Raw genomic sequence first — 60,948 nt, 5'->3', positions numbered from 1 at the left:
TTGCATTATGCCACTCAAGTTTATCGTGCATCCTCTTAGACCATAACTCATAGTCTGTGCAGCACATAGTTGGAGGTAAAAAAAAAAAAAACAGTACCAAGCAAAGGAATCTGCATGAGCCTCATAACATTCAAACATTAACCATTGAGAAGCTTTGTGTTACATGCTGGATGAGAACCTTGGCCTTGTACACCACTATACACTTGTGTCGCGGTGCACCCTGATAAAGCAGTCTGCAGCTCATTATGCAAAAAAAAAACTAAATAAACCAATTGCAGAGTTGAATTTCTGTTTTCTCCAATAATAGGACAGAATTGAAAAGTTGACAAAAACCTAAATAACTAAAAAGTTTAAATGTTTTCAAAGTTCTCACGTTGAACAATAAAGTCTTTAACTGATTACACAAGCAGTTCTAAATGGTTTTCTGCAATGATTGATGTAGTTTAACTACTGACTTTAGACTTTTAGGTGTATTTACAAATTATTTACAATAATCTTTGGTGTCTTGACAGCAGTTCAACCATTCACATTTTTTTCAATTCTGCTTATTACACACTGGTGGCAAAGGCAAACCCATACCAATGGCAAAAAATTGTTAATGCTCATGCCAGGGTATGTAGCACAGCTGCAGTGACATAGTGGTAATTGTGACTTGTCTTTCATTCAGAAGATTGAGAGTTCAAATCCAGGTGCTGGGTTTTTGTAAATCATATCAGATGGTTGTACTTCTTGTCCTTATGCTGATCTATGTCTAAAAGATTTTGTGTGCTACTTTACATATTTAAATCTTAAGCTCTTTTGCTGATTACACATTGCAGGAATTGTAAAAAAAAAAAAAAACATTCTTATTCAAATAAGAGTTTTTGATGAGTCTGCTAAAGCAGCATGGAGAGCTCTGTTGGTGTAGTGGTCAAAGAAATGGGCTCTTGTTCAGAGGTTCATTTGTTTGAATCCTGATGCATTAGTGTGATAAATCAAATTGCATAGTTGTGCTGCTTCTTCAAATGGTTATGCAAATGATGAAAGATTAGTATCATCTGCAAACAGAATAGTCTTCAACAAACTAGATACTTCACATACAATATTAATAAACAAAATAAACAATAATGGTTCGAAAGCTGAAGCTTGCAGAACTCCAAACTTTAGTTTCATTAATTTTGCTTGAACTTGGTTTATTTCAACATATTGTTCTCTGTCATTCAGATAACTAATAAGCCAGCTGAGGGCCACACCTCTAACCCCATATATCTGAAGCTTCTTCATATATAATTCATGATCTACAGAATCAAAAGCTTTTTTTAAATCCCCAAAAATCCCAATGTCATACTGTTTTTTTAATTGCTGGAGTTACCTCTTCCACAAACTCTATGAGGGCTAATGAGGTGGTTTTGTTTTTCCTGAAGCCATATTGTTGATCATGTAAAATATTCAGCCAATCACAAGGCTAAATTAATTTTTCATAAAATGCTAAATATCTCAAAAACTACAAAGATTTGAAACGACAAACGTCGTAGCACACATCTCCCGAAGGAGCTGCAGGGTTTGACATGTGAACGACTGAAATGACCTGAATGGCGCAAGAGAAGTAGTGCGGCAAAGTTTGGCGGAATAATATGAAAAATGGCCGAACAAGATGTCAAAAATGAAAATGCCCCATGGGTATAATAAGACATGAAGAACAGGAACTCAATAATGTGATATGGGTCCCCCTTTGGAGCCAGGCCTGGGGATTGGGCACGAGAGCGAGCGTCTGTTGGCCGGGCCTTTGCCCATAGGGCCCAGTCGGGTTCAGCGCGAAAGGATTACATGGGCCCCACCTCCCGTGGGCTCACCATCTGCGGGAAGAGCCACAAGGGTAGGGTGCAATGTGAGCTGGGCAGCAGCAAGAGGCGGGGACCCTGGCGGTCCGATTTCCAGCTGCAGAAGGTGGCTCTAGGGACGTGGAATGTCACCTCTCTGGTGGGGAAGGAGCCTGAGCTTGTGCACGAGGTTGAGCGGTGCCGGCTAGATATAGTTGGACTAACATCCACGCATGGCTTAGGCTCTGGAACCAGTACCCTCGAGAGGGGCTGGACCTTCTTCCACTCTGGAGTTTCTCATGGTGAGATGTGCCAAGCAGGTGTGAGGATTCTCATCAGCCCTCGGCTTGGTTCCTGTACGTTGGGGTTTACTCCGGTGGATCAAAGGGTAGTTTCCCTGCGCCTTCGGGTGTGGGGACAGGTTCTGACTGTTGTCTGTGCTTATGCACCGAACAGCAGTTCAGAGTACCCACCCTTTCTGGAGTCCTTGGAAGGAGTGTTTGACGGCGCTCCCTCTGAGGACTCCAATGTTCTGTTGGGGGACTTCAATGATCACATGGGCAATGAGAGTGAGACGAGGGGAGTGATTGGGAGGTATGGTTCTCCCACTCTGAACCCAATTGGGGTTTTGTTATTGGACTTCTGTGCTCGGCATGGATTGTCCATAACGAACACCATGTTCCAACATAAGAGTGTCCATATGTAGACTTGGCATCAGGACTCCCTTGGTTGCAGTTCCATGATCGATTTTGGAGTCGTATCATCGGACCAGAGGCCACATGCCTTAGACACTGAGATGAAGAGGGGGGCGGAGCTGTCAACTGATCACCACCTTGTGGTAAGTTGGCTCAGATGGTGGGGGAGGAAGCTGTTAAGATCTGGGAGGCCAGACGGATCAGTGTGGCATCTGCAGTAAAGCGGACTCTGCGCCAGTCTGTCGTGGTGAAGAAGGAGCTGAGCCAGAAGGCAAAGCTCTCGATTTACCAGTCGATCTAAGGTCCTACCCTCACCTATGGTCAAGAGCTGTGGGCCATGACTGAAAGAATAAGATCTCATTTAAAGGCGGCTGAAATGAGTTTCCTCCGAAGGGCGGCTGGGCTCTCCCTTAGAGATAGGGTGAGGAGCTCGGTCATCCGAGAGGGGCATCCGGTAGAGCTGCTGCTCCTCTGCATCGAGAGGGGCCAGTTGAGGTGGCTCGGGCATTTGGTCAGGATGCTTCCTGGATGCCTCCCTGGTGAGGTGTTCCGGGCATGTGCCTCTGGGAGAAGACCTTGGGGAAGACCTAGGACACGCTGGAGGGATTATATCTCTCAGCTGGCCTGGGAACGCCTTGGGATCCCCCCGCAGAGTTGGCAAACGTGGAAGGGGAGATGGAAGCCTGGGCTTTCCTGCTTAGGCTGCTGCCCCCGCTATCTGACCTCGGATAAGCGGCAGAAGATGGATGGATGGATGGATGGAATGTTAAATTTCATCCATTGGTTTTTGATAGAAAGTGATTGATCATGTCATACGGTTATATTGGTAGCTTCAGCATCAAGACTAGAAAACTATGAAGTCAAATGAGTGGCAGTAGGTCTAAAGGCATCTGTCATCAACCCACAAACACCTGGATAAACAACCATCACAATGGATGAAAGATCTGTCTCTTCATCTTGTGATTGATTTGATTTAATTTAAGTATTTATTGCACAAGGACAGGTTAAAACTGGATTATTACAAAGCTGCTTTTTTTTTGTTTTGCTTGTCTGGAATCTGCTCTCATCAAGACATGACAAACTAGCGGCCGCTCAGTTCCAAATGGCAAACTCAGGTGGTTAAAAGTGAAGCCTATGCGGAAGAGAAAAACATTGCAGTTCCCCCTTTCTCCACTAGGGATTCCAAAACAATGCAAATCCCCATAGACTCCCATGTTAAAAAGACCAGCTTCAGAGCAGAACAAAAAATGTTTACAGCCTGGTACTAAAAACCATTTTAGGTTTGATAGTTCAGGTTTACCTTCACGACAACTGAGGGGGACTGAATTTTTTTGTAACTTCTCCGTTTAGAAGTAATTTCATGTAGAAATGCAGTAAATATAGGGGCATGTCCTTTTGATTGACAGGTATCTAATCTCCTGTTTCAAGAAGGAGGAATGTAAAACAACCAAAGTTTTTAACAACTTAACAACGTGACATACCTTTCGCCCGCTAACGTCCGTTAGCTGGTTAGCTACTGTTAACTCTGAGTTCGCTCAGTTACCTCTAAGCAGCACGCAGGTTGTCGATCGATAAATATCAATCATCTACACAACATGATCACAGCCCCCCCGTCTGCTCTTCTTTTGTTCCCATTTTTGTATTTTGTGGGAGAAAAGACACACTTGATGCTGCCAAGATGACAATGATAGGAACCGCCCAATTCAGCTCTTCAGAAACCTACGGGTGATGTCAAAGAGACTCCGTCCATCTTTTATATACAGTCTATGATCAGTATTTAGAAATAGACTACTGATACTGCAGTTAACTGGTTATAGCTTTACCAGGAAGAAAATGACAAATTGTTAAGAATTTTAAGGGACTACAAGGTGTGCCATCAGATTGAACCTTCTTTATAGTTGCTAGCTGTTATCACTTCTGTTTGGGTTTTTGTGTTTATGTTTATGTTGTGTTTATTTCATTTGTCTTTAGCATGATTAGGGATAAATGTGAGGGTCAGTTTATCTCTCTATGTTGGTCCTGCAATTGACTGGTGACCTGTTCACCCTGCTTCACATAATCTAAGATGTTCTATTAAGACTGTGATGAATAATGGCAGACTACTGACAATTTTTGATATGTTTCACTTGCATGTATATGCACACTTCTTCTATCTATAATGCTCTGAGCAGATCATGCAGAAACCCAAGAGAACCAGTTATAAATTTCAAGTATTTTCATATGTATTTTATCTATAAAAAGAGTTCAATACCTCAATAATAAAACTTTATTGTTATAATGTTGTTTTCTTCAGAGGAAAAAATACAATCTCAATGTTTTATCATAATGTAAAAGCAGCAGTATTGTGCCAGATGAAGATCCTGGTCATCCTAACAGTCCTGGTCTGTGGTCTTCATCCTGGACACATTGACCTTTGCCTTCTTCAGCAGCTCTTTGGCCTTGTATATGGTCTTTGGAGACAGGGAACGCCTCCGTCCCAGAATCCAGGCAAATTTGTAGTTGAAAAATTTGCAAATGTTTGTACAGGAGTACACAACAGCATAGTTGTGGTAGTTGGTGTCTAGAACCCAGTAGTCAAGGTTGGAGAAAACTGGGAACAAAGGTCACAAAGAAAAATAAAGACATGTAGAGTTTGACTAAATTTATGTGTTGAAGTGAAATTAATCCATTTTTGTCAATATTATCATTAAAAAAATCATGCATTTAACAAAGGTAAGGGAGAAATCTGCCTTCTGTCAATCAAAGTGTGTAAACTTGATTATGTTTGATGAAAAATTAAGCAAAAAAAAAAAAAATCAGCAATGCGGGATGAGTGGAAATAGACAACAGAAACAAGATGCTCTACACAATAAATACTTACTGCCTGAGCTACCCATTTTAAGTTTGGCTTGTTCTTCCTTGTCTGGAATCTTGGCCGAGCCTCCTTTCTGTATCTCTTTGTCTTTACTAAACCACAGAAAAAGACATTTAAACTGGTTGGTAACCATTTAAAACCCGAACTCCCCCAGCTGGAAGGCTTTCAGAACAAATTGTGCCAAAGGGCATGAAAATGGACATTTTGGAGACCTCTCCTGAACTATCTGTACTCAAACCTCTCACTGAGATCATGTTAATTGAGTTGATCTTTGCAGAGATAATATTTACATATTATCTTATGATCTACTATGATTCATTTTACTAAAACTCCAGAAGTGTTAAAATAAATCCTGTAGTTGCAGACATAAAGTCGTTTCAGTATGGACATGCACATTTTAAACAGAGGCCTAAAATCAGGCTCAAAGGGTTTATTCATCTGGTGGTTTCAGTAAAATCTGTGTTGAGAAATTTCTTCATAATCTGATGACTTGTAATATGTGCATGTCGCTGGAGTAGAGGAATATACAGAATGCTTTGCTGCGCCAGACAGGCCAAACAGGATCATTTCATACAAACAAAATGATTAATTATATGATTGCAACAACAACCATAGAACAGGTAATCTTGGTGGACTCTACTGAACTGTTTATACTAATATATTTTATTTATATGCCAGAAAGAAATAGATAAACATTTGCAAAAAAATAGTACATAAAACCAACTATGGGTATTTAACAATGAACAATTTTCTTAGAGGGGTAAATAAACAATAAGTAGGCCAACCTCTACCCCATGGTTAATAATGTGCTGTTGCTAATTTACACCACTGATCAGGCACTTATGTGCCCATTTCTTTATCCATGGAAAGCCAGTGAGGTCATAAATTCATTAACTTCATCTTCCACCTAAAATACCACTCTATTAAGCACCACTTTGCATCCATTAAATGCCAATAAAATAACTTTTATTAGGTAGTAATTGGCGATTAAAACCTTTTATGCCACCTGAGGCAGGCAAGCTGTTTTAGTTGTTTCAGTCTTCCCATCAAACAGAGGACAGACCAAAAACTAGACTATTTCCAGTGTTTTATGAGGATGTGACACAGCACATCAACCAAACATGAGATCAAATAAAGAAACAATCAGTATGTGTTAATACTTACTAGGTATAAGAGTAGATAAAGTGGATGGTATCTGTTTGCACCAGTCTATACTTAATCTCAGTGCACTTTCCTGGAGCAAAGCCATAAGGAATCTTCTCAATCTCGTACCACTTTCCCATGAACTGGTAACAGAGACAAACCGTTACTTTGTTGGCTCATAGTGTAGTGTGATTGCATGTACATTTGTGTAAGTATTACCTTTGTTGGATAGAAGTTCTTCTTCACATCTGGAGTAGGGCAGGGACCCCATCCAATAGACTGAGCTGAGATCAGAGGGAACATCAGGAAGAGGAAGACGACAGCAGCCATTGTTGCTTTAGAAGAGAAGAGTGTGTTAGGCGAGAAATCATCTTCTTCATATGTGTGTGTTTGTATGTGAAGAAGTGTGGAAGTGAAGTGATAGAAGAAACAGTGGCAGGACCTGCATTAAAACAGCCTTGCTAATAACTCTTCGTAACAGAACAGAAAAACATGATAGGTCTGTAACTTATGCAGAAATGATTGAGTTGTTATCATTCTCTTACCTGATCTGTGTGACGATATCAGGTGGAGGCTCGGTGTTGGATCAGTCTGAGTGTGTCTTAAGCACTCCAGACTAAACCAGGCTCTTGTCCTTATTACTTCAGACAGAAAGCTGCTTTTATACTTGAACTTAATGCACATTCTCACATTTTGAGACTGCTGATCTCGGCATAAAAGATGAACATTTTGACTGCTTACTGGCACATTGTCTTGACAGTATTGTCAGTTCAAAAACCCGACCACAGTGACTAAAGATAATTATTGCAAATATAAGCTACATTGAAAGTTGTTCTTCTGGCTTCAATATGAGCTCCTTCTTTGTTGGTTTGTTTACATTTTGGGAAGGAAAATTCTTTTTACGGGGCTGCACGGTGGCATAGCACTATGGCTTCACAGAAGAAGGTTGCATGTTCAATCTGTGGCTGGGGTAAGGTTTGGTCAGTGGCCTTTCTCTGTGGAGTTTTGCATGTTCTCCCCATGTATGCATGGGTTCTCTCCTGATACGCCAACTTCCTGCATATCTTCCTCCCACCCTCCAAAGACATGCATGTTAGGTTAAGTGGTTACTCTAAATTGCCCATAGATGTGAGCGTGAGTGGTTGTTTGTCTCTGTGTGGCCCTGCGACGGATTGGCGAGCTGTCCAGGGTGTACCCTGCCTTTCAACCAAAGCCTGCTGGAATAGGCACCAGCTCCCCCGCGACCCTTCATTGGACGAAGCGGTTAGGATAATGAATGAATGAAAATTCTGTTTAGTGATTTTGCGATGGTTACTGCTATGGTTGCTATGGTTATGTATCAGTGACTGCAGGCAACTGTCACTGACTTATTTTGACAGCAGTTTTCAGGCAAGTGCTAAAGGGTTCTCATTTCTACTGTATTTTTTTAAATTCTACTGTAACTTTTTTTGTTTTTAACCCTTTCATGCATAATGGCCCTGTAGTGGGCACCTGTTTGCAAGTTTTTTTCTTGCATGTTCATGAATGAGGAGGATATTTTTGTAAATAAACCACTTTAGTGGTTTTTTTTGTTTGTTTGTTTTTTCAAAAATATGAAAAATCTTGCATTGTTTTTTATTATTAATTAATGCATGAAAGGGTTAATCAACTTTTAGTTTATGTATTTACTATTCAGTGTTATTTTTAATTTTCATACAATGAGGCTGAAGTTCATAAAAGTGTCTCCATGGTACTTCGAAAGTGGCTAATGTGGATTTGATTTAGAACTTCCTGTGTGGGGGTACCACCACTTATCTTGTTCAACTTAAAGCACTGGTTATGACAGAATCTACCAGATTTTCTGCTTTCTGATGATTGTGGCCTCAATGCTCAAAGAATTTGGCAAATGTAGATTTTATTTATAACTTCCTGTGTTTGTTTGTTTTTGCCATTTCTGTGCTATAAATCTATTAATCTATAGATCTACATATATAATACTTACTTTTTGTCCCATATTTGAATGACACACTGACATCAAGTCATTGAGGGAGTACCACCACTTTTTTTGTTCCACTTAAGAATCTACCTGACAGAATCTACCAGAATTTACCAGATTTTCTGCTTGCTGATGATGTTGGCCTCAATCCTAATTCTAAAGCTAACATGTAACTCAACATTAATAAGTTGACCTCCACCTGCAGTAACTTTGGCCTTCTAGGCTTTCTTACTGCAAACACAGCAGATAACAATCAGCAAACAGTTTGGAGTGGTATTTTTTTTATCTCCATTATATCAGACAATCAAGAGACAGACAACACAGCACAGTGCAGGACAAGATGGACCAAACAAAGCAGTGGGGAGTCATAACTGTGTCAGAAGAAGAATGATATTAGTCATACAACATTAATCACATGAGCAGTCAAACTAGGAAGCAAAATTTACATTCTAGTAAGCAGAAATTAACTTCAAGTATAACAGAAGCTCCATGAATCCACACATAAAGACACAGTCCATATTGTATGAAAATTTGATTTATTTACATTTCATGTGTGTATTGTAATTACTTTTTGTTCTATAGAAATTCATCAAATTTATGCAATCATTTTACTATAGCTGTCCCTACGTCATCACATCATTGTATTTTAACCAGAATACAGAATACAGAATACCAGAACTGACAAGCACGGTGGAGTGTTTAGCAGGTGAATGCAGAACTTTCTATTACCAAACACAGTGTGTGGTTCTTCACATACCGGCAAAAGGGCTGTTTCCACTGTAAAGAATGACAAAAGGTAATACAGTTTAATTTTTTTTTTTTTTTTTTTAAGTTAAACATCAAAATGACTGAAACAGTCCAATAAAATCATAAAAGTGTCACTCTAAAAGTAATGATTTAAGATATGAAAAGTCTATGGTGCGAGGGTTCTGTTGGGATCAACCCAGTTCAAAGGGGTGAGCCACCATGGCTAAAGGGGGCAGAGGGGTGCCCGGGTTCACACAGTCTTTTGCTCCGGCCCTGTAGCTCTTTACCAGCTCCTCTTTGAGTTGCCACTCTGGTAGAGAGAAAGTAAGCACTAAACGGCTAACACCAGCAAGCAACAGGCCACTCATGCACACACTGAGATGATGCTTGCTTCTGTTTCCTTTTACCTATGGCTCGTCCTCTCCAGCCTTTCGTTACTGTCGTCTGTGTCTGCCTGTGTACCATCCATTTCTTTTATTTAGGGGGAACGTCAACCTGCCATCCTGACTGCCTCTGTTTCACTCCTCTGTGTGCTGGTCTGTTCGCTCTTCACCTCTCCACATCAATATATACCATCACTTGTCCTGTACATCAGTCACACATCTGTGCCATGGTACACTTTACACACACTCAGGTCTGATTAGTTTGTGGCGAGTCTCCCTCAATGCAGAGTGCATTGCAAACAAACACAAAAACAAAACATCTGTTGATCATGAGATGGACAAATGGTGATGTATTATTTAGGAGTCACCAAGTCAGGTGCACAAAATTGACTCATACTAAATAGTATATATTGTAAATAGTATATATTCTAAATATTCTAATATATACTAAATAGCCGTCCATACACTGACAGGTAGAATGCAGAAAATCTAGGGTTTATTACACATTGTCCTAACTTGAGAATTCACTTTGGCTTTGTATTGTGATTTGTTCACAAACAACTTTGCAAGCTTAAACATTTTTATCTCATATTTCTTTTTCCTATTAATTGAATTAAATTCAATATTGTCATTTTTTGAAAAAAAAAAAAAATCCTATATTTATCTTTTCATCAGGGTGTCACAACTACCTTTTTTACTACTTTTCTCTGTTCTCACATGACTTAGTATGATTGGTTCCATCATTCTACATTATTCACAAAAGTAACAGGCAGAAGATGACAAACAAGACAATAGCTGGTCAATTTAAGAAATGCTTACCTTTCAAAAACTGGACTTCTAGTTTAGTCATCTTTTTTACTTAGCAGAAAAATAAATGGTGTTCGCAACCTCTGTTGTTTACCTTCAGCATTACCTTCTAACTCTGAGGCTGCCCAAGAAGCAAAGACGGACTGGAGAGGGGAGAGAATAAAGACCTTACAGTGATGTTGGAGAGGGAGACGGTGTTGTACTGAAAAAAAGCACCCCTTCACAAGGAGCGCAGCATCTCACCTGTAAATTGTGTGTATTTAGTCTTTTTACGGGAAATAATGACATAATGAAATTATTTATTTACTGAAAATTTGTATCGATAGGTGTGTTTTTATTCAACATCAGCTCCTATTATATTTTTCTAAATACTGATTCAAAGGGGTCTTTAACCTGAAAAATGCTTTTTAAGTGACAAGAAGAAATTGCTTCCTAAATACTCTGAGGAGAGACGTTTTCAGGGGCTTATAACAGCTGTTTAACTTAGCTTTAGCTTATAGATGCCGCGTGTAACAAAATAAAAGCTCAACGACTCAACAAATAAAAATATGAAAACTAGATTCTATCAGCATCTAATCACAATGCTCACATCGACCACTTCAGTATTTTCCATACAGTTAAGTCATAACACTGCAGATGGAGGGAAACAGGTAACTTCAGACTGAAGCCTGACTATAGCACAGCATTTAGAGTATAAATGACACAATGCTGAGTTCAAGATGATCAGATTGTTAAATCTTTCTTTCTGACATGGAAAAGGTTTTAGCTTTACATGGTCTGAGAGGCATTTGGGGCTTCTGACAAACTCTGAGGAAATCATCTGCTTGTTAAATGCATCTTGACCGTCTGACCGCAGCTCCTAAAGGAGCTCTAGAGATCATTCATGTTAATCGTTGACTTGATTTCACTTGTCTGACTTCACCTATAATTGATTGTTGTTGGTGTGCAAACTTATCTGAAGTGTACTATTGCTTTCCAAGACCCCTCCCCTTTTGTTCTTAAAGCTGAAAAGTGACCAAGCTCTGCTACATGCATGCATCTCTAATATATCCAGAACTTTTTTTTTTTTTTTTTTTTTTTATCATCACAACAAATCTGAATGTTTATTTATTATCATGGACATTTTTCATCATACCATTGATTAGCATGTATGCTGTGAACTATAATGTTTAAGTTTGTTTCGCTCAGAGCAAATATCAGAAAGATATAGTAAATACAAACTTCTGATTATTATCTATTATTTGTGTTTACTGTGTTTACTAATACATCAGTAACAATACATCCTTACTTGCATTTCCCCCTGTAGTTTCTGAGGAGGAGATTACCTTTACTGTGCTAGAGAATTTTTTTTATTTAGTTTATTTCACATATAGCCATGTTTCCATGAGCAACAACAGTTGGCCAATCAGAAGGAAGGTGGCAGGAGACGGCCCAAGATTAAGGAGACGTAAAACTATTATTATTGTACAAGTCTGAATCAAAGCAAATCGTTTGAATGCCTTGAATTGATTACAATAACTTCTGTAACATAATAAATAATAAAACAAGGTAAACTCCATATGACAACTTTGTATTACATTTTTTCAATCTTGAATCAGTGAAATGTGATCAGAATTTAACAACAGTGTCAATTTGATGCCGTCATCATTTCCTGTAAGTCTTTGTGTAGCAGCTTTGATCTGTGATCTCCAGCTTGTTACCACTGATTCCTTGAGTCAGTAGTGCATGTTTGATGAGATAAAACGAGAAATTATCAATGTGGGGAACACGTCCAAGAACCCAGACGTAGTGGGAGTGGGTGCCATGATGGTTCTCACAGGTGTACACGACAGCATATCTGTAATAGTCGGTATATAGCACCCAGTATGGGAGGAAGGGCCCATCTGGGAACAAGGAAAAAGGAAAGGAAAAAAAAATAAATGAAAGAATCAGGAGAGAGTACAAGTTTTGTTATGACTTAAATCAACATTTATACAATAAAAAACTTAATTCTTACAAACATCACAACTGGACTGAGTCAGTTTCAGCTTTTTTTAAAGTCCCATATTTAACCATGATGATTAAAACGCTTAACTTTACCAACACAAAATTCTGCTTCTCGGCTTTATTCAGTTCTTACATGATTTCGCATCATAATAATCGGGACTATTTCTCTACCTTATTAATTACAACAACAGTCAAAAGCTGACAAAACGATGGAAGAAGAGTTTGAGAAGACGACGTTCATCCATATAAGAAATACTTACCATCTGAGAAGCTGATCTCGAGCATGGCTGGTTCACTTGGGTGCCTAACCCGAAGTATCACTGACTTAGATATAAATTTGTTTCCACTGTGAAATCAAAAACAAACAAAAACAATTAAAATTTCATTTTGTCACCGACACACAGAAGGATTCAGCAGGTTACAGCACATTAACGTAATGACCTGAAAGCGGAGGACACAGCTCTGTGCAGCTTGACTGTAGACACAATATAGCAGAAGCTAGCAACATAAAAGCTGGACCAAAGTCTGGCTGCAACGGCCAAATACTAGGGATGTGACGATATGCTTTGGTCCCGATTTGATTCGAATCCGATTTTTTTGGGTGCCGATTCGATTTAAATTGCGATTCTCAAAATTCTTCAATATTGATGACTTTTGTAGATTAAAAACAATTATTTTTTATTTTTTATTTTTTTTTAATAAAACTTCTTGTTAGTAATTTTTCTTGATTTCAGTTAGGAGAAAACAAGACAGTAGCCAGACCATCATTCTGCAGCTAAAATGCCCAAGAAGACAAGTAAAAAGATCAATAAAACCAACATAAATGAGAAAATTTTATAGTGGATTAATTTTATTCAATTGAAAAAAAAAAAAAAAGATTTTTTTAAACACAAAAATCAATTTTTTTTAACAAAAAATTTTTTTTCAACCAACCAAAAAAAGAAAAGAAAAAAAGAACGATTTTAAAATTGTGAAACAAAAAATCCCGATTTTTGATTTTTCGATTTGATTTTCCCGCCCCTACCAAATATCAACTCTCACATCCCTTCAGCTCACACCTGCACACAACCTGGACTGAGCAGGTGACTGCTAGCTGCCAAAAGAGATGAACCCAACAACCAGGCACCAGTTGGAGCAACGCGGCCTGTGAAATCAGAACCGCGGGAATAAAACCTTTTCAGACAGCAGGCTGGCTGTTTCTAACCATGGACTGAAGAAACAGTCAGAATGCCTCACGGCTTACTACAACTGGATGTGCTGCGAAACAGTGTAAGATGTTCGACTGTTTTCCAGTGCGGAAGCAGATAAACTGATGCAGAACATCCAACATGAAGTCGGTTATAGAGACAGTCAGAATACCTCAATACTTACACGAGTTCAGTGTGATGCCCAGTTAAATAACTCCCTTTTCCAAGATGATATTCTGCCGTAACACATATTCCTGTATTGATGGGGCTGGGGATCCTCGCGACCTCGTACCACAATCCCGAGAACTGTCAACAGAAACAACCTGTTACTTTGCAAGCTCACGGTATCCTCTGTGTGCAAGTGTTTATATGTTACCGCGTGGATGCTGAAGTACGGCTGCACGTATGGACTGAGGCAGCTGCCTTTTTTGATGGCTTGAGCTGAGATCATTGGGAACGCCAGGAGAAGGACGTAGACAGCAAACATGGTTGCTTCAGGAGACATGAGGAAGTTACGCATGAGGAGAAATCTAAAGCAGACAATCATAACCAATCTAGAAACTTCTGCAGACATCAGTCAGCTCTATCGCTGGCTTACCTGCGTGGAGCGAAGTTTTGAGGTTGGATCAAACAGTCTGACAGTGTGTGGAGCTCTCCAGGCACACGCAGGCTCTTGCTGATGCTGCTGATGGGAGGAGGGATATTTTATAGTCTTATCACGTGGACATTCCCACATCTTCAGGCTGCTGACCTCGCCAGAAGCGATAGCTTGTCTCATGAGCGTCGCACAGTCTCCACTTCGTCTTCAGTTTACAGGAAACGTTTCTATCTTTATAGGAGTTTATCTTAGTTACTGCATTAACGAGGTCTGCTGCATTTCACACACGGTGGATACGCGAGCTCTTCTTTTAGCTTCAACTTGAACTTTTCGTTTTTATTTAGCATTTTTTTGAAAATGCAAAACTTTAATCTTCCATCATGTTTTGGTTCTGTTCCATCGGCTGCAGATAACGATTAACAAATTAATTAGCCAATGACTTCCAGCCGCCTGCTGAATTATTCCTATTTCTGCTTCATATTTGTTTATTCTCGCAGTAATTATGTTGCAATTAAAGGATAAGATTAATAAAATGTTCTTTGCCACAGGCTTCTTCAAAGGTTCATATGTTGATTTATTTTTATTAAAACTTTTTCATCTTTTTTACTAAAGTGCAGGTGAAAATAAATCTTTCATAGTCACTATAAATGGTATCAAAGCAAAAAATGATTATTTATTTCCTTTTCTGGCTCTATATTTTCAGATTTATTGGATCTTTTTAGTACTTTTCTTTTTAACTTTAGTTTTTGTCACGCTGGGGTCCACACCTGCTCGGTCTGCAGGTGACCGCTTTGTTGGGTTCCTGCACTCCAGCCTAATGTGATGTGGGGCCTGGCCTGCCATGATCGGGTGGTTCCTGTGGATCATGGATAGGCTGGAACTTGATGTGGCTTTGTCACACAGCATCAAGCCGGATTAGTCCAATTAAGAGCTGCAGGGAAGCTCAGCAGTGCACAAAGCGACAAACAACCACTCAACAGTAAATGCAGAGTGACCAACGTCAGACAGCTGCAGAGACACGCTGGTGTTTGTTTCTGTAAAGTGGGATTGGTTGCTGGTGGTGGTGTTGTGGGTGGTTGTGGGTGGGGGGGGGGTCGTTTTGTGTCATTTGTCTGTACGAGTGTGTCAGAGATAATAAAGGATTTGGTGTGTTTCAGTCTGGTTGGGTTAATAGCTTGGGTACATGAGGCTCAAATTGAACTTGAAGTTTGAACTTATTTTAATTTGATGTTTAATCTCTTTATTTTTTAATTTTCCAAAATACTTTCTGCTGCTCTTTGGTTTGAAAAATGTTATAACAGCTTGGATTTGACAGTGATTTGATAATGTATAAAAAAAACTCCAAACTGCTGCTGTGCATCACATTCAGAAGCGTAACAACAAGCTCATTTATGTCCTACAGACCTGCCTCTGACTGACCAGTGGTTGCCTTCACTGGATCGACTTAGGTCATCATTGTTTTTGCAGAATTGGCAGCTCGAACACAACACAGACATAACAGTCTTCTGACTGCACCACTTAAAGACAATCAGCAGAGTTTTTCATTCTTTTCTCTTTTGCTGCATGACATGACACAGCCTAGAGACAGGACAATATAAAACAATGCAGGAACACAAAGGATACAAGATAAAAACTGGATAAGTAATCACCAATTTAGGGTATATCAGTCACATAGTGTTGGGTTAATGTGGCTTAAGTTTCAGCTTATATCTGAGTATGTGCACGTTGTTCCACCCCTTTGATCCACTTTGATATTCAAGGACAACGCCAGTAAAAATGAGGGGAGTTGTAAGTTGAGTCTTGACTGTGGTGCAACTTAAAGAGCACTGTGGACTGAAAAACAGAGAGGAACAACGGTTCAGTGCTTTACATTATGCACTAAGAAAGCATTAAATGTAGTAAAAAGCATAAAACAAAGTACAAATCATAATAAAATCCTTAATTACATTAAGACAGGGCTGCATGGTGGTTTGAGGTTATCACTGTGGCCTCACAGCAAGAAGGTTGCTGGTTTGGACAGTGGCCTTTCTGTGTGGAGTTTGCATGTGTGTGCGTGGGTTCTCTCCGGGTACTCCAGCTTCCTCCCACCGTCCAAAGACGTGCATGTTAGGTCGATTGGTGACTCTAAATTGACCATAGGTGTGAGCGTGAGTGGTTGTTTGTCTCTGTGTGGCCCTGCGATGGACTGGCGAGCTGTCCAGGGTGTACCCTGCCTTTCGCCCACAGACTGCTGGGATAGGCTCCAGCTTCCCTGCGACCCTTCATCAGACGAAGTGGTTTGGAAAATGAATGAATTAAATTAAGATGATTAAAATAGCATATAAGTTAGAAGTTGCCGTGCAGGTTTCATGAGAAAACAAATGTTTTAACTTGGATTTAGAATTGTCTACATTTGTTTGAATCTCTACTGGAAGTTTATTTGGCTCCAGTCTACTGGGAGAGGTGTCTCCTGGTTTTTCTGGGAGAATAAACTGTTCATTCTGTTTCTGAGTTGGTAAGAAGCTCCTTAGTGAAGCTCAGATGTGGCTGCTGAAGGTCACATCTGAATCTATCAACACTCCAAGGTTACAGACCTGGTCTATGGTTTTAAAAGCTCCACGTTTACCAACGCGGACCCTCTTCTCTTTCCTGCTGAACAGAATTATCATAGTTTTGTCTTCATTTATTGTAGAAAACTCTCTCTCATCCAGGTGTTTAATCCAGACACAGGAAGAAGCAACATGCCCAAACGTTCATTAAAACTAGCTTAAGGTTTATTTACGTGTAAGTCTCCCAGGTATCTTAATTTTAAAGCAACATATGGAAGAAGGAAGAAGTTTCTTTATCAGCTTGTAAGATCCCTCCCAGGAAGACTGCAGGCTTACAAAGGTGTTATGAAGGGTCAGAGCTTTTTAAAGACTCATGGTTATCTTTAGTATCACTGAAAAGCAGACTGAGAAGTAATCTGAGTACATTCTTCCAGGAAAAATGTCTTCATTGCGTTTTCTGAAATCACACCTTTAGATTTCAGAAAATAAAGCTTGACATCTCCAACAGCTCAGACCTTTATGATCTGAGCTGTGCACGCAGCAAAACAAGTCTGCTGGGGACAGATTTTCAGTATGATAAAATACAACCTAGGCAGGTCTTGGTTGGGTGGAGTGTGTGTGTGCGTGTGTGTGTGTGTGTGCGCGCTCCAGGACCTCTGTGAAGCCCGTCGCACCACAGACCACAGAGAACCAGCAGAAGAACTGCAGCGTTGCTGTGCACGGATCATTAAGAGGTAAACATCTGCAGGGTTTCACTTTTTCCCTCAGATAATTATGAAAAATTGGAAAATATAATGTTAGTTTTTTTGTTCTTCTAAAACCTGTAAAGCACTTTTTGGTATATTTTTTTTATTGCATGAAAAGTGCTTTATAAATCAGATTTGATCTGACTGGATTAGTATATGCACTAATTGTGTGTGACACTTTGTTTCATTGCTAAAGACTAAAATCTTTAAACTGAAATGGCTTTTTTTGTTTGTTCTGGAGGACAAGATGCAGCTGCTGCTGTGTTTCAGCGCTCTCTGCCTTTTTGCCTGTCGTCCCAGTGGTGAGTTTTTTAATCTCTGAATAATCAAACCTCTGTGTTGGTTCTACTTTGTGTTGAAGACTTCTTACCTTAGACAGTGACAACATGTTGGGATTATGTGTTTGACTCAGTTCGATAAACGTGCTTGTAGAAAAGCTCATTAAAATAGCCGTGAATCGCCTGCTGCATCTGTAGGAGAGGAAATGTTTTGTGCACAAAGTAAACTCTGTCTGAGCTTCCACGACGAATTCCTCCGGGCTAAGAGCAGTCCTGTGTCCACATGGTCAGCAGTAATGTTTGGGGAAAGAGCAGGTATCCTCGCAACCCTCTCAGAGAAAGCTCAGTTTTTAGTTTCACAGATCTGAATCCTGTCTTTGTTCATAGAAAGCCAGGGAATGTTTGGGAATGTTAATGTTTTTCTCCTCCCTTCTCTTCTCTTTCCTCTTCCTCACAGAGGCCAGAGTCATCCCAGAAGGAGGTAGAGTATAATCATCTTCTTTTAGACCCCTCTGTTTAGTCTGTTCTCATTTGCTTTAAAAGATGACATCAAAATTAGTTTTAACCACAAAACAAACTTCATTCATTCATTCATTTGTTATCCTAACCGCTTGATCCAATGAAGGGTACAAAACAAACTTCTAAAATCAAGTAGGTTTCTATGGAAATTCGTCAAACACTCCCAGTGAAATTATCTTTAATGATTTATGTAAAATATCTATTAGTGAATTACAAGTTATTTTCATCCAGTTACTTCTCAAGTCATGACTTTTAAAAGCTTGTATCTCTAACATGAACTTCTAAACATCTATGATTCTTTATGAACATTATCGCTTGCTTAATTTTCCAGAATTCAGCTGAAATTTCTTATTTCGTCCCACTGCAACTACATGTTCCTGCTGGGTGTTTAAACATAATTAATTTCATAACAATATAGGACTTTGTTTACGTAAATACAAGTTTCAAATGTTCAAAAACTTCATGCAGTGCCATTAAAAGTCCTAAGATGCAACCATTTAAACACTGTCACACTGTTTAAGATGTGTAAATATCAGTATGTGTTCTACTGGTGAAAAATAAACGAATATGGCAGAAAGCATAAATGAAAATGGTTTAAGAATGAATATAAATATCTCTTTGGAATAATGAACCTGCAGCTCTAAACATCCATTAGATCATCATACAACATATGAAACTTTATGTCTGCAAAGGCCAACTCTAATCAGAACAAAATTAAACAAAGGAGGCTTTAAGCGGAGGGGCTCCGTTTTCACTTGTGTGGAAAAATTTGTTCTTCACACTTTTCACTTTGCTAATCTACTGATTATGTAGAGAGACTCTGTGACATGTCTCTCATCTATCAACTTGACCTTGATGCAACATGCACACATGTTCTTATGTTCAAATTATAATAAAAAAGTTTAATTAGAAACTCATTTTGTTATTTTACCAAACAGTATTTTGCCAGAAAGTGGATTTTACCTTCAAATCATGTCTCACTGTTTGACATACTTTGTGTATCTCAGTGCCATATGATGAACCACCAGCTGTTCCATACTGGCCCTACTCCACCTCTGACTTCTGGAACTACATTGAATACTTCAGATCCATCGGTGCCTACAACCACATCAACGAGATGGCTCGGGCCTTCTTTGCTCACCAGCCCCTCGGAGACACCTTGGGATATGAGGCCAAAGCAGGGCATGAACACTGAGATAAGCAGAGATAGTCAGGAAACAAAGAGGGAAAGTGAACACAATGAAGGACACCCCAACAAGAAAAAGTTAAAGAAAAGAAAAGATAGTACATAGTAAGAACAACTCTGCAAATCCTTGTTTGGCGAACTATTGCTTGAAGCAAGGACAGTCATATAGATTATAGTTAGAGTTCATGTTGTTGTAGGACTGTGAGTGCATTCTAGTGGTGTAACAGAAATAGATAAAACACTTAACAATAAAGAAGTATATAAAAAAAAAAAAACCAGAGGACTTTATCACTCATTCATTCCTTCATTTATTCATTACACGTGTTGAAATAATAACAACCGCGACTACGTTCATTGTGAGCATAGACATAATATATACATAGACGCTGCATTGTATCACGCTGTCGATACAGCTGACGGCTCATCGCGCCGCCATCTTGGATGGGTCTCCCATGAGCCTCCAATGCATTTATTTGTAAGGTGTAGGCTCAATCTCAACAATAATTTCACAAATTTTCCCCTGATTTTTCTCAAGTTTGGTTTGTTACAAAGAACAGAGATATTGTTATGATACCAATCATTGTAAAATATTAAAAACAACGTGCTTTTACACATATTTTTACAAATATTTTAACATGCTATTTAACTAAGACATAATGTAGCTACAATATAAATAAATGTATAAATAAATTTGATACTAACATGTTTAATTGTTTATTGATGCATTTGGATTTGTCTATCATTTTTTTAACTGGTCAAATAAATTATTATTCAACCTCGTGAAATGTAATACCACACATGGCTTTCAATATTTTGCCGGTTATCACAATCGTATGCTGAACAAAATATGAGAATAGTTGCTGGCTTTCGCTTAAATACAGCAGACTCTTTCTTATATTTACATTTATTAATTAATCAATATAGAGATACCATTTTACAAAGTCTGAAAATAAAGTATTGTATCAAAACTTTGCAATTCAAAAAGTTACACAGAAAAACACTAGGGGAGTGTTCCTGGATCCAAACAGTGATCTGGATCACCATCCTTTTCACATTTCCAACAAGTCCTGGAAATGTATAAATAAATGAATAAATAAATACATATATATATATATATATATATATATATATATATATATATATATATATATATATATATATATATATATATATATATATGTATATATATATATATATATATATATATATATATATATATGTATATATATATATATATATATATATATATATATATATATATATGTATATATATATATATATATAAATTATATATATATATATATATATATATATATATATATATATATATATATATATATATATATATATATATATATATGTATGTGTGTGTGTGTGTATATATGGGACAATATTGGACAATCCATAATTTAAAAAGTCAGTGGGAGTAAAATTTATTATTTGCATTTAGTAGACTGCTCACTGTGTTAGAATTATTTATAAACCAATTGTGAAGAAAAGTGTTTTGTTTGTGTGTAATATATAAGCGTTGTTCCACAGAAAACAGTTTTGTGGGGAAACTACGTTGACAGCAGGACTCGCAAGATGTGGCCCACCCAATATGGCTGCGACGCTGGTTCACTCTCCAGCGTACAATGAGGCGCCAACGTATATATGAAATGTCTATGATTTTGAGGCACAAAGCGGAACGAATTTCACGGCCTGTAGTTAAAGCCGGGTAGAAGTTGGTGCTACACATATCGTCTTGTTATGAGCACTGAGCCGCTCCTCTGAGTCACTTTTCAGGCAACATCATTTAAGGGACTGATTTTTTTGTGTCACGACATGAAACCTGCAGTGGACGAGATGTTTCCTGAAGGAGCTGGACCCTACGTAGACCTGGATGAGGTTGGTTCACTGACATGGAATAATAAGTCAGGCTAGCATGCTAATGCTACCTAGCTTGCCATAGCTTAAATGTTAGCTTTGGCAACAAAAGATATAGAAAAACTTCAACTAGCTATGTTTTATTTATATATATATATATATATATATATATATATATATATATATATATATATATATATATATATATATATATATATATATCGTAGGAATACTTGTGACATTTTAGGAAGTTGCGTTGTGCCTTTGCTTTAAAGAGTTATAGGTTAATGTTAGCATGACAGACGTGTCTGTGTGAAACAGCGGAAAAAGAAGCTTCTCAGCTCCATTAAAGTGACATTTCTTCATATTTTCTTAAATCCGAACTTTTTAGATCAGCTAAAGAAGAACATACTTTTGTCAAACAGCTCATGAGAACATACTTCAAACTCAGCCCTTCGTTTAGTCGTTGTGATAATGCTTAATGAACATTACAAACACATAAACAACTTATAAATTTTTTTTTAAAAACAAAAAAAAAAAAAAAACAGCGTGACAAGGAGTGTTTAGCTGCAAGTAAAGTTGCTTTATTCTTGTCTTTAGAAATGTGAACTTTTATCAGGTATCCACCCAAAAAACAAGTAAACACCAGTGGTAATTTCCTTGTTGCGTTAAACTCTTGTGTGCAGTTTGTTTATCACTAAATGACAGCATGAGCTAATCAGTATGAACAAAATATAGTATTCAGTTAATTATTTCGCTTTCTTTTTTTCGTCAAAAGGAGGCCAAATACCCAACTTTGTCATTACAGCTCAGTATTGTAAAGCAATAATCTCTGGAGATCCGTTTTAGTAATAAATAAATTAATTGATTACTCCAATAAATACATAAAAAATAACTTAGAATTATTGTTGATTATTATTATTATTATTATTATTATTTATGCTTAATCATACTTATAAAATATATTTTTATCCATTTATTTATTTATTTATCTCGCATATTATTTTGTAGTACCATATATTTAAGATTTTATTGTGCAGTCCCAGTTTTATCGAGCTCTTTTTATTTTGTGTTCTTGTGTTCAGATGAAGTGGTCTTATCTGTCTGGGTTTGACCGCAGTGCTGCACTTCAGGAAATATGTATAAATGAATGAAAGTGTTAATACATAAATAAATTACGAAAAACATATTAAATTAAAGGCAACAAATCATTAAGTTTTAATAATATGCATTTTATGCATTTTGTATAAATAAATAAACCACCTCTCCATAATAAACCAGATTTATCCTGATGGTAGTGAGTATGGATGCACTACATAAAATAGGTAAACCGGACATTTAAAAGAATTATAAAATATGTGCTTTGTAACAAGAAACCCATACATGTTTTTAGTCTTGCTACTGTTTGTGGGTTTCTGAAGCTGATAAATTTGAGTTGTTTTGGTCCATTTTTTTGCTCTGTTGGCAGAAAATTTCTCTTTTTTATGTTTTCTAACTTTTTTCCCCAGAAAGCTGCATTTTGTGGTTTCTCTTTACCTTTTGCTTTTGACTCTTATGTTGATGTTATTCAGTAGGGATGCACCAATCTACTTTTTCAGAGTTCCAATCCGATATCTGAAATTTGAATATCTGCCGATACCAAATCTGTTTACGTGAACATTATTGTGACTATGGTTATTATTGCTGTTATAACTGTGTAGGATTTCATTAGGTTGTAATAGATTACCCATTCTTTCTGAAGTTACCTCACCAATAACATTACAGATCTAACAATTTCAACAAGTTCTATTTTGATTTGACACATTTTACCTAAATACAACTATAAATGTGTGGTTTTGAAACAAAGATCTTGCTTTTAGTGTCACAAAAAATATCACATTTTAACATTCAAGACATTTATTTCTTTTAAAACATGTCATCAAACACATCTGCGCTAGCTTGACCAGTGTGGTATCAGGTATCGGTTGTGGTATCGGTACACTTTTATTAATACCAAGTACAAGTACACACACTTGTTATTGAGCCGATGCTGGTATCGGTGCGTCCCTAAAATTCAACATCTTTATAAATTAGCAAGGAAGGCTTAATATGATTAAATCAACACAATGATTATCAGTAGTACTTTTTGCATCACACTCAGTCTTTATACCCCCATGCCACAACAGTAGGGTTGTCACAATACTAAATATTCAAACTCAATACTTACACTAAGGGTGGTGCTTGATATTCCATACTATATCCGATACCACAGGGAAAAAAAAATCCCACCTTTTTAATAAATCAACCAGAATGCCACGGAAATAACATTGCAGCATATACAATGAAAAACATAGGAAACTGCAAGGAAAGATATTAACATTGTGAGGAAAAAAAAGCTTTATTTCAAAGCTTTACTGACGCGTGTTGTTTTAGTCTTCTCAAACTGCTGACTGTACAGTAAATAAACACAACACTAAAAGAAATCTCAGCTGGTACTTAGTGTACTTGTTAACAAAAGTGTCTTTTTCTTTACAATACTGCAGACTAGTTCAGATGATTAATGTCTTATTAAAACATTGTTATCTATTTATATTTTGACAAAGCCTGAAGTCCATATATTATATGTAGCAGGAAACTGGTCTATAAAATGTGCTCTGTAGCAGTCTTGTTGTATTTCTGGTGATTTAGGTTTCTGTTTTTCCATTGTTGTTGGCTGTTTGCTCCTTCTCTCACTCTGTCTGGGACAAAAGAGACACAAAATGATTGTCAGATATGAACGACTGTTTTGTTTCAGCCTGAACGAGTCTGAAGATCTACGCAGACAGATAAGATTCAGCCTTGTCAGTTCTCTTAACGGTACTTTCAGGTCGCACAAAGTTGCCACTGACTGATCCCACCCTGGTTTACTGTCAGATATTAAAGTTTATTAATGAAGAAAACATGTAAAAAGTAAAAGTACTGTAACATGTTGTAGACTGGAACTGTTAGTTAAAGTACTTAAAATGACACCATGACTTTATATCTGTTCAGATTTGGCCAGGAATGTTTCTGTTTCTCTTTTTGCTGGTTTGAATTGAAATGCAGTCACATGTATTTTTCCAGATGTCGGTATAGCTCCATCTGATCAGATTATCCAAGTTATCTTCCATGGATAACGTGGTTCTGTTTGGATTTGTGTCAACGTGCAACTCAGGCAAAGCATCGCTTCAAAATCCAAACAATGATCTTAATTTTCAGTATTTCAAGTGTCACAAGTAGCTTTTTGCTGCTGCCATGTTAAAAGTGCATCTCCAGTATAAACAATGGGTTCACCAGCCAGCTGCTGTAAGGAGATGGGCTGCCCACTGCAGTGCCTGTTTAAAAATGAATAAAAGCAGCTGGTCCTATCCATAATGCAAGATGCAAAAGTGACATTTATGTATCAATACTTGTGATAACTAATGTAAAACTAGATACGTTTTAGAATCTGAGGATTGATTTTTTTTTGTTGTTGTTGTTTTTGCTAGAATACAGTAGAGTAAAAAGATGACAGGTCACACAAATATTCTCAAGTATTTTGTTGAGGTTTGAGCATCTATGTGTTGTCTTTTGGCTTCCTACCTGACTCCATCTTAGTCCTAAAGAAATGCAGAATGAAAACTAAAATATAAAATTCTGTCAAACTCCTTATCATATGTAACTATAACGTCTTAAGTGCTTATTTTTATTGTTTAAACATGACATATACATAGTAAAACATACTTTTTAATGTGGCACGGATACCCTCCACTGTACTACACTGTACCAGTTCACTGTCACAAATAAATCTGTGATTTGTTGAGTAAAAATCATTAAATGAAACAGAGGTATTGTAGATGTAATCCTGTTAGGTTCGGGAAAGCAACATGTGCCTTGCTCATGTTTCCTGCCTTGTGTTGTGGTGTTTTAACAGGCAGGGGGCAGCAGCGGCCTGCTGATGGACCTGGCAGCAAATGAAAAAGCAGTGCACTTGGATTTCTTTAATGGTAAGGCGCAGACCTCTGCATCTCTGAATGATCAATTCTGAACACACTCAGAGGAGTGTTAAGACTCAACACCTTCAAAAACTACTTTATACACAGCAGGTAACGAACTCGCGAACATGTAGCTTTGTTAGGAAACAGTAGAATAACTGAAGTGTAACAGAAACAGATGTCAAGCTGTCAGAAACATTATGGCAGCATCATATGAGCAGCTATTAGATGTTTCTTCCTTTAACTCGACTGTCTTCTCACACTGACCCCGTTAATCCTGTTGCTCCCCTCTAAACACCACGCCGATGCAGAGGACACACGAAAACACGATCTAATCTTTTTCCCGTCTTGCAGCGCTGGCTCAGCAGCACATGACCTAGAAAAAAAAAGAGCTGATTGTTGAAAATAGTGTGGCGGGGGGGGACAAAAAATGAGAGTAAAGGAGGATGGTAAAGGGAGTTTATAGCTGCTGTCAGACTGAAACTCAGCAGGACTCCTCGCCAGTCAGCTGCTTTAAAACACACACACACCATCACGTCTTTAGATCACTTGGGATGTTAACACTGCTAAAACTTGGTCCCAGAGGGGCCCCTCCCGTTAAAAATGTATGCAGTAAAGCGCTGTAATACAAGCATCAACGATTCTGCTGCACACGGCAGTGGCAAAGCGCATGAGTTAGTCATATAACTTACCAGCTGCAGAGTAACCTCATCAGCCACATGGTTCACCTTCACAGCAGCCTCATTTCAATATGAGAAGAGCTGCACAACATATGACATGCTAATCACATGTATCTAACACGTCTGATTAGAAGTTGCGTGCTTCTGACTCACCAGAGAAGTCAGAAACGGCGACCTGTTTGCTCATTCCGGCTCACACAGATTCAGAGTGAAATCCTTCCTTCTGGTTGAATCTACTCCTGGTGACGTCTTGTTTTACATTCCATGCGTTTACACGGGAGTTTTAATTCCTGGTTAATTCCAAATAAAAGTTAATTTCATTTTTAAACTAATGAAAAACAACCATGTAAACACGTAATTCCTCATTTTTATTCGGAATTAAACTTAATTCTGATACAAGAGGCTGGTTTATTCGCATTTTAATTCCGAACTATTTAATTCCTCTGTCATGTAAACCTTAATTCTGCTCTAAGTTAATTATGGTTGTTCTGAGCATGCTCGTTACCTAGTCCTGTCCCGCGCTGTTTTGCCTACAGTGTTCGGTGGTCTATCTTTCTTCTCCTTCTCAGTTGCTGCAAAAAGGGAAGTAGTATGCTCGTGTTCAGCTGGTACTTCACATTTATAATAAAAACAGCGGCAAAACTGGTACTTATTATGTAGTTTTTACAAATTTTATGACTGAAAAGATGAGAAGCAATGAGCCAACTTTGTTTATTTCCGGTATACATCATACGTCACGTGCACCCTCTGTCCAATCAGAACCCTTCTCAACCCGCCGCTCTAAAGAGGAATTAAGTGAGGACGTGTTTCATGTAAACGTTCATTCGGAATTATTATCTTCATGTAAACTCGTAGGAGAATATGTTAATTCCGAATGATTTAATTCTGAATTAAAAAACACCATGTAACCGTACCCATTAACAGTTGACTGACCAGTGATATGATTATTGTTGTTTATTGGTAACGAAGAATGCCGTGATGAGAAACGCTAGTACCCAAGCTCATCACACACTGATAGTTTGCCGCACTTGATCCAAAATGTGTAAATGATAAAGCGCTAACGTTCATATGTGTGCTGTGGACATTTGCATATAATGTAACTTAGTGTTTTGTCTCAGAGACTTTGGCTTTTTTTCAGCTAAGTTCAATGAGAAACGATTTTTGGTGCGGGGATGATAATACAGAACCTGTTTGATTTCACAGAGGCCTTTGGTCTCATTTATAAAGCAAAAAACCCGGCGTACGCCAATTATAGTCAACTTTTGGGATTTATAAAAACACTGCTTGGCTGTAAAATGTCCCTACGACATTTGTACGTTTTGACAAACAACAGTTGTGATTTGCGGGTGTTTCCATTGAACAGTATTTAGCACATTAGCATCATGTTTCGTGATTGCGGTTAATGCAAAGTGGGCACGTAGCGTTATTTTAAGGTTTTCTACGTTTAGCGGAGAATTTGCTTCGGATTTTCAAAGCTTTTCTCCCTCACTTTCTTTTCTAAAACTTTGAAATTCGCTGTTGTTTATTCTACACCGCGCCATCTTTACCAGAAATTAACTGGTCACGACCCCCCACGTCACGTCTGGGGACACGTAAACGCAAAAAAAGTGTTTCCATTACACTTTTGCAATATATTTCTATATCAAAATGTCTGAAAAACCACCTCTTGAGATCGTAAAAACTTTTATAGCAGCTGGTTTTCATGGCAACATTTAGTTTTTGCGCAGTTCTAGGTGTAATGGAAACGCAAGGTTTTCAGTGTGGGAGGGGGCGTTGTCACATGTCACAGGGGTCTGAAGCCAGATGCAGCTGACAGGCTCGTCTTTCTTGCCAAGAGAAGGAAAAAAAAAAAGAAAAGTAAAATGTCCCTACCTCCACGCCAACTCTGACCCTGGCGTGGAGATAGTTTTCGACAAACAAAGCTGGCAGAACTTTTTTCTTGCGGTATTTCCTGCAGTAAAGTATTGATCGGACAACAAAGATCGGCGTGGTTAAATGCATGAAGTGGAAAGTTGCCACTTTTGTATTTTAGCTGATTGAATGGATTGTTTTAATAAAACAGCTAAACAAGGTGTGAGAAAGTATGAAAAATGTTGAAATGTGTAGCATTTTAAGACAGAACCAACCGCGTGCACAACCTGCCCTTCTACGGACAAATTTTATTGTTATATATGAAAAAACCTGTGCCCGTAAAAGCACAGTGATCCCCGCCTCGTTGCAGACAAGGTTTAGAACAGCGGAAAAAGCACGTTTTTTCTGTTGTTCTTGCGGCCTCGAGAACAAGAACAAACTTCTGGTTTCTCATGGAGGATGTAACAAACTTTACAGTCCACTTTCTGCTGTCAGCTGCTTCCATTCTTACATGCAGCTGAAACGCAGCAGACGGCTCAATCCAGTTGTTGGCGGGCATTTCTGGCATCTTCTACCTAAAGTAGCTGAACTAGTCCTGAAAATGAAGTCCTGATGGGCTCTGAAAAGTTGCTGAATCTGGCAACATATCTGCCAAGTTTGCAGCACAGTTTTCCATTCATGTAGTGGGAACATGTGTCTCCAGATTTCTTTGAATGACGTTGTTTATAACCTGTTGCAGACTAGGTTTAGCTGCTGAGGAGCATTTTAGTACTTTCTGCTGCAGGAACCTCTTGTAGATGTCTGGTAATAAATGAAGAGCGTTTTGACAGGTCAGTGTGCTGTTTACACCAATTATAAACAGGTGTTTTTTTTGTCTAGGTGAGAGAGAGGCTCCTATATAAGACACAAATTATATTTTTGGTTTACACTGTGATTGAAGAGGGAAAAAGAAACCCCACCATCATCAGTTACCAAACAACTAGAATAAAAAAGGAAACTTGCAGTGTCACTTAAATGTTAGGTGATACGTCCTTCTGGCTTTTTTTCCCACAATTACTCTTAGATTAAAGGGAGGACAGTCCTTCATCTTGCAAAGTTTACAGTGAGTCCTCACCACAGGTAATGGCGTACACAGCAAAGTTAGACCACATTGGATCAGTTCGTCTGCCAAACATCCTGTTAGAGCAACCAAATCCACAGCCTCTGGTGTTCTTTTTGCAGCCAATGACCTGTTCTATCCAGGGACCCATATAAACCAGGAGTGGTTATTGCTTTAGATATGAAATTATTTTAAATACGCCTGTTTGTTTGTGATGGTTGGGATGTTAGATCATTTCTATCACAGCCTCCAGGTTTCCTGTCCTCCTGTTGATGTTATCTCCTAACCTTTCCTGACAGTTTTGACTTGATGTTACTGCCGTTTTGGGAAGTCCATTGCCACAGGCCAAGTTGTCCTGTTGCCTGCCTGCTAATCTGGAGCATGACCAGTTTCTGTTAGCAACATGTCAGACCATTCCAGCAGAGACTGGTCCTTCTGGAGGCTGCCTGAAAACTGAGGGTTCCTGTTTACATTAAGGCTGCAACGATTTGTCGACAATGAAATTTAATTGACGTGACATTTCATTGTCGACGCGTCGCGTTATGAACGCCTGCACCGGCTTTGCTAATAAAACGCCGCTCCAGGCAACGTAACGACGTTTACCAACCACGGCTTTTCAGACAGTATAAGAACTCTAAACACCAAGCAAATGACAGGAAAAACACCAAAGGAAGTGCAGGGGGCAGTAATGTTATTTTGTGAAGCGTCTTTGTTTAAACAACGAAGAACAAACTGACGGCGGCGCAACCTATTTCCAAGGTTTGGGGATATTTCACGCTGAACAAAGTGTCAAACAGGAGAAATGTTTAATCTGCCGTACCACGGCGTACCACGGCTGTACCACGTAATTGGCGTACCACGGCAGCACGACAGTCATGTATGAGCATCTGAAACGAAAGCACCCCGGAGTCATGGTTTCCAGCATTCCTGATGACAAAGTTAGCATTAGCGATGTCCTGTTCTTTACGACAAAGTATTAGGGCCACAATGAGGGAAAAAAAAAAAAAAAAGTGTCTTTTTTTTTTTTTTTTTTTTTTTTTTTTTCCCGTTTCACTAGAGAATAAAGTCGAAATGATGAGAACTCTGCCAAAGAGGTCATGTTTTTACCAGCATTTATCTGCTTGTTTGTCTTCAAGATAACTCAGAAAGTTATTGACAGATTTTCACGAAATTTTCAGGAGTTGTTGGAAACATGAAAAGGAAGAAGTGATTTAATTTTGGCAGTGATCCGGATCACCGTTTGGATTCAGGATTTTTTTTTTAAAGGATTCTGGCCCTTGTTTACCTACAAAACACCTTACAAAAATTAAGATGTTAAAATATTTTATTTGCTTTGTTTTCCTTTTGAGGCAAATTCTGTATAGCTAGGATATGACAATATAAAGCTAAGTTTAAATGTTGTAATATAAGTTAGTAGTAAGCTGTTCTTACATGTAATATTTAACTGGTTCAGGAGTCGTTCTTTTAACTTACTAAAGGACATTATGTTGTGACTGACTAGGAATCGGGGAATTTCTTATGATGCAGATGAATAGACTGGGCTAAAAATACAGGAGCCTGTAAAAAGAGCTGCATCAACTGGAAGCACAGCTGGTGGACGGGACAGAAATAATCGCGACTAATCGAAAAAATTAATCGACTACATATTAGTCGACTAATAAAATAATCATTAGTTGCAGCCCTAGTTTACATGCAAGTGAAACCCGGTGTGGTTTGCTCGCAGTGTGAAAGCAAACGGACCATCTAGTGACCCAAGGAGAGTAAAATGTCAATGCGCTGCCTCTCCTGCTGCTCAGTATCTTGAAAACGCTTTTAGGTTTGACACCAAAGGAAAAACAGGACCTCCCTAGACTGCATACACTTTGTGTTTCTTCTTGTTTACTGGCTGTAAAACAAACCAGCTGAATGAAGGGAAACAATTTCATTTTTCTCATAGCCCCCTTATCCAACCAAATCCCCCGGACCTGCTGTGAATGCTCCCCCAAAAGCCCCTGTGGACTTCAGACCTGTACAAGTCAACAGTAATGAGGACGGAAAGAGGGAAAATGAGTCATTCTCCAGAGAAACCTGGCCTTGGGCAACACGGTGCTGCCATGAAGACATGATGGCAACACTGACCCAGCTGAAGTTACGACATAAATCCAGGTTTTCATCAGGAAAACGTAAAAACTGAATGACACAAAGAAGCCTTTCAACCTCAAAGATGTGGCCATATTGACAGAAGAGGCGTGGCGAACGACCTCTGAGGTCAGCCATCAGAGCAGAGTTCGTCTTTAAATTCTGGGAGTCGAAGAGCGTTAAAATGTCTCGCTGCCTGCAAAACCTCCATCCTGATGCCAGGGAGGAAAATAACGAAGGAGACTCTTCATCCTCATCAGTCATTGATTTTCTGCCTGATTTAATGTTTTTATTGTTTCACAGCTTTTTGCACCAGCTTGTATTGACACGTTCAAATGATTATTTTTCATTGATCAAACATCAGGAAGGTTTTTATTAGGAAGATATTTACTCATTTTTTATTGATAGATATGGCTTCATTTCTAAACTTAAATCTTATATGTACATGTATGTGGGTGGCATATAAAGAGTGTGTGTGTGTGTGTGTGTGTGTGTGTGTGTGTGTGTGTGTGTGTGTGTGTGTGTTATAATTAATGCATAAACTGTGTGTAAAATACCCTGGACAGAAGCCAGTCATGTTTTGTGGGAAGTCACCTAACCGAGCGTCGTAGCCGGAGTAAACACAAAGTCATTATGCAGCATAATTATGTGAAATCCAGGGAGCATTTGTGAAACAGCTGGACTAATTTTAACCCTCTTTGTCCTCCTTCTGCTTTCCAGATTTTGAAGATCTATTTGATGACGATGACCTGCAGTGATAACGGAGTGTGAAATCTGGACTGAATATCCGAACATGTACATTAGAAAGAAGAAGAAAATGGGGCTTGTTCATTTTCTTTCCCTCTCCTTAGTGTATTCCCCACCAAACAAGTGTTTCAGTAGCCTGCTGAAATAAAGCCTCTTTGTTTTTACTAAAATACTTGCTGTGAACCAGGTGTCTGAATTCTGAGGGTCTGTCACATTCCAGCTTTGGAGAAAATTATGAGTATGGTTTTGGTGTCGTCGTGTTTGAATCTGCTCCTTCCTGGATTGTAGGTCTGCGGGCTGTGAAAACCACCTGTTCAAAAACGTAATTATACACGAGATAGTGTTAACTCGGCCACTAAATTTTCAGGCAAGGCATGATGGGACAGGAAAGGGGCTGAAAAATGTCAAAATGCAAAAAGGAAAGAAAATGGAGCAAATAAAACGTGTGTTTAAAAAAAAACAAAAAACAAAAGAAAAAATTATCTGCCCCTGAAAAGCAGCTCAAACAGCTAAAACAAAAAAGTGGGATTAGCATCAAGTCATCTGTTTTTTACTTGTGTTTTTGCTGGGAAATAGTGGGAAAAGTGCTGAAAAATTGTATTAAGTAAAATTATCTCTACCTGAATTCTACTCAAGTAAAATTAAAAGTACCTGTCTAAAACTACTTGAGTAAAAAGTAAAAAAGTACAGTTTAATATTGGAGTAGAGGTTACTTATGGCTTTAAATTACCTGATATAAACATAGGATGAGTCATGAATCCAATCCAACAATGGTTTTAATAAACAAACCATCAGTGAGAATTCCACACATGCACATTTTCCACACTTTCCTTTCAGCAGGCGTCGAATGGGACCGGAGTAAATTATCAGCAGAGATGTCAACGTTCGGCGTAATGCCTGTTCAGGCTGATGAGGACGTTTCCAATGTTGTGAAGTAAAATACTTGGGTCAAAATGCACTTAAATAAAAGTAAAATGACCCATTTAAAACAACTACTTAAAAAATTACAAATTACTCATAAAAACTCCTCAATAACAGTAATGTGAGTTAATGTAATTGGATGCTGTCCATGTCCAGAAATGGTGTGTTTAGTAAAAAAAAATAAATAAATCGGGCGATCCAGACATGAGCTGCATGTGCAGACTACACAAACTGGACCAAACTGTGCAACAATACTATCTGCTTTTTCATTAATAATCTCAATGTGCATGCTGTGGAATCCCCTCAGTCACTTTAATATGTTACATGTTAAACAGTTTAATATGTTACATGTGCAGAACTTCCAGCTGTGCTTAACATCGATCTGCTGCTGTAATAGTTTGTAAAAGCCTCCTAGCGGATGCTTCAGAAGGCGTGCAGCCTGGTTGCTGGGCTTTTTCTTCCTCTGAGATGCAGCAACATCTGGGAAATTGGGACCTTGATGTTGTATCTCAGTTATCTCACACTGTTGAGACTGTTTCTTTATGAGCTTCATATTTATGATTGCTCACCACCTAAACCAAATAATGATTCCAGGTAGGAAAACCTTTGACTTGCGGGACAAAACGCCGGGACACATTAGTATACCGAACACCATGTTAGCCTCACACTACTTGCAAAATGCTGACATTGTTCTATGAGTGACCTAAAGGTTTTATGTTGAGATTTTTTACATTTTAAAGCACTTTTTTTTTTTTTTTCTAATGACCTAAATGAATAACTCGCTTAAATGCCAATGAGGTGTCTGTCATTCAGTCAAAAGAGGATAAAAATCAAATAAATCAGCTATTTTTGTACCATTTTCTGACATTTTACAGTCAATGCAGGTTCTAAAGTCAACATCCATAAGTTGGCAGAAGTCTAATGTTCATTCAGGAACAAGAGATTTCATTTCATTCATCAGACTTCTGGTAAAAAGGATGAAATTTCTGTGCCTGGCTGATTTGGCATAAAGACGATATTCCAACTTTTCCTGTTTTTTGATGCCCAGAAATGTCTGTTGTCTTTACAGTAGTAGTTAAACTGGAAAAGTTTCGGCCTGGTGTTCTTTTTGACTTGAGTAAATGATAGAAATGTCTTTATCTGACAGCAGTGATGGTCTGTGCAGCTGCTGCTGAAGTTATGTTTGAACTTTCTACATGTCTCACTGATAAAACTGAAGTAAAAGTGTTTCAGGTTTATTTCATCAGAGGTTAGAAAGGATTCGGCAATATGAACAATGTGTGAGATTGGAATTGTTTTTAATATAAATGATTCCATTTATTTTTTTTTTTATAACTAATTCCATTAATAAAACAATTGTATTGCAAAATAGCTGAAAAATTCTCATTGGGGGTGTTGGCTGTAAAGTGCTTTGTCCCCCCCCCCCCCAAACTGTGCTTATGAATAATAATTATAAAAGTAGTAAAACTTAGACTTTCATAACTGTTATAAATGTTACACATTATAAATATTTACATGGGAGGGGCAGAGGTGTGGTCTTTACAGGTAGGCAAACAGTTCACCTCCACCCACCGTTGACTGAAAATATTCCAACATTTAATACCTGTCCTTTCATCAAAGTATCAAAGTTCTGGATGGTATTATTTTACAGTGAAAATAAAACCGAGTATATGACGGTAAGTGGTTGTGGTCTCTGCAAAAAGTCCATCAGTTAGTCCAGAATGCTTCAGCTTGAGTCTTATGGAGAGAAACTTGTTTCTTTATTTCTTTAAATTTGATTCTCACTTTTTTTTTTTTTTTGCTCTCAAAAAACATTTTTGGTTTCAAATCTAACTTATTTGATTGGATAATAAAGAAACAAATTTCTCTCCATAGAGTCCTTGCTAAGACCAGGAAAGTGGATCATATAAGTCCAGTTCTCAGATCTTTACGCTGGATTCTTGTCTGTCACAGAACTGACCTGATAGTTTATAAAAGCACTGAATGGCTTCGGACCAAAATACATCCAGGATCTTCTGGTCTGTTCTGAACCGACCAGCTCCCTCAGGTCATCAGGAACTGGTCTACATTCTGTTCCCAGAGTAAAACCCAACCATCAGCGTCTACGCTCCTCACATGTGGAACAAACTCCCAGAAAACTGCATTTTTCTGAAACTCTCAGCTGTTTTAAATCAAGATTAAAATCTTTTTTTCATTTGTCTCCTTTTACCAAAGTAACAGTTAACTCCTCACAAAGGGTCATTTTTTATCCCCTTTCTTTTTATTTCATCACTTTAATTTACTTGTAAACATTTCACTTGTTTGTTTATAATGCTGTCTGCACCTGAAATGTTTTAATGTAAAGCTCTTTGAATAGTCTTGCACATGAAATGTTCCATACAAATAAACCTGCCTTTTGAGACAGATAATAAATCAACTAAGCAGAAACACACATTCACCTCCACATATGTGAAAGTGAAGGACAGCAGAGCTTTCAGACCTGTAATTTGTAAACAAAAAAAAAAAAAGAAAAAAGCTGAACTGACCATATTCACCTTAGAAAATCACAGATTTCAGGTCATGGGAAGCTTCACTTTAAAAGCAATCCACTAACCTTTATGTGCAGAATGAATGAGAGCAGAGCTGCAGCTTCTGTTTGATGTTGGATCAAAAGTGAGACACATACATGATCCTTCATTGCACAAGTTTTCTCACTTTTCATGCAAAGTTCCTTCATGAATCAGCTCTTAATTACAGTAAAATCTGCATTCACAGAGTTTCTTATGTGACTGGTGCAGCTGCTCCCCAGCAGATGATGATGATGATGATGAAGTGTCAGGTTCTCTGATTCATCTCAGATTCCTCACTTCTGACTAAAAAACAAACAAAAACTAAAACATGATGACAAATACTACATTTACTTACTGTCTGCCTGTCCGTCAGACGACAGACTTTAAAAAGTTCAGGACCAAAGACCTCCTGTCCCATTATGAACCTACCACACCCTTCAGGTCATCTGGACCAGGTTTGTTCTGTCAGCTTCCAGAGTTATAACGGTACATGGAGAAGCTGCAGTCAGCTTCTATGCTCCTCGTGTCTGGGACAAACCAGAAAGCCTCAGATCAGCTGAAACACTCCAGGTTCAAGGGCCGCCTGTTCTCAGCTCAGTTTTTATTCAAAGCTATTTTATGTTCAAGTCCAAATCTGTATGTTTCTTTATTTAATGTTGTTTCTTTTTCCTTGCTTTTGTGTTTTAGTTTTATTTATGTTTCTTATTGTCTCATGTTTTCTTGTCTCTGTAAAGAACTTTGACTCGTCCTGTTGTTGAATGGTGCTATAAACTCGCCTTGCTTCGCCGCTGTCAGTAATGTCTTCCTCACACATCTTCAGCACAGTGATGAGCAGAAATATTAAACCTTCACTAAATGAATCATCATTACAAGTTATACATTTCATTGTAGCATCAATTAAATGTATTTGATTTATACCCTTGTGCTCATTGTGGACACTTTAAATGCACTATGGGAGTTAAAACTTCACGTTGTCATAATGCGGAAAATAAGAAACAAATGTAAGACTCGGCATTATCTCCTCTGGACTACGTTCTAATAAAGCACCTGCTTGTTTATGATGTTTGAATGTTTTCTTTAGTTATGTTTGACTTTGTTGCTCATTTAATCATCAGCTTGTAATGTAAGGAAGACAAGAAAAAGGTTTGGGATCAGGTTTTTCAGCAACTAAAACTTAGACCGCAGCCCAAACTGCAATAACGTAGAGAATAAAGATAATTTAATGCTGTATAAGGGACGATGCTAATGTAGCAGCCATTTTTTAAAATTTCAATACATTGAAAAAGAAGTAAAACACAAAACATCTTCTGAACTTCAGTAAAATATCTTTTTAGAACTAGTTTTGGTTTTAAAAATCAGATTTATTAAAGCTCAACCAGGTTTGGTGTGGAAATAGCGTATATTTTTTAAGTTAAAATGCTGCATAAACTAATAAAACTCTTGGCAAACTCGCGGAGACATAAAGCTCATAACACTTCTGACTGTTATAACTAAATTACAGCTGTATCCCATTAGATACGGTGATATTGCATCATGTACCTCGACTCCTAGCTTTTCCTCTCAAGCTCTTGTTTGTGTGTGTGTGTGTGTGTGTCTGTTTCTCACAGGGCTGGCAAGCCTGAACACAGTTAAACTGTGGAGGAAACTGTAGATTATCAAATTCCTCATGTGTGGACCAGCTGTGCCTGCATGTTGTCTGTTCACTGAGGACGCTCAGAAGTGTTTATGTGGCACCTTCCATGCTTTGCCTTTTGTTTCAGTCTCCGTTTTATCAGCACTGGAGTTAAAGTTGATCCTAAAAACAGATCAAGAGTTTGATTTTTCAGTGTGTGTAATCATCATCAACCAAACTGTCAGAGATAAAAAAAAAATCTTCTACTTATAGCAACTTTTCTACCTTTACTTTCCACGTCTCCATCTCCTCTCCAAACCCTCCCACCTTCCCTTTTCCTGTCTTTAATTACTGTGCCTGCAAGATGCCTGATTGGCTGAAACTTGAAGCCAATCAGGGATCTTGTTATGGCGAACCTTGGGCCCCTCAGGTGGTCCATGTGTGCATTTGTGCGCGCCAGAGACAGCAGGCCTGGTTTAAAACCTGCTGGGATCTTTCAGTCTGGGCAGTCTGTAGGAAGGGCTGCAGGAACGACGTGCGCGAGGAATCCCCCCGTCAAACACAAAAACACACCCGGTGGACCAAGCCAGTCAGACCAGTCAGCTTCTTCCGAGTCCACATCTGGACCCGCAGACGGACACGGCTGTAATAAAGTAACCACAGGTAAGCCGCTTGACACGGTGACACCTGTGGATGTAGGTTCTTTCCAAAGGTTTCAAGTCCAGGTTAAAGTTTGCTGCTCAAAAACACCTGGTTCAGTTTTTATGATGACAAACTAGTGGCTTCAGAGCAGCCAGGAGCTGCATACAGCGCGTGTATTTAAGGAGGAGTACACCCCCAAAGCTGCAGGAGGGACTCAGCAGCACAGGTTGAGGCAGGAGCAGCAGCTTCCAATAGACATTAGTAAGAGTTGTTCGTTTGACTTTTCCTAAATTCACCTCCTTCCGCTTCTCCTTCTGCTTAACTCGATTGAAGGTTTTAGGAGTTATTCCAATTGGACGTGTCTGGAAGCAGATTTCAGTCCTAAAGGAGTCAAATTTCTTACTAAACATCCATGTTTGGTTTTAACAGGAGAAAGAAAGCTTCAGACATGGGGGAGCTGAAATGTTTCCATGGTGTGTTGATCCCTGCGTTGCTGGCTGTGATGCTGCTGCCTGGTGAGTACGCCGCCAGAGATTTCACACACCTGACCGCGCTCAGTATGTCTCATCTGCATTGTCACAGAGACTACGTGCAATAAAACCACGCAGATTTCATCAGGTTCTGTTACGAAGCATTAAGTACAAGCTGTTGTTGACAACCAGTTCATACTTAAAGTATGGAGTATGGAAGATTTTCAATATTTTTTAAAACAAATTAACTAAAAAAAAATAATAACTACAATCATAATTAGATAGTTTTTTGAACATGTAGGTTCCAGTTTGTTCATATTTGATGTGTTACAAGTTTAATTAATGACAAATGACAAAAAGCACTTTTTTTTTTACTGGTAGGCAAACATTTAAGAAGGGTCTTTGTCATTAATTAAACTTGTAATTTAATAACACATCAAATATGGACAGACTGGAACCTACATGTTTAAAAAACTATCTAATTATGATTGTAGTTATTTTTTAGTTAATTTAAAAAAATATATATATATTGAAAATCTTACATACTCCACCTTTAAACTCCTTAAATGGCAGAAAATTGCACAAAACTTTCTCAGGAGTGCCCAAGGCTTTTGGTTTGAAATCATTGTGCCTGGTTGGATTTATAGCCCAAAACCAACATACACCAACCTTTAAATCATCAGAAGCTGTAAAATCTGAAGTTGGAGGAGTTTTAATGGTGAGTATCATCAAAATAAGCTTGTAGACACTTCAAATTCTTATCTGCTTCTGTGGATATTACACAACCATTCTCGGTGTGACCAGTGCCTTCGCCTCCTGGGCGAGTTAAAACAGGTCACATCAACAATAGAACAATTTCTGAACCTCCTCATTCACAGCAGAACTCTGTGAAAAGCCATCATTTCAGCTCTTGGAAAGATAAGCACACTTTGGAAAAGTTTTATCCGACACTGCAATACAGAGTTTACACCTATCAGAGACAAAAGAAAGAAACTCTTACAGACTGCTGCTCATGTGAACTTCGGGTTCGAGTCCTTCCCTCTGATTAGACACAGCTCTGCAGGAAATGTAGGTCCAGATCAGAGCTGAGAGCATCTTCAGGTTTCATGCACTGAAAAACTGAATGAATGGTGAGAAAATCAATAACCTGTGGGAAACTATGAGTCATTCAGACCCATTGAATTGATGAAAAATGCCAGCTATTACCACCTAATGTTAGCAAGGACGCGCTTTTAGCCACTTTTCTACTAAATTGTTCATAATTCTGAGATTTTACTTCAAAGGAGCAAAGCTTCAGAATGATGGGAGTAAATTACAGACATGCTGCTGGATGAGTTTATGTAACATAGCTGATAAAATGCCTCATTTAGCCACACACAGTCCACGCTGCACTGAAAAGGACATGTAACGGTGGGATTAGAAGCACAAACCTGCTCATTTCATAACACTGAAAATGACAGCTGGCTAAAGGTCACGATGAGGATGAGGATGATGAAGCCATTTGTTTTCTGCCCTTTTTGGTTTAAAGCTGCATCACACCGATGCTGTGATGTTCATATATCACCTGAAATGTTTCAACCCGAAGACAGCTCGCCTCGCTGCCACCTGTTTCCAGTTTGCTCCTGAGATGAGTGGCGTTTTTATGGTGGGGCGCCGCTCCGCTTGTGTCTCATCTTTTTCTTTTTTAAAATGGTTTTTAAAGTTGGGCCGAGGGAAAACCAGTAGGAGGAGGAGGGAGGGAGGGTTTCTTTCATCAGTCTTGGTCCAGTAAAGAAATTAGTACCTGTCAGCATCACCTCCTGCTCTGCCCTCTTAAAGCTCAACTGTTTCCAGATGTGCCAGACGTTTTTTTTTTTTTTTTTTTTTTTTTTTTTTACAGGCTCATAAAAAACAATGCTGCGGATACGAGACAACATCATTTAAAGCCCCCCCACCCCTCCTCCTCCTCCTTTACATTGCCTCATCACCTCGGGTCACCTTCAAATCTTTCCTTTAATTTAGTTTTCACCTGAACTTTCACACTTCTACTTGTCACCACTTCTCCCATGACCTTACCGCTACAACGCTCTCTTTTTACTTCACCCAAACTGGTTTTCTTTCACTTTTTCTAATCAGGGCACTGCCTTTTTTTTTTTTTTTTTCTCCCCACTTTTGACACGTGCCACGTAGCCGTGAATGATCCCCTCCGGATCTTCTTAAACTCGTCATCTGTTCCCGTTCTTATTCTTCCTCCCTCTCCTCCTCTTCCTCTCCTTCTGTGAGGGATTAACACCTTTTCCCTGCGGAGATGAAAGGAACCAGGAGAAGAGCTGAATCTGCTGTTCCCTCAGCTGGAAAGGGTCAAACGGTGCACCACACATGTGCACATGAGTGCACAAGTGTGCACGCAGCATGGGGTTAGATGTTACAGGCGTCCCTATAAAATCTACAAAGAGCTGCCGTTGCAGCGCTCCAGGCAGAGCCAATTACTCCTGCCCTGTTTGATGAATAATATCGGCTTCTCAGAGTCTGAGGAACATTGTTATCATCACTTGTGTTGGATAAGTTGAATTTAATCTGAATAATGACACCAAGAGACTTTTGGATTTTTGCATCTGTTCTTGTTTTTCTCCATGTTTGCAGTATTCTTGTCTGCTGGACCTATTGTCCAAAAGCCAAAAGGAGATGGTAAATATCGAACTTTTATCTTTCTGAATATGCACACACACGTTGCTTATAAAAAAAAAAAAAGCATAAAGTAGCAGTTAAACCAAGATAACAGCCAATATAGTTGTTGAAAATTGAGTTCATTGAAGTACTTATTGATGGAAGACTGCTGTCAGAATTTATCAGCGCGCCACACCTTGCCTGGATGTGGCACCAACACTAAACCTGGTGATTAATATGTGATGCTAAAGCAGCAGGGATTAATGATAACTGACCTTGAAATAAAATACATCAGCCAGTCGTTGGTTATTCTTAGATTCTTAGTGTCATTGGATTTGATTCCTGGGTGAGTATAGAAGCTTTGTGTCTGCAATGTGTTTTTTTGTCCTCCCCCTCAGCGGGGGAAAGCATCCATGAGAGGGCAGCTGCTGCAGCTCTGCACAGGAGGCTGATCCGTAACCGTAGAAACATCAGCTGGTACAAACAGCATTCTGACTTCTGGTCCTGGTACAAGTACTTTACTGACAACGGCAACCAGGAGGCAGTGAGTGACCAATCACACACACACACACACACACGCGCATCTCTTTTCCAAGTCTGTAAGTCCAAATGAAATAACTGGGACCGCTACATTTTATACACATTTTCATTGGATCAATTTTAACCCTTTGAGCCTTTGCTTAAATTTTAAACCTCTGTCTGAAAATGACAAAATCATAATTAAACATGTTTAACTCTCCAACTACAAGATCTGTTTGAATACTTTTGGATTCATAGTAAACGGTACACTTGTAAGATTTGTTAAGATTTGCAAATGTCCATATATGTGATGTCACATAATGCAAATGAAAAAAGGTTTCAGACTAAATAGAATATCTCGTTGGAATGATACAAGATGTGAACATTATCCCTGCAAAGTCCAACTCTGATAAAGTAAACCAAAACATAAATGGAAAAATTTTAGTGAGGCCAATAAAATAGCCATTTGTGGTACAGTTGGGGAAACTCGGGCTTTAAAAGGTAAAGATTTCAGTAGAGCTGACAGACTGACAAGTAAAAAAAAAAAGGCACATGTGCACAACAACGACAAAAGAATATAAAGATTTTGTCCCAGTGAGACTGGTTAGTTCATTTGGTTTTGTGAGACAGTAACAGGATGATGTTCTGCTACTTTTACGTTCAGAGTGAATGAATTTGAGCTAATGTCCCTTCATAAAGACAGAGTTCTTTAACAGTCCGCAGCTGATGTTTGATGCTGGAATAAACTGACCAGTAAATCCTCCGTGTCCTGTGTCCAGGTTCAGGAGATGGATCGGATCTACCTGGCTTATCTCCAGAACAAGAACCGTGCTGAAGGACATCGCTCCTACAAGGCTTACTTGCGCCACCTTGGGGAGATCTACAAGTCCTGTGCAGATTCTAACGACCCCAACTGCGTTGCCTCCTACACCAGCAGGCCCAAACCTAAACCAGAACCCCCCAAACCAGCACCGATAAAAACATGTGACCCCACCAAGGATCCCCGCTGTCTGTATTTGGCTTTGATTCAGGGCAAGAGCCCCTACTTACCCCTGGTGTTCCCAGCTCCCCCACCAGCACCCCCAGCAGCAGTCAAAGCCCCTGCCCCTCTGTTTGTTCGCTCTGCAGTTCCTACTAAAGATCCACAGTCAGGATATTATTACTATGCTCCATCTGCGGTGCCTTTCCTGTCCAAGGTATGCTGCAAGTCTGCGTTTGTGAGGCTAAAGTTTAGCAGCTATGTTTTTATTTCAGTTTTATTTAAAGCTTTGTGATATTCCTGCTAAAACAACAACTAAACTTCTCCTTGTCATTGTTCAGGAGCAGAAGGCCGAGCTGCTGCATATCTGTTCCCCTGATGATGTGGAGTGTCTGCAGTACCATCTCAGAGCTGCCTATGGATATCGTCCCTCTGCTGGGCCCCTCCCCTCATATGCCCACCTTGGCTGTGACCCCAAGAAAGACCCTGCCTGCAAACCCAAACTGGTGCAAAAGGCTCCGTCTGGTCTCTTCCTCCAGTATCCCAACTGTGATCCACTCCGTGACCCCTACTGTGCCTATGCTGCCTCCCTTGTGGTATGTTTTATTTATTATACTCATTAAATTCACCTGCTTTACCAGCTGTAGCTTTCATTTTTTTGTTCGGAATTCATGTCCTCATGACTTACTGTGACCTGTTCCTTCAGGCTCCCCGTGCTCCCAACCCCCCTGCTCCTGCTGGCCCCAGATCTTGCAACCCTCTTTTTGAAGATAACTGCAACCCCCTGACGGCCACCAAGTTTGCTTCTCCTCCAGAAGCACTGAAAAATGAGGAAGGAGATGAGGCTGCTTCTCTTCGAGCAGCGCCTCCTGCTGAGCAGAACGACCCATATGCTATGTTTAGGGATGCTTATGCGAATGCTAATAGGGTTACAGATCCTTACACCATGTACCGCCAGGCTCCAGCCCCAGCTACTCCACCTGCTTTTGATCCATACGCCATTCTGCGCCAGTTCATTGCCCAAGCTCAGGTTAATGATCCATATGCTCCACGCATGGAAGCTGCTCCAGAAGCTAACCCTAATGATCCATTCTCTGCTATGCGTGATGCGGCGGCTGCCATGCATCGCCGCGGGCCTCCCACATCAAGGCAACCTTTTTCCATTGCCAATTTTGAGGAGCCATCTCAGGAGGAGCACCATCCGTTGGGACCCCCCGGTAAAACCAAGGAGGGCTATGACTGCTTCATTGGTTATGATCACGAATGTTTCCCTGTGAGGTCCAGCGAGCCTCGCTCGGGAGTCCACCGCCGTATCCCTTACCCTGCTGAGGCCTACGAACCCCACCTGAATGCTGATGGTACACGCAACGGAGTGTTGGAGCCTTCCAACCCGCACTGTGACCCCGAGTTCGACCCTGACTGCCGCCTACGCCGCTACGAGCCAGAGCAGGCCCATGCAGAGGCCGAGCCCGAGCATCACACTGAGGAGGACCACAACCAGGGTACAGCAGAGGAAGCACCGCAAGAACAGGATCAATACGAAGCAGAGCCCTACCAGAGCGGCCAGGAGGAGCCTCATATGTCTTATCAGCCTCTCTCGCAGGGTGTGCCCAGCCTCCAGGACATCCTCAGGCTCTATGGAGACCACTACCCTGAGCAGGATGATCACAGAGCTTACGCAGATGATTACCGCAAAAAATAATCATGCCAAACACATGCATGCAGTTGGACATGAAGACACAGTCCCATGCGCTCATTTAGCTCAGTCTTTGAATGCCTCATGCAACAACAAACCAGTTCCAACTGGTCCGGAAGCGGGACACAGGGGAAGTCTATGGACCTAATGAGCAAGAACATGTGTGTACATTCAAACATAGCCTCCTGCTGAAGGAGCGTGCCCAGAAACATTTCTCAATCTTCAGCTTTCTATCACCTTCTAGTTGCTTCATATGTTTATGATGCATTTCTTCTCTACTTTCCACCTCCAGCCTCCTCCAACGCGATCAACATGTGTAATGAGTTCTTAATCCTCAGCTTTTCCTCTGTATCTAAGCATTTCACTTTATTAATAAGTTTTTTTTGTTGCTTTTGGTCAGTGATGGAGTTTGGAAAGTTTTTTTTTTTCCCCTTATGGAATGTTCTAATAAATAAAACTCCAGAAAATGTTAATAAGTGCATCTTTAGGTTTTTTTTTTAATGATACTATAGTAACATTACATCACATAAACTTACAAACCGACAGAGAAATCAGAAGTTTACATTCATTCATTCTCTATATCACTTCGTCCAATTAGGGGTCACAGTGAAGCTGGAGCCTTTCCCAGCAATGACCAGGTAGGAATCCTCTCACCATTGTAAGGCCATCAAGACTGACAAACAACAATTCAAGCTCACATTCATTCCTATAGAGAAATTTAGAGTGACTAGTTAACATTACATGCATGTTTTTGGACGTTGGGTGGAAGCCAGAGATCAAACAACCCCCAGACAAGGTTTAAACCAGCAATGTCCTTGTTGTAAGGCCATGGTGTTAACCACGTGCTGCCCCATGTTTACATGTTACTTCTTTATTTGCTTATAACTTTTCCACAGTTCAGCACTGCTCACTGACTGGCACGTTGATGTGTGCCAGAAAAGATGCTTTCACTCCATGTTCCAAAAACAAGACATTCTCCTTCTTAAATTTACCCTAAAGTTGTTGTTTAGACGTTTCTAAAGAAAATTCTTCATTAAATTCACAAACTGGACAGATTCCAAAATGTTGGCTTCTTCTTTCAAACCACACTCAAGCAGACCAAACCGTCTTGACCGTGCTAGATGTTTGCTAGGGGGTGATACTACCTAAAGTAACATCTGAAAAACTAAAAAGAAGAAGAAAATCTGATTAATTTGTTGGCGAAGACCAACAGTGGCTCATTCATGGCAAGGAAGCAATGGAGTTACCATAAATGCATTCAGTTTTGGGGTTTCTGTTCTTACTTTGATATTCAATGTGACACATTTTTCACCAGAATCCATCCAGTATGAGCAACAGGAGGGGTAGTAAGTTATCTGACATCCACCTTCTACCTCTCTGGATCCATTGGATGGTCTGCTTTGCCATTGTAAAGACATCGGGCAAGAGTTACCTTCCAAGTGGATCTAGACCCCTTTTTGACCAGCGTTTGTTTCTTTGGTTTGCACTGTGCACATTGTCACTACTCCATATGGACTGAACTATCCATGGAAGCGTACCAAACCGTGCCAGTGTGAATGTGCCTGTTGATGAAAAACAGTCTCTTTGTAAGGTGAAGGGACTTGCCAGCTGGCTCTGATTAGCAAGTAAACACTGGAAAATACCCATAAAAGACATCAAACATGTACAGTTAACCTGCAGTCTCTCCTTGTCAGGACGCAAGCTTGTTATGTAGCAGCTAAAGTGGAGCAGTGTTGTAAATGTTGTCACTGCTTTTTATAAACTTTCTATGGTTTAAAAAGCAAATTGTCACCTGCAGTGTCCAAACACATCCAGCATCCTCTTAAGATGCTCGTAGTGAACTTGGTGGTGAAGCAGGTTTTTGCATCTGATGAAACAAAACCCCCTCCTGAGTCTGAAGGTTGGTCAGTGGTGTTATTAGCCAGTACATATCTTCAATCTCATTAGAAATTAATACAAAGAAAAATAAAACACACACACAGTTTTAATCAAATTAAATTATTAAAAGAAGTGTACTAACAAGGCATGCATCATGTGGAGGTGCATGCACATGTAGCCGCTCTTTCAGATGAAAGAGTCATGACTTGTGTTCTTTCTGGGAAGCGGGAGACCACATTTAGTTGGTGGTTTTGGAAATTACAGCTGACTTGGAAATTCACAGGGTGGTAATGCTTGTGGTTGAGGTACACGACTGGCGACGGTGTTTTAATGTGCATGTGTAGTGTAACACTCGTGTTTGGAGGATCACCAACAGAATTAAATCCTGTCCTGATGGTGGCTTAATCTTGAAAGAATAAAATAGATTAAAAAAATATATTTTTTATTCCCTCTGAGGGAAAGCTGAGCTTCAGGACAAGAGCTCTTATGTCTGACAATTTATTTTTAAATAACAAAACCTTTTGTCAAAAACATTACTGTAATTTTATCATCAGATTTTGATTAATTGATCAACACAACACAAAGACTAACTTTGTTCAAACCTGTCGACACTAAAATGTACATAAAAGTAACCGTGTGTACAGATGAAAAAGTTGGGGCACTGCAACGAATATGCATGGAAAGAGCAGACCACCAAAGCTCAGAGATTAGATTAGAAGGGAATTAATCAGAGAGATACTTTAGGCCAAAAGAAATCAAGACGTCGTAGAAGATCTCCACAGCAAAGACTGAAGAGGATGTCCAAGGAGCAATTTAATCTGTAGAGGATTAATGCAGCCATTGGGTCTGAGGCAAGGAAGTGGCTTAAAGTGCAATATTGCTGATGGTCTCTACAGATTAGGTCTGAAACATCCAACAGACTTCCATTCCCAGAGAAATTACTTGTCCAATTAAATGCCCAATTTCCTTCCCCCCCATTTGTTTTCATGTTGCATTTAGCTAAAGCCACAAACATCATCACAGACGGTCACTACTGGTTCCAAAGAGACCAAATGAAACAGAAAGAAAAACAGTCAAAGATCAAAATAAACCTCAAGAGAATGAAATGAAATAATTTAAGTCTGAACTCGTCTTTCATTCACAAGTCAGTAACACTAAGATTTTAATTCTACAACTCAAACAACTTTTCTCCATCCATCTTCTGCCTCTTATTCGGGGCCGGGTCGCGGGGACAGCAGCCTAAGCAGGGAAGCCCAGACTTCCCTTTCCCCAGCCACATTTGCCAACTCTGCGGAGGGGATCCCGAGGCGTTCCCAGGCCAGCTGAGAGATAAAATCCCTCCAGTGTGTCCTGGGTCTTCCCCGGGGTCTCCTCCCAGAGGCACGTGCCAAGAACACCTCACCAGGGAGGTGTTCTTGGCACGTGTATATATATAGCATCTGGTCAGGAGGCATCCTGACCAGATGCCCGAGCCACCTCAACTGGTTCCTCTTGATGCGGAAGAGCAGCTACTCTACTCTGAGCCCCTCCCGGATGAAAGAGCTCCTCACCCTATCTCTAAGTGAGAGCCCCGCCACCCTGCGAAGGAAACTCATTTCAGGCGCTGAGCCAGAAGGCGAAGCTCTCAATTTACCAATCGATCTACGTTCCGACCCTCACCTATGGTCATGAGCTGTGGATCATGACCGAAAGAACAAGAAATGATTTTAAATGAGTTTCCTCCTGGCTCAGCAAAAAAGACCCCAAGATATTTAAACTCCTCCACTTAAGGCAGGACCTCACTCCCGACCCAGAGAGGGCAACCCACCCTATTACGGCTGAGGACCATGGTCTCAGATTTGGAGGTGCTGGTTCTCATCCCAACCGCTTCACTTTTGGCTGTGAACCGCTCAAGTGAGAGTTAGAGATCACGACCAGATGAAACAAACAGGACCACGTCATCTGCAAAAAAGCAGGGACCCAATCCTGAGGCCACCAAGCCGGATCCCCTCAACACCTCGACTGTGCCTAGAAATTCTGTCCATTTAAGTTATGAACAGAATCGGTGATAAAAGGCGGCCTTGGAGGAGTCCAATCCTCACTGGAAACGAATCTGACTTACTACCGGCAATGCGGACCAAGCTCTGACACCTGTTGTACAGGGACCAGACAGGTTGTACAAGGGGGTCCGGTATCCCATACTCCCGAAGTACCCCCTGCAGAGACCCCCAGGGGACACAGGGGGAACGCCTTCTCCAGGTACACAAAGCACATGTAGACTGGTTGGGCAAACTCCCATACCCCCTCCAGGACCCAGAGGGTATAGAGCTGGTCCACTGTTCTGCGACCAGAACAAAAAACACACTGCTCCTCCTCAATCCGAGATTCGACTATCTGGCTGACCCTCCTCTCCAGGACCTCTGAATAGACCTTCCAGGGAGGCTGAGGAGTGTGATTCCCCCGTAATTGGAAAACACTCTCCGGTTCCCCTTCTTAAAAAAGAGGGCCATCACCCCAGTCTGCCAATCCAGCAGCACTGTCCCCGATGTCCACGCGATGCTGCAGAGGCGTGTCAGCCAGGACAGCCCCACAGCATCCAGAGCTTTAAGGAACTCCGGGCGGATCTCATCCAGCCCCTGCCTTGCCGCCAAGGAATTTTTTAACCACTTCAGCAACTTCAGCCCCAGAGATAGGAGTATCTCTAGGAGGAGTATTCCCTTCACCGACCCACAACGTCCCGAGTTGAGGTCAGCAGTTCCCCATCTTCACTGTACACAGTATTGACGGAGCACTGCTTCCTCCTCCTGAGCTGGTGGATGGTGGACCAGAATCGCCATGAAGCCATCTGGAAGTCTTTCTCCATGGCCTCGCCGAACTCCTCTCATGCCCGAGTTTTTGCCTTGGCGACAGCCAAAGCCGCATGCCGCTTAGCCTGTCGGTACCCACCAGCTGCCTCCAGAGTCCTACAGGCCAAGAGAGCCTGATGGGACTCCCTCTTCAGCTTGACGGCATCCCTCACTGCTGGTGTCCACCAACGAGTCCTGGGATTACCGCCACGACAGGCACCAACGACCTTATGGCCACAGCTCTGGCTGGCCGCCTCAACAATAGAGACACGGAACAAAGAATTCGGACTCAATGTTCCCTGCCTCACTTGGGACATGGTTGAAGCTCTGCTGAAGATGGGAGTTGAAGCTCACTCTGACGGGAGACTCTGCCAGACATTCCCAGCAGACCCTCACAACACGTTTGGGCCTGCCAGATCTGACCGGCTTCCTTCCCCATCATCTGAGCCAATTCATCACCAGGTGGTGATGAGTTGACAGCTCCGCCCCCCTCTTCACCCGAGTGTCCAAGGCATGTGGCCGCAGGTCCGACGATATGACTACAAAATCGATCATCGAAGGAGTCCTGATGCCAAGTGTACATACGGACACTCTTATGTTGGAACATGGTGTTCATTATAGACCATCCATGATGAGCACAGAAGTCCAATAACAAAACACCATTTGTGTTCAGAGGGCGGGGGGACCATGCCTCCCAATCACTCCCCTCCAGGTCTCACTGTCATTGCCCACGTGAGCATTGAAGTTCCCTTAGCAGAACAATGCAGTCCCCAGAAGGAGTCCCCTTCAGCACTTCCTCCAAGGACTCCAGAAAGGGTGGGTACTCTGAACTGCTGTTCAGTGCATAAACACAGACAACAGTCAGAACCCGTCCCCCCCACCCGAAGGCGGAGGGAAACTACCCTTTCATCCACCGGGATAAACCCCAATGTGCCGGAACCAAGCTGGGAGCTGATGAGAATGCCCACACCTCTCACCATGAGCAACTCCAGAGAAGAAGAAGTTCCAGCCCCTCTCAAGGGTACTGGTTCCAGAGCCCAAGCTATGTGTATAGGTGAGTCCAACTATATCTAGTCAGAACCGCTCAACCTCGTGCACAAACTCAGGCTCCTTCCCCACCAGAGAGATGACGTTTCATGTCCCTAGAGCCAGCTTCAGCAGCCGGGGATCGGACTGCCAGGGTCCCCGCCCCTTGCTGCCACCCAGCTCACACTGCACCCGACCTCCACGGCTCCTCCCGCAGATGGTGAGCCCACAAAAGGTGGGCCCCATGTAACCCTTTCGGGCTGAGCCCGATCGGGCCCCACGGGTAAAGGCCACCAGACGCTCGCTCTCGTACCCCACCTCCAGGCCTGGCTCCAGAGGGGAGTCCCAGTAACCCGCATCCGGGCAATGGAACATTTATGCCCAGGTTTGTTGTCATCATAGAGGTCGATGAACAACTTTTCTTTTCTTTTCAAAAAGGTTTCAAGGAGATCAGCCCTCATCTTTTGCCTCTATTGACTCTACTGTTGTCACTCAGCTGCAAAAGTGCAGCCTGGAGAGGATTAGACGCAAGCAGTCTGTTTCACTGGACAACTTTTGTTGAGTATTTTGTGTCGAATAAAGAGGAAATTGTAATCTTAATACATATATATTGATTTTTCAAGCCAATAGACATACCATAAGCCTACAATATAAGAATAAATATGAGACAAGGTTTTAAAGTCAAAACCATTCAGCATTGTAAATAAGAACAGTCCTTTTTCTTGACTTTAGAGTGAACTTTAAAACAAATATTTAACAGTGAAACAGCGATTGGATTAATCAATCAGATCAATTTCTGTTTAGCTGGAAGTGGGATGCTGTTCTAAATAATAGACCAGGGGTGGGCAACTCCGGTCCTCGAGGGCCGCAGTCCTACACGTGTTGGGAGTTTCCCAGCTGCAACTCAGCTGCAGCAAATCAGTGGGTAATTAGCAAACTAGTGCAGTTGGATGTCAAGCCCTGCAGCAGTCTGCTTATTAAGTCTGATGTGAGTCAACTGAGTTGCAGCAGGGAAACTCCCAACACTTGTAGGACTGTGGCCCTCAAGGACCAGAGTTGCCCACCCCTGTAATAGACTGATAAACGAAGATGCAGATGGTGCCAACGTTTTAATGTAATCTGTTACAGGCTGGCAGACTTGGCATTTATAAATCAGTATTTAAACTTTTACTTAAATTGTGCTGAAATGTTTGAGGCTGCACAGAGATAATTCATTTCCTGGGAGGACTAAAGAATAGTAAATAGTCAAGGTATTGGCAGTTAAACCTCTTAATGCTTACTGTGTTAAACATCCTCACTTCTTTCATCTGCTGTTAAAGCAGGATCAGGGTTAGATGTTTCTTTTTTACAGCGCTTATTTACTGTAAATTCATTCGGTGGCTAAATTAAGTAAATTGGGAAACAGCAAACAGATTCCAGTCAAATAACATTTAGCTTAAAGTATAAAAATATAAGACAGCAAGTAGGAAGAAGGAGAATAAGAAGTTGTCTTCATCATCTGCTTTGACAGCAGTGCGGTGTGGAGAAATGTCAGGTAGCTGAGATAAAGGCAGCAAATTACCTTAGAAAAAATAAAAGATAACACTGCCAAGATTAACTCAAAAGTTTTGTGATTTTATGGATTTACCTTATCTTCAGTGTCTTAAAATGTTTGTCTCCAGAGCGCTGGCGTTACGGTACATCTCCGGCTAAAGGGATCCAAATCTGTTTAAAACCTTGTTTGAAATAAAAAAAAAAACAAAAAAAAACAAATCTGGAAGTATGGACAGCAAATTGAGATAAACTGCGGTGAAGGTGATTCTAACTTGATGAGATGTTAAGTCATGCTGCGCCTCCGCAGATGATCAGAGTGATATTTAAGTCTGCTACTGTCACGACTAGAAGGGCGCTTGCAGAGTGCAAACCACTGCCAAGCAGCTTATTTCCACCCGTTTTGTGAAGAATCCTTAAAAAAAACTTTTCTATCTACAATTCCTTTCAAATTGCCCCCAAAATTTATTAGAATCTAAGTTAGATCAGGACCAATTGTCAGAAAAAAAAGTAAGGCAAGTTTATTTGTGGCACATTTCATGTACAAATCAATTCAAAGTGCTTTACATAAAAACATCAGAAGCTTTACAAGTGCTGTAGAGAGAAGACAGGATACATAGCAAAAATCACAATAAAATAAATTCAACTAAGATAACTAAAAGCAAGATCAGTTTAAAGTTGCTGTGCAGATTTAATGCATAGGTCCAAGAGAAGACATGTTTTAAGCTGGATTTAAAAGTATCTACATTTTGTGAGAGTTGAATCTCCACTGGCAGTTTGTTCTTGTTTGCAGCATAATGTCAAGATGAGAGGAGAGGTGTGGACTTAAATGCAGAGATAAGCGGAAGCGAAGTACGTTCCCAAATTGTAGCTTTATTAATAAACAGGCAGGGGACTAAACTCTGGCTCGAACACAACTCAGTGGACCAACAAAGTAAAACCACACCTGAGGGGTATAATACAGCTTAAATGGATGAACTGAATGAACCAAGGTGAACTAACAGAGACAAGACTAAACAGGAAAAGCTACAAAATAAAAGCTGAACCCAGAACAGAGAAAACTACACCATAACACATGACAGCTAAATGTTGCTTCTCCATGTTTAGTCTGGATTCTGGTCTGGATTAGTTGGCCTGAATCTTTGGCTCTGAGAGCTCTGCTTGGTTTATATTTATATCTTAACATATCACAGATGTGTTCTGGGTCTGAACCATTGTGGAATTTGTAAGCAATCGACAAGGTTTTCAAAATCTATCCAGTGACAGACTGGAAACCAGTGGAAAGAATTTAAAACCGGTGTGATCTGTCCAGATCTCTTAGTCCTGGTTAAAGCTCTTGCAGCAACACCTGGATAAGCTGCAGATGTTTAGTGCCATTCCAGTAATCCAGTCTACTGGAGGTATATGCATGGATGAGTCTCTTCTGGTGTTTCTAGGAGACTAAACTTCAACTAGTTGGTAGTTTTTGCATAAAATTGTTAAACAGGCAGACAATAAATGAACAAAATTTTCTGGAAATTACTAATATTTCTATCCACAGGTTAAGTATGACCGCGGCACATTAGCTTGGTTTGAATCAACATGCTCAGACAATAAAGAACCAAACCAAAGCTCTGGGTCAGTTTTACTCATTCCAGTCCCACAAGAGCCACAATCCAACAGATTTTCTCTCTCTCTCTCTCTCTCTCTCTCTCTCTCTCTCTCTATATATATATATATATATATATATATATATATATCCATCTGTTTTCTTAACTGCTTTGTAATATTCAGGGTTGTGGTAAGCTGGAGCCTATCCCAGCAATCAATCGGCAAGAAGCAGGTACCCTTGAGAGGTCAGGTAACATTAATAACCAATAATATTCGTAAAAGCCATGACAGGTTCAGCCAGCAACAGCTTTGTATTTTTAATTTTCACCATGGGCGAGAAATATTGGGCCCCGTTCCATTCCTTTTTTTTTACCTCTACCCTTGTCCAACTCCGGTCCTCGAGCGCCACAGTCCTGCAAATGTTAGGAGTTTCTCTGCTACAACACACCTAGCACAAATCAGACCTAATTAGCAGACTTGTGCAGAGCTTGACATCAAACTCTGCACAAGTCTGCTAATTGGCCACTGATTTGAATCAGGTGTGTTGCAGCAGGGAAACTCCTAACATTTGCAGGACTGTAGCTCTCGAGGACCGGAGTTGCCTCCCCCTGACATATGTCATCGGTAGTCACCACTGGCTTTTATGTCAGCAGATGCAACAGCCTGTTACCAGAAATCAGGTTGTCGACTGTGGTGATCTCTGCTGTTTGGGCTGTTGGCATCCTGTGTAGCATGGATGCTCGCACTTTATTCACAACTTCAGTTTCATGCTTCAAATAAACACTGGCGACCTGTCCAGGGTGTACCCTGCCTCTCGCCCAAAGACTGCTGGGATAGGCTCCAGCTCCCCCGCGACCCTTCATCGGACTAAGCGGTTCGAATAAGGAATGAATGAATGAATGAATGCTTCAAACAATCCCTCAATTTTCAATTTAGCAATTTAATGTCCGGCCCTGCAATGGACTAGCGAGCTGTCCAGGGTGTACCCTGCCTGTCACCCAAAGCCGGCTGGGATAGGCTCCAGCTTCCCCGCGACCCTGAATTGGAATAAGCGGTTCAGAAAATGAATGAATAAATGAATTTAATGTCCTCAACGGGGAGACGGGGTTTACAGACAGGTCTTTCTAGACAACACACAATAAAATCCAGTCACTCACATCAACTGTGATTGTCCACAGAAAATATCAGCAAGAAAAAAAGAAAGAAAATGAGACAGGAAACAAGGCATCTGATAACACTTGAATGATAACTCAAATAAAACACTAAAGAGAATAAAAAACTACAAAAAATGAAAAGATGATAAATAAAAGGACATAAAGAAGTAAAATTACCTGAGGCTATTTAAAATCGCTCTGACGTGACAAACAAAGGAGTTTCTCAGTCTGTTGGTCCTCAGTCTTTGGGTTCTGAATCTCAGACCTGAGGGGAGCAGTTCAAAGTCTTGTGTAAAGGGTGGTTCTGGTTTCCCACAATGCCTGTGGCTTTCCTCGCTACCTGCTGCTCATACACAGCAGGCATTGAGGACTTTGGGAGGCATGTTATTTTACTGACCACCCTGTTGAGCTTGGTGAAATCTGTTGTTGTGACACCTCCAAACCAAAAAATAAACGAGAATGTTAAAATTGATTCAATAAAAGATTTTTTTTCAAATAGAGCAGAGGAGATCCCAGCTAGCTAGCATTAGCATTGCTAATCTGTACTTTGTACTGGTTTATAATAAAATTTAATTATACGAGGCTCAGCATCACTAACACTGACTAACATTGTTGGGATTATGTTTCTTCTGTTCAAAGATCCAACTGCTGATTGGAGATTGTTCTCACCTGGGGTTAATGAGGGATGCCACTCACCTGCGACTTTCAGCTCAGCCTACTTAAGAGTCAGGCTGCATTCCCTTGTTGCCAGGTTGTTTGGATTTTTCCAAGTGCAGGATTGCTGGCCCAGTCAGTTTTGACGATCTGATGTGATTTGTTTTTTTGGGGTTTTTTTGTTCTCTTTTCTCCTACCACGTTTATTTTTAGGTGGTTTTGCAAAGGACTTTGGACTCCTTAAATAAAGCTGTTATTGTCGCCCCCCCCCCTTTCCTGCTGCCTGCTCCATTCCTGGATCCAGCCTGCTACCCGCAGATCATAACAAACATGTTCATGAGAGTTTTAATTACAAACAAAAGTTAAATCTCTTTTAAAGAGATGAAAAATGACTAAACACCCCATTCTGTATTAAAAAAGACAATTATAATTTAGAAAAAAACAATGTAGTTGTAGCCATGCTGTAAAAACGGGGTGGTTCTTGACAATGTTGATGGGGGAGGATGACAGGAAAGGTTACTTGCACTAATTATTTGTTGTAATTAAATTATTTACACTTTCGGTCCAATTAGTATGGAAGCTAAAAAGGGAGCATATTTTTTATTTAATACCATTATCTCGATCACTGAACAATTATTACATTATCACTGAATAACTAACTTTGTTTTACCGTGATAACCAGATAGTTATCCTTTGATTTTGAGATAACAGTATAAACTTTTATCTCTGACCTTTAAACGCTGCATCCCGGACTTATTTGATGACACAGTGATATCTATCATGTGCATTTCTAGAGCTGCTGCTACCCAGAGAAACACAATGCAACTTTTACATCCAGAACGCAACGTCATGGCAAAATAGGATTTTTGAACATGCAACGTCATTGATTTAGCAAAAGGAACGCAAGAAGATTAAAAGAGAGAGAGAGAGAGAGAGAGAGACAAAATGAGTTGTGAGATTGTCTTTTGCTGTAGAGAGCTAACAGGTCAGGTAGGATGAAAGATGAATTACAGGTCGATAGGGGGCGTGTGACTGGGAAAATGGCAAAAGTTCTGTAGCAAAACAAAAACATACAGTCATGACTGCTCTTCTCGTCTATGAATCAGAATCTATTATATTATTAAATAACAGATAAATAAGTCCTCCCTTTTTCAATAATGTTTACAGGTCTGTATCAAATAATCTATGAATTGTAGTCTGTGCACAAAGTCGAGTCAGCCACACTGATAAAATGGTAAATAGATAAAATGGTAAATAGACTGGTTTCATCAAACTTTGACTACAGAAGCCACATTTACACACAAATTCATACAGGTTTTCTCAGTAAAGAAAACCTATATGAATCCCCCCCCCCCCCCCCTCCCGCATACCCTCCCACACCATGAATGCTTTATATTCAATATGGGATTCAGTGTCTTGCCCAAAGACACCTCCACATGTGAACTGGTGAACCAACAGTTCTAACCACTGATGTAACAATAGGCAGATGACTTCTCTAACAGCTCGCTGTAATGTGAGAGTTCACCACACTGTCTGATCTCGTGGGACTCGAGCAACTCTAAATACCACATTTTATGTTTTATTTCTATGTAATAGTGAAGGCGGAGGGCAGGGGTGGAAATAAATCCAGCCCACAGGATCAAAAATGTGATCAAAGACATAATGTTTCCAGTAAAAGTTCAGCGACTAATAAATCAAATCTTATGACAGCGTTAATGCTGGAAATTCAGCAGCACTCTGCTGAGGATGCAACTTTACACAAAAATTACAAAAGACTGAACAAGAGTGAAACAGATGTTGCATCCTTCCCAGTTTTTTTTTCTTATTTTTTTTAACATTAAGTTCTTCAAGTGAGAAGTGACTTTTCCATGACAATCTGATACTAGACCGCCATCAACTGGATCACAAGGCACACTACTTCTAATGGTTTACTGCATCTGCCTTTACCTGCTATGTGTTAGGAAGAATCTACATGTCAAAAGGGAAACTTTGGAGTAAACTGTGGATTCATTAATGAGCTTATAAGCTCACATCACCAATGAGTTGGAAGTAATACCTAGCTGAATACGTCCGTTGTCAAGGAGAAGGAAACGGGGAAAGATAACTTCATAAATTACACCATTTGCACAAGATGAAAAAAAAGTTATCATGACTTTGTTTCGCTGTTGCTTAGAGGCTGTTTTATCGTTATGAATTAAAACAAAAAACCTGCATCACAGATTGATAAACTATTTCTTACCGACTAATTTTTCTCTAAGCTTTTTTTTTTTTTTTAACCCTGTCCTTGTTCAGGATCCTGACATGCAGAACGGAGCTCTGCGTGCCAAATTGTGCCAGGCAAAGGGAGGCATCTCATATGGAAATCCCAAATGTGAGACTCATTTAGATCCTTTTGATTATTATTATTATTTTATTTCCATTCTTATTTATTTTTGTTTCTCATTACCCGGTAAACTAATCCCAAACCTGACAGGTGAAACAAGCAGAAGTGTAATAAAGAGAGGGGTAAACATACTAAAGAATGAAAAGTAAACATGGGAAAGAGAATATACTAGCTACCATGATAACAGTCAGAACGTTATATAAACAATTCCAAGGACTACATACAGGGAATATAAAATATAAAACTCGATATCCAGCTGCTACTTCTAGACCACATGTGTAAAACTCCAGTCCATGAGGGTCAGTATCCTGTAGGTTGCTGTTTTCTCCGTGCTCCAACACATCTGGCCAAAATGACTGAATAGGTTGACAAGAAGCGCCTGGATCCATTTGATATGAACCAGTTGGATACCAGCCCTCGATGACTGGAGTTCGACACCCCTGGTCTTAACATGAAGCATCATATAATTGCTGTGAAAAGGTCCAACAGGCTGACAGAATACAGAGCCCATAATGGCCAAAGCAGGGAATGCCATACACCCATTCAACCCATAGCAAAGGAACCCCCCCAAATTAAGCCCATGTAGCTACCCAGTCTAACATATTGACCATCTGTTCAGACAAGTGAAATATGCGGTTAGAATCCAGCTTGCAGGAGGCAGGAAGACACCACCACTCACCAAACCAGTTCTGACTGAACCTGATGCTTTTTCTTCGTTTTCAAGCTGAGTGTGGCTGTTGTCCTCTTTGAACTGCGCTTTTATCTTTAGCCTGCAGGAAAACTCCTCATGCAGAGGAGTTACCAGAAATCTGCTCTGACAAATTTCCACTGCAAGTAAGCTCATGACTGTGTGGTATTGATTCGTCTTCTCTCGGCTAACAGGGGCTGGTTATTGTCTGTGTTCTTCCCTCTGTTTTATCTGATTTCCCTTCTGAGGATATTGTCTCTTTATGAAATTAATTTTGATAAAATCAGCACAAGTACAATTTATCTCGATGATCTGAGGATGTGACATAATATTATGCTCAAACTTCAACCCTACTCGACTCAGAGAGGCTAGAACAGGAGTCGGCAACCCACGGCTCTAGAGCCGCATGCGGCTCTTTAGCGCCGCCCTAGTGGCTCCGTGGAGCTTTTTCAAAAATGTTTTTTGGAGGAGGCAGGCGGCGTTGTAAACAATCCGGGGCTGTGTGATGTGCCATGGATCCCAAAGGGAAAAAGAGAAAAATAACAGAGGATTCAACGTTTCTTGGACCGAATCATTTGCATTCATTGCCAATGCGGAAGGATTGCCTGAATGTTTGCTCTGTAGCGAGAAGTTGTCAAATAACTAAAAGAGTCATGTGGAAAGACATTTCCAGGGAAAGCATGCTACATTTGCAGCCATTACCCAGTTGGGAGTGACACAAAAAGTGTGATTGCATTACTTTTGGAGAAATTAGAGGAGCGCAAAAATAGATTTAAGTGGATTGCATCTCCAAACTCCACTACTGCTGCAAGTTTTGTTGCAACCCGGGAGATAATAAAGCGTAGAAAACCGTTCAGAGATGGTGACTACATGAAGGAGTCAGTCATCAACATATCAGGACACGTATTTGCTAACTTCAAAAACAAAACCGAGATCATACAGAAAATCAAAGACATGCCCCTCTCCGCCAAGACAGTGAAGGAAAGGGCCATTAAAATGGCGGCAACATCACCGATCAGCAAATTAAGGACATTAATTCAGCACAAGTTACATCTTACATGCCCGATGTTGAGAAGCTGACAGAAGTCACATTAAATGGGTAAGAACATAATCCTTCATAGACACATATGGAGTAACAAAGTGGCTGTTTTTATAAAATGATTTCTGATTTTTGTCAGTATATATTTGGAATGACACTTGGTAATGGTGCTCAGCTCGGAGGATAGCTGCGTCGGTTGCGTGTCTAAAGAGAAGAGGATGCTGCTGCGTTTTACCCTTGCACTGACTTGCTTAGCATTTGCACAGAAATCAAACTGTATACATTTTATTTATTGGTTTACTTTTATAAATGCAGGCTGCGTTTTATTGCGCTCTGTTTGTTGCCCAGATAAGGGGCGCGTTATGCACTTTCCATTATGTTGGGGTTTTTTTTCGAATCCTCAAAACAAAAATGACATAAAAAATCGGATTTCTATATTGCATTTTTTTAATTTCATCAAAGCAACGAAACATAACTCATTAATATAGTAATGAAGTTAAACATGAGACGGCATCGTAATACAGAGTAATCACGTGGTGCGTCATTCTCTACAGGATGCGCTGCAGGGAAAATAAACATTTTATCATTAAGGCTCATTATGTATTTGTAGCTAACTTAGTCATTTTGATAGTAGGCTAATATAGCTAATATAGATACATAAAGCATGTGTTGCTTTCATGATAAGGCTTATATTAGGCTTTTAATTTTTTGCGGAGCCAGACATATTTGTTTTTGTTTTTTTGGTCCAATATGGCTCTTTCAACATTTTGGGTTGCCAACCCCTGGGCTAGAAGAAGTAGCTTTAACTGGACCCTTTTCATTTTGGGTGAGGGTTAGCTTAAATATGACGGATGTAATGTACATTTAGTTTAAACCCAGTGTCACACCCAGCTTAATGCAAAAGAAAATAACAGCCTAGACTCCAAAAAGTAGTTCAAGTTAAAATCTCTGGACTGTGATTTGAAACAGAACATTATAATCAGGTAAACGTATGAAACAGAAGTGTGAATTTCTTCTGCTGAATAATGTGACCTGCTATGCTAAACAAGCAGGAGTTTCGCTTAACATTACTGAAGATGTGATGCTGAAATTTCAGCCGAAGTAATTCTTCAGTTGCAAATTGGAAAGATTTGAGGCCCAAATTAGTTTAGATGTGTTCAAAATGCTGTAGATGTAATAAATTATTGCAGAAAACTCAATAAAAAAAAACAGAATACAATGTCAACACATAGCATACAGTCCTACATGTTGGAACCTGAATCAGACCCTGAAAACGAAGTGGAAAACAGCAACCCACAGCAACGAATGCAGCAGGATGTCTCTCTTTGGTAAACTCACCAGCCATCGTTGGAAATAACTTTATCCCACGTTTTCCACCCGCCTGATGTATTTGTACATGCCCTTGTTAACCAGTAGAAGGTAACCAATCACCGAACCTTATCCCCGTCACAACGGATTTCCAAGTAGAAAAAACTATCTAAAACGACGTGTTTTTCGTCGCCATGGAAACCGAACGGAAAGAGTGCTGAAACTCAAACTCAAACTCAAACATGCGTTTAGATGATAAAAGAACGTGCCGTTCAACTGTCTGATGATTCAACACTGTAACACTGTAGAAAGCTCAGAAAACTCAAAATAACATGATAGCACCCTTTTAAGCTTAACCTCTGGTTAAAGCCTGATAGTGCAATAAACTGGATTTGTTGAAATCCATGGCAGCATTCTCAGACTTAACACCGAAAAAGAGACTGCTGTGTATTGTCCAATTCATCTTAACCAAAGTAAGGTCATGTGTTTTCTAGACACACTACAGAACTTTTGCCATTTTCCCAGCCATGCGCCCCCTATCGACAGATGATTTGGCGTCCATTTAGCATCCTACCTGACCTGTTAGCTCTCTCCATCCAGCAAATGACAATCTCACAAAGACTTTCTTTTGATTTTCTTGTATTTATTTGCTAAATCGGTGACACTGTATTCAAAACAGCGAGTTCCTTATTACATCGTGAAGCAAAACTGCTGCAACGTCACATTGTGCCCCGGATGTAAAAGTTGTAAAAATCCAGTTTCTCAGCCTCAGGACGCTGCTGGGCAGAAGCAGCTCTAGAAATGCCCATAATAGATATCACAGTGTCATTGAACACGTCTGAAACACAGAGTGTTAGGATAAAAAAAGTTACATAATGCATTTTTAAACAATGTCTGATGCCAGTCTTATTTACCACATACACTATTCACAAAAAGTTAGGGATATTCAGCTTTTGGGTGAAATTTCACAACAAGCCTAAAATGCATTCAAACCTGTACAGGTGAACTTAATGTGATCTTCTCTAAGCTTTTAAATGCACATGTCCAACTGTTAAATGTTTCAATAAATTTTGCAC

At 40.0% G+C, this 60,948-nt stretch overlaps 4 protein-coding genes across 4 annotated transcripts; 3 read left to right on the top strand and 1 right to left on the bottom strand.

The window, feature by feature from the left end:
- Positions 1 to 1,828: 1,828 nt before the first annotated feature.
- On the bottom strand, positions 1,829 to 6,821 carry LOC306770954 (apolipoprotein D-like; the record flags this gene model as incomplete). Its single annotated transcript, XM_079259974.1, has 6 exons — positions 1,829 to 1,835; positions 2,273 to 2,409; positions 4,906 to 5,084; positions 5,355 to 5,440; positions 6,513 to 6,634; positions 6,711 to 6,821. The coding sequence occupies 6 exons, from the start codon at positions 6,819 to 6,821 to the stop codon at positions 1,829 to 1,831; spliced, it is 642 nt and encodes a 213-aa protein (XP_079116100.1).
- A 10,874-nt stretch (positions 6,822 to 17,695) lies between these two features.
- otos (otospiralin) lies at positions 17,696 to 19,440 on the top strand (the record flags this gene model as incomplete). Its single annotated transcript, XM_079260044.1, has 3 exons — positions 17,696 to 17,750; positions 18,184 to 18,207; positions 19,253 to 19,440. 3 exons carry the CDS (start codon positions 17,696 to 17,698, stop codon positions 19,438 to 19,440), a joined length of 267 nt encoding a protein of 88 aa, XP_079116170.1.
- Positions 19,441 to 21,150: 1,710 nt separating this feature from the next.
- cops9 (COP9 signalosome subunit 9) lies at positions 21,151 to 31,935 on the top strand. Its single transcript, XM_079260174.1, has 3 exons — positions 21,151 to 21,318; positions 25,208 to 25,280; positions 31,737 to 31,935. The coding sequence occupies exons 1-3, from the start codon at positions 21,256 to 21,258 to the stop codon at positions 31,772 to 31,774; spliced, it is 174 nt and encodes a 57-aa protein (XP_079116300.1). The 5' UTR covers positions 21,151 to 21,255; the 3' UTR covers positions 31,775 to 31,935.
- A 6,000-nt stretch (positions 31,936 to 37,935) lies between these two features.
- On the top strand, positions 37,936 to 43,803 carry and1 (actinodin1; the record flags this gene model as incomplete). Its single annotated transcript, XM_079259973.1, has 6 exons — positions 37,936 to 38,044; positions 40,580 to 40,624; positions 41,002 to 41,147; positions 41,902 to 42,318; positions 42,443 to 42,697; positions 42,808 to 43,803. The coding sequence occupies 6 exons, from the start codon at positions 37,936 to 37,938 to the stop codon at positions 43,801 to 43,803; spliced, it is 1,968 nt and encodes a 655-aa protein (XP_079116099.1).
- Positions 43,804 to 60,948: the final 17,145 nt, after the last annotated feature.

This window comes from Telmatherina bonti (genome assembly GCF_933228915.1).
Source record: "Telmatherina bonti genome assembly, chromosome: 20".
Lineage (NCBI taxonomy): Eukaryota > Metazoa > Chordata > Actinopteri > Atheriniformes > Telmatherinidae > Telmatherina > Telmatherina bonti.
The sequence above is the reverse complement of the archived record's forward strand: the minus strand, read 5'-3'. Positions and strand labels throughout refer to the sequence as shown.

What these genes read in the sequence shown, in the direction of transcription:
- cops9 (XM_079260174.1), top strand. Translation starts at nt 21,256, where the DNA reads ATGAAACCTGCAGTGGACGAGATGTTTCCTGAAGGAGCTGGACCCTAC. An exon ending in CCTACGTAGACCTGGATGAG is followed by an intron (nt 21,319 to 25,207) that starts GTTGGTTCACTG and finishes GTGTTTTAACAG; the next exon opens with GCAGGGGGCAGCAGCGGCCT. An exon ending in GCACTTGGATTTCTTTAATG is followed by an intron (nt 25,281 to 31,736) that starts GTAAGGCGCAGA and finishes TCTGCTTTCCAG; the next exon opens with ATTTTGAAGATCTATTTGAT.